This window comes from Brassica napus, chromosome C6 (genome assembly GCF_020379485.1).
Source record: "Brassica napus cultivar Da-Ae chromosome C6, Da-Ae, whole genome shotgun sequence".
Lineage (NCBI taxonomy): Eukaryota > Viridiplantae > Streptophyta > Magnoliopsida > Brassicales > Brassicaceae > Brassica > Brassica napus.
Genome location: NC_063449.1, coordinates 1,851,217 through 1,923,305, shown reverse-complemented (window position 1 = coordinate 1,923,305; position 72,089 = coordinate 1,851,217). Strand labels below are relative to the sequence as shown.

Sequence of the window (72,089 nt, the reverse complement as noted above, 5' to 3'; positions counted from 1 at the left end):
GATTGCAGATAGTACTAAAGATACTAAAGTGGATCAATCTGTCAACTATTCACACTTGTTGAGATTGTTTGAAGGAACCAAAGCTGACCTCGAACACTAAACCTGACACAACTGCTTGTCTTGGGGCTTGGTATACATGGGATCTAATTTTTCAAACAAGTCTGGAAGGTAAAGCCTTGTGTAAATTTATCACATTTTCTCTCTCTATTTCGACCCTAGATTTATAGGTAGAGATATTTATTTAAAAAAAAAAACAAAAAAAAACGAAAAAAAGAAAGAAAGAAAAAGAAAAAGAAAAAAAATATATTTATATAATAGTTGTTAGTTAGGTGGAGTCCGAACATGACTTGGTGGCTACAACCATTAAAGCTTGCTTCATAAGGATTCCAACAAAAAAAATTCGAACGGGACTTGGTGGCGGCAACCATCAAGGTTCGATTCACATGAATTCTTGGATATAGGTCAAAAATAAGTGAACAGGACTTGGTGGCAACCACTATTAAGGCTTGATTCATGGAAACATAACCAATCTTGATCAATGATCTTGCAATATAAGCAGACTTTAACTAAAGAGAGAAATTAGTAGAGAGGAAAGATAGAAACTAACTTTTACCTGCAGATCCAGATACTTGTTTGAAAATTCTTGCATTATGTGATCGATACTCCCAAAGTAAAGCTTGCACGTTTATTTATGAAATATATAGAAATTAATAACGAAGTTTTAAAATTAATTAATATTTATAAAATATATAAATTTATTTTACAGATATAAAACACAAATAAATTATATCACATTGTTAAATTATAGCTAATGTAAAAACAATGGTATGATTATTTATCTGTATGAAAATATTATTTATTAATTATTAATTAATTAAATGTTGTAGTTTCTACAAAAAAAATCAAAATTTGTTTTTTCTCATAAAAGTTCACAAAAGTTGGTTTTTGGTTTTTCTTCATAAATTAGTTAAACTTTTCAAAAACTAGTTTCCCTAAATTTAAGAGAATCTATTTATTAGAAATCTTGATTGGCAAATCAAATGGTTTCAACAAAAACTAAAAACTAAAACTTGATTGGATGAAAAATGGTATTTGCAAAAACAAAAACCAAAAACTAAATCAAAAACCACACACAATGTGTCTCCATCTCCAGAGTTTCTCTTATAAGAAGTTTCTCTTCTAAGAAAATTTGTTGCTACCCAATATCTTAACTTAACAGTGTACTTCCACATATATAATTATATGTTTTTAAGAATAAAACAATCTAAGAATAAGAATCTAATATTTATTAGTTTCGAAGGAATACAATTTTTATTTATGAAAATACAATCAAAATAACGAGTTAATTTAATTAAATTCATATTAAATGATTTTTGTAGTATTTAAACCCGTAAAAATAGTTATATTTATTTTCAAATTTTATAAATTATTTGAGTGGTTTTAAATCAAATAATTATTAAAAGTATGAGCTAATATCTCTATTATTAAAAGATAAGTACCCATTAAAAAATACCCCTAAGTTTTCTAACTTAGGGGATGATTGGTAAATGTTGTACCTTTATATTTTTTGCTGTAGAATTTAATCTGTAGATTTATTTGCTGTAGCTTTCCTTGCTGTAGATAACTAACTTTTTACCCTGGAAATAAAGCTCTCGAAAGCCATATTTTGATTTCGTAGAGATTTTTTTGCTGTGAGTTTTTTAAGGAAAGCAAAGCTCGATTGGTTGACATATATAGCTGTAGACTAAATTCTGGCTGTCCAGAGCATCTACAGCCCTAACCAGTCATCCCCTTATTTACACTTCCATGCCACTGAGAATTAAATTAAACTACCTATTTTAATGCTTGTCTTTTTCAGTTAAATTAATGAGTTTTCCTTAATCAAATTTAAACTTAATGTCATTCAATAAACTTACATATTTTATTGCTTGTCTTTTCCAGTTAAATTAATGAGTTTTCCTTAATCAAATTTAAACTTAATGTCACTAAATGAACCTAAAAGTACATCATATTTAACGTAACTTATTACGTACGAATACGGCCCAATAATGAACTTGAATTTTATTTTTACGAAAACGTGAATCACTTGGCTTTTGTAATATTTAAAATATATTGACTACAATATAACAAATGCATATAACCTACCTATACTTTAGTTTGAAATGATCATGTTCAAGTTTTATATAGTCAAGTTACATCATGCACCGATCGATGTACAATATTCAAACCACCTATAGTTTTCGTTTTCTTTATAGGATGTATCAACCAACCAATCATCCTATTGATTTTCTAAGCTTTATAAAAACACAAATCAATAAATACAAACTCAAAATCCAATATCTTCTATTAATCAAAACATAATATCTTCAATGTCGTATCTTTAATGTACCTATTAAATATAGAAACTGTAACCATAATTACACTAATTATAAGAATAGATTTGATTCCAACCAATTGATCTATTACTTCGGTAATTGATTTGCTTGCAGAAGAGGAAACAATAAATTTAAAATTTATAAGAATATAAAGATATAGAGATTCCAACCAATTGCCTATATTTGCGTATGATTTCCGCATAATAAGCTTCAAATTGAACATCTTATATATTAAAACAGAAGTCACAACCTTGATTCATGTGTAATTTTAAAAAAAAATGGACCTAATGGACCTATTCTTATAAACTCATATTACATTTAATATCTAATCTTATCATTTAAATTTTGGGCCTATCAAAATTTTATATTGGGCTATCAGTAATTCGATTTAAACAATAGATGATCCATTGGATTTATAGATAGTATAAATTAAATAGATATGATTTAATGTTGTAATACTATACCTCTATATGCTAAATATTTAAATATTTGTCGATGCTAACTTTTAAAATTATAAAGACTTTAAAAAAAAAAAATCATATTATCTAACAATTATTAATCTTTACTACCTTAAACCAATGAAAACAAATTTTAAACTATATAGTTTATTTTAAAAATTAAACAAAAACTAAATGTTTAATTATTTACTCGATAATATAAATCTATTAAGCGAAAAGCTTAATTTTTTAAAAACTTCATAAATTTGTGAAATGTTACAATGTCTTTGAAGATGACAATAAAACAATATTTTACTAATCTTTATATATATAGTTACGATTTTTATAATGAAATAATAATCCGAAAATATATATATAGAAGAAGATACAAATACATGTGAAAGTTTGAAACAATTTATTCAATGAAAAAAATATACAGTAAACTTATTATGTTTTAAAAATTGATAGATACATGTATAATATAATATATACTAATTTATAATTGAAAACAAAATATTTATATAAAAATAAATAAAAACAAAAATCTGCGCGGTTGGGCGGGTCGAGATCTAGTCTCTATTATTAAAAGAGAAGTACCCATTAAAAAATACCCCTAAGTTTTCTAACTTGCTTACGCTTTCATGCCACTGAGAATTAAATTAAACTACCTATTTTAATGCTTTTCTTTTCCAGATAAATTAATGAGTTTTCCTTAATCAAATTTAAACTTAATGTCATTAAATAAACCTACATATTTTAATGCTTGTCTTTTCGAGTTAAATTAATGAGTTTTCCTTAATCAAATTTAAACTTAATGTCATTAAATGAACCTAAAAATACATCATATTTAACGTAGCTTATTACGTACGAGTACGACCCAATAATGAACTTGAATTTTATTTTTACGAAAACTTGAATCACTTGACTTATGTAATATTTAAAATATATTAACTACAACATAACAAATGCATATAACCTACCTATACTTTAGTTTGAAATGATCATGTTCAAGTTTTATATAGTCAACTTACATCATGCATCGATCGATGTACAATATTCAAACCACCTATAGTTTTCGTTTTCTTTATAGGATGTATCAACCAACCAATCATCTCATTGATTTTCTAAGCTTTATAAAAAAACAAATCAATAAATACAAACTCAAAATCCAATATTTTCTATTAATCAAAACAGAATATCTTCAATGTCGTATCTGTAATGTACCTATTAAATATAGAAACTGTAACCATAATTACGCTAATTATAAGAATAGATTTAATTCCAACCAATTGATCTATTACTTCGGTAATTGATTTGCTTGCAGAAGAGGAAACAATAAATTTATAATTTACAAGAATATAAAGATATAGAGATTCCAACCAATTGCTTCTATTTTCGTATGATTTCCGCATTATAAACTTCAAATTGAACAATGAAAAAGATAGAGAGATTTTTTTTAATTTTTTCACCGGCACAAACTTAAACAAAACGAAGAGTTAAATGTAATTTATTTTTGTTACACTTCCCGGAAAAAAACGGTTACAACATGGGCTTTTATAATATGGCCTTTTAACATATTAATAATTATCTTGACGAAAAACAAAGACTATAAATAATTTATTATTAATAAAATTATGAAATTATTTACAATTTGATGACTAATTCATCACCTTTTTTTATATATTAAATTTTTCATAGAAGTTTAAAAATCATTTTATTTTCTTTAAACATGTATAACTAATTTATAATCTTTTATGCCATACTAAGTCATAATATAATATTTCTTCATATTTTTCATTAATAACCATTGTTTTTATATATCGTCTACAATTCTCTAATTACGTCTATTTGTTCAATTTTTTATATGATATCGAATATTCATCGTAAATAGATGGTTTATGATGCCAAAAAAATTATTTACTTGGTGAATATAATACATCAAATATTACAAATACATTATTTAGTTAAATAACCAACCAAAAACCAAAAATTCAAATCCGCGTTGGCGCGCGGGTCAGGGTCTAGTTTATATTGTTTGGACAGAAGATTAGTTTTTATGTTATTTTCCATAATTAGATGAGAGAATTTAACTATATAATAGATGATGTATTTAATTTAAAAACTTACCAAAAAAGTTGGGTCAATGAGAAATATTATGTTTTAATAAGAGGGATTAGAATTGCACGAATGTTTTGTTTCTTTTCTATAAATTGTTTGATGATATTTGTAAACACAATATGTATTAGGATATTTTAAGGTTCTTAGACATTATAACCAAAATCAAATGAATCCAGGAGGATCCAACTCGAATTCTGTCCATAAATTTATAATATCCAAATGGACCCTAATTTTAAAACCCAAAAATTCTGATATCTGAAAAAACTGATTCGTATCCGAACGAGTATTTGAATATCCATGCCTAACTGATTACTTAAACAATTATAAAATTATTTGTTAACCATTTTGAATTTTTTTCATGAATGAAACAATTGCATTCAAACATGTGAAATTATTATTGTTAACACGTAAAATAAATGATGTCAAATTATTAGGGTAAAAATAACCAATCGAGTAATTAGGAAGAGTGAAAAAGGTAAAAGATGTAATAAAATACTTTAAATAAGTAAATTAAATTTTATACTTCTGTAATAAATGATGTCAAATTATTTGAAAATGACAGTAAAAAAAAGAGAATGAATAAAATATAAAAATTACTTCAAATTAGTTAAGTTATGTTTTGTACTTGTGTTTTAATAGAATACTAGAGATTGATCTGTGCACCTGCGCGGATATTGGTTTATACATTTTTATACATTGATATTTGTTTTTCATAATTAGTGTCATGTATTTTAGATGTGTCATAATATAACTATATTCAACAGACCTGAACCGAATCGAGTAATATGGTTATATTTGGTACAAATATCGGAATCCGTTTGAGATACATTTTTTATTTAGATATTTTTAGGTTCTTATACATCATAACCGAACTCATTCCTCACAAAGACCCAATTCAAAACCCACACATAAAATTTTAATATTCAAGTGGGGCCTAATTTCACAAATAAAAAATAAACGATATCCGAAAGAAACAACTCGTAGATAAATGAGTAGCCAATGTTCATGACTAATTGATTTCTAAACTAATAAACGAAACTATTTCTATGTGTTTGGCTAAATTAAGTGAAATATAAAGAGTTTTTTTATTTAGTAAAATAATCAAATGGAGTTAAAAATTAAGTGACGATAAATGTATTACATTTTTATTATTTTGATTTAATTTATTATTTTATTCACAAAAACATGTCTGAATTATGTTTTCGGCTACGTAATTTTCCACCGATTGAAAATAAAATAAATAATAAAATTTAGTATAAAAAAAAAACTAAACCGAATGTTTAAACATTTGCAAAACTCAGTTATTTTACATTTTTGATTTTTATAATTGACACAAAATTAATGTTGAAAACTAATAAATAAAAATATGCACTATTATTATTATGGTAATATAATTAATGAAGTGATGTATTGTTAAAGGTAATATAATTAATGAAATTCTTAAATTGAATAAAATATGGAAAGACATTAAAGGAATTAAATTAATAAAATTATTAAAATACATTATACTTCTTCTTTCTTATAATGCTATCCATATTTCTAAACAATTATCATTTATATTATTATCTATGTTTTTTAATAGTATTAAAAAGTAATTCAGTTTTAATAATATAGATATATATATATATATATATATATATAAACATGTGGTGTGACGTTGGAAACATGTGAATGGAGGTGGGTGGGCTAATATGCATGAATGACACGATCCTTGCATTTGAGAAACTAAAAGCAATGCAATTATATCACGCTGTATAGGGTCCACACTTTGGGCTAACCACACAATCATTGTTACTCACTTCTTATATGTTTTGTATATAAACACGTAAAAGTGCATTAGAGTTTTGTAAGGTTGTGCTGTATTTTGAGTTTTGGAAGGTTGTGCTGTATTTGAGTTTTGGAATGCATAGTTTGATATATTTTCTTTTCCGTTAATGTTGACCAACGCCAAAGTATATATGATATTTTCTAAGCTGAAAAATTATTTAGGTTTACCAACGAGTTGTTTTGATTTTACAATCACTGAGACAAGTCGATTGAATATCATGCAATCAATATTAGATTTATTAAATTCACTACAGTATATATATATTAGGTGCTAACTAATTTAACTTTAGTACCCAACTTGGTCAAAAATGAAATATTAAGCTTTATAGATCGTTCATGAAAAAGATGATATTTATCTAGGGCAAGGATGAAATAGCATTTAATGAATTAGGGAAACTGATAGAAGTAAAAAATATCAGAAGTCATTTTTGTATGCTAAATTCGAAGCTCTTATTTGAACTATAGAGGTTATTATCACATTTCGAAAATTCAAAGAAGTATTGCAATAGATTGTTCGTGATACTATATGATTCTTTATCTTTTTTTCTTTAATTAATGTATTTCCAAAATCTATACTATTAAAAAAGAAGTACAAAAATAAAATACTCCTTAATTTTTCAACTTATTTACAATGGCATGCGACTGAAGTTATTATTAACTTACCTTTTATGATTCTTTGTCTTTTCTTCTTTAATTAATGTATTTCCAAAATCAAATTATAACTAAAAATTTATGGCAACAATAATTAATAAACCTAGGTTTTCGTATTCTTTATTTTTTCCTATTTATTTTATATATGTGTGTTTGGAAATAATTAATTCCATATATAAATTTCATAATTAAATACATACATTATACGGTAACTATTTTACTAATTCCATATATACAAAATATATAGTATATACAACAGTTTTGCTATACATTATCATAAAATTTTAATCCGTAAGTAGTATATACAAAAAATTATTATATATTATCATAAAATATTGATCCATAAAAAAAAAGAAAAATACATTTGTTCGGATATACATGTCATATTCTAAAAATATTGATCATACAATTGATGGTTTACATGATAAAATAAAATAACTCAATATAAACAATAAAATTATTGTGTTTAGAAATGTCATATTAAACAATTATTTAAACGGGTAAATTTTAAAATGTATATTATAACTAATACAAATAAAAATTTATTTATAAAAAATAAAAGTAAACATCCGCGCGGATCAAGTTCTAGTCAATAATTAAAACAAGATCTCTTTTTTAGATATGCTCTTACTCTTCTTTGGGATATTACTTGTTGTGTCATTATGATTTTATTGGGAAATGCAAAATAGAACACCTACACTGCGTACATATCTGTAATGACCCGAATTTCTTTATCCAAAGTCCACTTACCTTTCCCGGCATACATCTATTTAGAACTCCAGAGATAAACATGTTTGATCTCGAGTAGTAGAATGATGGGTGACCTATCAGAAAATAATTCTCGATATCGTGCAAGTGAGGTCAAAGCAAGAGGAAATGTCATGCGGTGATTGCTGGGTCAATAAACAATGATTTCAAACCTTCAAAAATTAACGCACAATCCGTCGCACGCAATGGGCCCACTAGCCGAGAGAGTGGGCTTGTGAGGCTCATTAGCTGTGGGCGGTGTTGGTATGGATTACATCCTCCCACAAGGCCCACAAAATAGCTGATCTGGCCCATAACCATGGAAGAGAGACTCGGCTCGTCGACTTACAGACCATTTCGTCGGCTCGACTCAAGACTGCTTTTAGCCGATCGAAAGAGTGACTAAAAGCCGTCGACCTGGCGGCTTAATATAGCGGCCCGACCGCTCGGCCCAACGAGTTAAAAGCCCATCGAAGAAAGGCAAACTAGGTCACCGAAGGACGACTGGTCAACTATATAAGAGCAGGTAGAGGCAGCGAAAAAGGGATCTGAAATCAACTATACATACTTTCGGCGGCTAGAACTAGGGTTTCATTTCTCTTTCTCGCCGACGTGTATTTCCCGGCGAAGTAGCTTTTGCCGATTTGCTTTCTAGCGCACATTTCCTTATTTGTAAACCGGCTGAATGCCTTTTGATCTAATAAAACGTCTTTGTCTCGACCCACCGACGAGTACTCGTCTTTCTTACTCGTTTCCGACAGATCTCGGTACAAACAGGCGGTCGGAGAGTTACAAGTGGTATCAGAGTGGGGTTCTATCCCGGCTCTGACCGGGGACAACGATTTATGGAACTCAGATTTTAGCGATTTTTAATGTTTTGGGATTGGAAGTTTTTGAAAGAGAAAAACAATGACACCTTTATGTCTGGTATCATTCGGTAAGACGTTAGCATTTCTGATTTTGTGTGAGTTTGCAGGTAAAGACCAAGTTTCTATGTGTTTCCTTTGTTCATCATCCCGTGTTTTTCTTTCCTTTTTAACCGTTGAAGTTACTTCCCGGTTCTTCATGGAATTCAAGACGGATTCCGGTTAAATGGGGGAGAATCGTAATGATCCAATTTTTTTAACCAAAGTAAACTTACATTTTTCGGCACACCGTTTAGAACTCCAGAGTTAAATGTGCTTGAGCTGGAGTAGTGGAAGGATAGGTGACCTATCCGGAAAGAATTATGATATTGTGCGAAAGTGATTCTGATATTGTGCGAGTGAGGCCAAAGTACAAAGAAAAGTCTTGTGGTGATTGCAAGCTCAGTGAACAATGATTTCAAACCTAGAAAAAATTAACGCACCGCCAGTCGCACGGAATGGGCCCATGGACCAAAAGACCGGGGTGGAAGGCCCATTAGCCGTGGACGGTCGGAGCATTACAATATTAGTCGAACCTATCTAAAATATAGCTTAGAAATAAATAATCTATATATCTGTAACAAATAATAATTAATACTCTTTCCTTTCATGCAGACAAAAAGAAACGAGACTAACGAGTGAACTATCATTATTCCAAACACACGACATACAGACTATGCAAAAAGAAAATCTATACTTAGCTTTTAACATTTTATGTTTCACATAATTTTGACTGGTAAAACCAAAATATACATATCAGGTTTGATTGAATAGTATAATTTATATAGTTTCCTACTGAAGACATAAGCTTAATAGTATTGATTTATATGTTTACATATATAGTGCATGGAGTCTGTATTAGAATGATTTTCAATTATATATTTGTCATTTTTAGTATTGTCCCCCTTTCCTTTCATGTAGACAAAAAGAAACGAGACTAACGAGTGAACTATCATTATTCCAAACACACGACATACAGACTATGCAAAAAGAAAATATATACTTAGCTTTTAACATTTTATGTTTCACATAATTTTGACTGGTAAAACCAAAATATACATATCAGGTTTGATTGAATAGTATAATTTATATAGTTTCCTACTGAAGACATAAGCTTAATAGTATTGATTTATATGTTTACATATATAGTGCATGGAGTCTGTATTAGAATGATTTTCAATTATATATTTGTCATTTTTAGTATTGTCCCTAAACGCATATGTATATGTTGAAGGACAACCCTAAACCCTAAATTACAAAACTATAAACCCTGAAAATCATATATGTATACATAGTGTATAAAATATATGGTTAGTAAATTTTTGTCTACCTTAATAATTTACAGAAGGTTCAAACGAATTCCCCCTAATAAAATGTAAACAGAAAATCATAATCTAACAATCTCACATAATATATACAAACATGTTAAGATCCGTGCTTTTCACGGGATAAGACTACTTTTATATTATGAATGTTAAATAACATTACATGAATTACAATTTGTTACATAATAATACATTATAACTTAAAAAAAATTCAATTAAAACGTGAATTTCATAATAATTAAAAAGACTCAGTTGGATTAATTAATTGGACTATAATTTTTTGGACACAACTTAAACTTGAGCGATTTGCATACAAATTACGCAAAGATTGATAAATTTGCATGGATGAAAAAAAACTGATCCAAATACGAGGCCCAACTTCAGATAAAGTAACTTGACTGTGATAATCCTACACCTTCTTTATTTTAGTCGATCGTAAGTATATGTGTAGTTGATAGACCATGGATTTGACTCATTTTTACCCATGGTTTATAAGTATTTAATTATTATATTATAGAGTCTATTTAGTATATTTATAGGATCAAGAGTGATTTGGAGGAAAGTGATGATTTTGAAGCATTTTGGAGATATTTGGAGTAAGCACCCGAGATGACCATCGAGCTCGACCATCGGACAACATTGAGGAAGAATAATCGATCGATGTTCACATCGTAACATCGATCGATAGCGAAGCGCGCAGAAAGCCTATTTGGTCTCAGCCGACTTAGAACCCAAGTCTTCACCAATTTACAAGATTACCCCTGACGAGTTTTAACCTAATTATATAAGCTTTGCCAACATGTTAGAGGCAAAGTGTGCTTTCTTGTTTTACTGATTTTACAGCAAAGGTTTTCTAGGATTTTTAGTAGATTGGAGAGAAGATCCAAAGAGATTTGTGATTGAAACTCCATTGATATCTATGTAGTTATATATGCAGTTTTTATACCTTATTGCTTGGCCATATCTGAGTAGCTCTTGTTAGATTTTAGGTTTAAATAGGTTATGACGGATTAGCCCCAACTATAGATTGCTAAGTTGTGATATTCATCATTAGGATTGTCATTAATGCATGTTTCTAGATTAGCTACCTAGAACTTGCACTAGGAGTTGTAGACATAAGCGATAGCTTGCATCTCACCCTGAATCCATCCTAACTAAGCTAAGATTTCTAGAATAAGTGAGAGCTGATTTAGGAAGCTTAGTGAGCATATTCAATCCGCGCATTAACGCTTGACCAAGAGCGTCGATCGATATTTTAATCGAATAATCGGTCGACGTTTCAACAAGTGTATCGATCGATATTCCTATAGAATAATCGATCGACACTGGTCAATAGACAAACCTAGAAAGCGAAAGCCTAATGGTTTGTTATTAAGTGTTGAGCTCTATAATATCATGCATACAACATATTAGGCATCTGTAGGATATAATCCTGAATACCTAAATAAAAACCATAAGTCTAGCTATTTCCATTTAAATACCAAAACCCCAATCAATCAATCGAGCAATTACTTGCTCACAAACCTGCAACTTTACATTTAAATCATTAAACAACCTAGCCTAACTAATCTCATTAGATTTATTAGGTTCCGTAGCTCTTTGTGGATTCGATCCCTGAGTACTACAACTGAACCTCTTATTTGAGAGAGTAATTCACTCCTTAGGATAATTTGAGTGATTTCAGTAGCTTGTGCTTACCAAAATATAGTCCAATAATGAAACTTAGTAACGCTTGACCAAGAGCGTCGATCGATATTATAATCGAATAATCGGTCGACGTTTCAACAAGTGTATCGATCGATATTCCTATAGAATAATCGATCGACACTGGTCAATAGACAAACCTAGAAAGCGAAAGCCTGATGGTTTATTATTAAGTGTTGAGCTCTATAATATCATGCATACAACATATTAGGCATATGTAGGATATAATCCTGAATACCTGAATAAAAACCCTAAGTCTAGCTATTTCCATTTAAATACCAAAACTCCAATCAATCAATCGAGCAATTACTTGCTCACAAACCTGCAACTTTACATTTAAATCATTAAACAACCTAGTCTAACTAATCTGATTAGATTTATTAGGTTTCGTAGCTCTCTGTGGATTCGATCCCTAAGTACTACAACTGAACTTCTTATTTGAGAGAGTAATTCACTTCTTAGTGTAATTTGAGTGATTTGAGTAGCTTGTGCTTACCAAAATATAGTCCAATAATGAAGAATTAAGAATCAAAAACTTTTCACCGGACATCACATGGGTCTATATGCATCCTCTCTCTCTCTCTCTCTCGTTTCCTCTTGCAAACTACATCCACATCTCTTTTCACACAAAGCTAAATTATCAAACACTGAATAATCGTTTTTTTTATATTGGGATCCTTTCTATTACGGAAATTTTATAATTTTTAGATTCTTTGTCACAAATTCACATACTCAATTTCAAATCTCTCTCAGTTCGAACCATCAAATTTTGGATGTGGTTACACGACGGCACATAAACTCGCGGAAGCTGGACACGAGCCTTGTTTAACAATAAGCTCATTCACTCTCCACGCTTCAACAAATGCTTTCTTTATAACCATCATCATCTACTTCCGTCACCGCCGCATTACCGTCGCATTGCCGTTGTCAAGTACCATCTCCGGTGGATCAACTTAGAATACGGGAGTCTGTTAAGGGTGAGGTACCAACTATTAGTTGTTACCTTGGTTCTTGGAAATATATTTTACTTTTCTGTATGATGTAATTTGTGAAATAACAGGTTAAGATTTCACTTGAATTTTTTTTTGTTATAGTTAGCTGGTAATATATACAAATTATCTAGATATCATTATTCTTGGTTAGCATTTTTAATAAATGGTCGGTTAACAATATAGTTATCCGACCACGCATGTTTTCTCGATTATAATTATCCGGCTAATAAATATATGTTTTTGTGTTCATCTTCCTTTATTCTATTTTGGGTAATATTAGATTAACTCATATAAGTAAAACTCATATAGTTGATATGTAAGTTAGCATGGTTATATTATAAATTTTCAGATCTTCGATAAATTAACATGGTTATATTTCTGATTATTCAGATACTTTACATGTTAGCTGATATTTAGATTTAAAATTACCGGCTATTTGATTTAATGATGGTTATGTTTATTGTTATACGTTTTGGAAAAATTCTTAATTGGCTAATTCTAACAAAACATTAATACTCTACATATGTGTTAAGCGGTACTGATGTCCAGAATCAACGAGACTCATGTTGAGATTCACCAATTATGAGACTGTGGCAGTTGAGAATCATGCAACTAGTAATCCAGGATGCCATCAGTAAACAAACAGACCACACTTCTGTCATCTTCTACGGCCAGTCTCCGTCGTAGTCTATGGAAGCCTATGTTCTTCTCTTCTTCCTCTTCATCCTCTCTCATCTTTTTATACCTTCTCTCTCCTCTTGTACTTCGTCCTCCTCTATAGCATCTTGGACTTTCATCCTCTCCATTGACTGAAATGAAGGCGAGCTGTAGCAAAGGTGAAGTGACGGCAAGCTGTAGCAAAGGTGAGGCGACAGCGTGACGGTGAGCTTGACCAGAGTCGAGGTAATTGTGTGACGGCAAGCTTGAGCAGAGGTAATGGTGTGATGGCGTGATGATGTGACGGTGAGATGGCGTGACGGCTATATCAGAGAAGAGAAGATGATAAATCTAAAGACAAGAAGAGATGAGAGATCAAGAGACATAGAAAGTTACAAAATTCTGAAGAAAGAGATAAGATAAGAGAGGTGAAATATACGACATAGTAGAAAGAGTTAAGATTGAACACAATCGATTGATCGAAGAAGAAAGAGAAAAGAGGAAAGAAGAAAAAGAACAATACAAGACCATCCGTATTTAAAAACAATATATCTATAGATAATTCATTCTCTCTCTCTCCTGACAAGTTTTATCACGCGTGCTTTGTGTAATGAGAAGAAGCATTAGGTTGATTTAGCTAGTATAGGGATAAATTTGCTATTTTGAAAAAACAGCTCAGCCAAAAAGTTGGTTTTACTTTCATGCAAATATTGATGTTATGTTTGTATATGCGTTGCAATTTCTCTTTAAACTTTACTTAACAGACTTTGACCATGTTAAATATTAGGTAGTTAAAAAGCCTACCTAAGTTATTTATTTTTGAACAACCTACTACCAAAGTTATAAAACACATAATGAATGGATTACTTGCTTTCTTTTGAAGTAGAAAATTACTTTTGGAAATAATTGTATTCAATTTTCAAATTAAAGTCAACGATTTGCATCACACATCACGAAATCAGGCAATAAATCATATGGTTTTTTAGAAAGTCAAGATATCCCATATATATTAATCTTGAAACATTATAACGGCTTCAATTGGTGACCATGAAAATGAATGAAATGAATATAAAAAGAGTTGACAAAATTTCATTTAAGGAGCTGGACTGAAAAGAAAAAAAATATTGAAGAACAAACGTTCTTTATCAAATTTAGAGGAGGAAAATACTCTTCATTAATTCATCAATATATGAGGAACATGGAAGAATATGGTGGGGTCCATATGTTCTTAATTTGACAAATAAATCAACTTAATTGATATCAATTTAGAGGAACAGCAAATTCAACATCCTTTTGTTTCCTAAAGTGTGGTCACCAATGGAAGTTAACATATTTTCGTAGCCACATGTTATCAGTAGGATGATTTTTAAAATCCTTAAAATAAAAAAGTTATTCCATATAAATCTATATTATAATTATTATTAAACTAACTATCAAATTGATTAGCAATGTACAAAATAATATTATTTATTTCCTTAAATAAAAGATACGAAATTATCTAATAAGATTAACATATATATGACAATTAATGATTATGAATAATACATATCTGATAACAATTTGTGTATCCTCTTTCTTTTTGTTTAATTTTATATTATTAAAAGAAATTAAACAGTCACATTAAGCATATAATAAAAATAATTTACATTTTCTTATATGTTATATTTTGAATTATTTAAAACGACTATAAATGACTAAAAATAGTAAAAGTCTTACATTAAAAGTTTGTGATCAATGGTTTAACTTTTTTTAGTCAAGTAAGATACAAATGATCATAAATCGTATGAATATTAAGTCTTATTAATAGATATCCATGTTATATATATATATATATATATATATATATATATATATATATAAATTAATATCCATAGTAGCGCAGTTTTGGTGGAGTCCGGGGGGAAATACAAAAGGCATGCACTGGAAATCATGGGACAAAGTATGCATACACAAAGATGAAGGAGGTCTGGGCTTTAAAGACCTTACTGATTTTAATACGGCAATGCTTGGAAAGCAATTATGGCGTCTGATAGAAAAGCCAAATACTTTATTTGCTCGAGTTTTTAAAGGATGGTACTATAGGAATACCTCACCCCTAGAACCGATCCATTCATATTCTCTGTCATATGGCTGGAGGAGTATTGTATCACCTAGATCTCTGGTTAGCAAATGACTAATCAAAAGGGTGGGAACATGTCATCTATATCTGTATGGAACGATCCATGGCTCCCAACCACTCGCCCGAGACCAGCAAACAAAATTCAACATAATTTCTTACTGAAACTTACAGTAGACTCTCTTATTAATCCAGATTTGAGATCTTGGAAGTCGCAGGTAATTCGGGTTCTAGTGGATTCCCATGACGTGAAAATTATCGAAAGTATACCACTGAGTAGGACTCAGATGGTGGACCGGGATGGATGGTATTTTACTAATAATAGAAAATACACAGTTAGATCAAGGTATCAGGTAGAAAGGGTCTACCAAGACAAGGACAAACCACAAGAGTTTTTTGGACCCACAGTGGATAACCTGAAAGCGTTTTGCTTGAAGGTACGGTGTCCCCCGAAGATAAAACATTTTCCATGGCAGCTGGTATCAGAGTGCATAGCTGTAAAGAAAAATCTTCAAACGAGAGAGATACAAAGGGACATATGTTGTGCCAGATGTGGAGACTCAGAAGAATCAATCAATCATGTATTTTTTGAATTTCTTCCAGCGCGTCAAGTGTGGATGCTCTCAAAGATACCATCAAATCTTGATTTTTTTTTTCAACCGGTTCACTTTACACAAACATGGATCATCTTTTTTGAAGAGTTACCCCGAAAATGGATGATCATCAATTTGCATGGATTTTATGGTACATCTGGAAAGGGAGAAAAGACAATTTTTTTAATAATTTGGATGTGGATCCCAGGGATACGCTCAAACTAGCAGAGACAGAATCAACACTTTGGGCTGAGGCACAAGACCTGAACGTACAGCGGGCATCACAACAAGTAGAGGTCTGGAACCTTCCAACAATTCCAGGAAGATGGGTGTTTCACAGATGGTTCGTGGAAAGACAAGGACCCTTGTTCAGGACAAGGTTGGTATAACACTTTAGAGGGTTTTAATGGATTAATGGGGGCAAGGAACACTAGAGCAAGTCTATCACCTCTCCATGCAGAGGTGGAAGCTTTAATATGGGCAATGGAGTGTATGAGGAATTTACGCCAGTTTCAGGTTACATTTGCAACATATTGTTCTCAGTTGATGAAGATGGTTTTGGAACCAGAAGAATTGCCAGCGTTTGCAAGTTATTTAGAAGATATCAAGATCTTAAAAAGAAGCTTTTTGAATTCAAAAATCATTCACGTACCTCGGACAGAAAATTCAAGGACGTATAGTCTAGCACGCAGTGTCAGGCAACAACCATCTTTCGTCGTTCACATGGATGCAGAGTTGCCATTTTGGTTTACAGAGTCTATATGAGTCTGTATATGTTGCTGACAAAAAAAATTAAATTACGTACTATATAAAAATATAAAAATATGTTAATTTCAAAATTTTCAGTGTACAATTATTGAGATCTTAATATTTTAATTTTGAAATTTGTATTAAAAAATATCACATTAAAAATTTTGTGATTAACAGTTTAAACTTTTGTTACAACAAATATACAATGTTAATAAAATCATATGAACAGGAAGTGTCAATAATAAATATTTATATTAAAATATACTATATATATATCTATGTCAATATCACTAAATTTTAATTATATACCATACAAAAGTAAATAAATTGATTGTTTTGAATTATTTACCAAAAACATGATTATAAATTAACAAAAAGAATTGGTTTTGATTTATGTGCTTACTCTAATGTATATACTTTTATGTATACAAATTATTTTTAAAATAAGTGGTTTCTTATATGTTATTTGATCTTGACAATCCCAGAAATATACTTCTTTAAATCAAAGTGATTTTTAATATTGGAAGCACTATATGTATATACATATATAGATAGATATATATTATTTTATTCAGATTAAATAATTTAGTTTTGATTTTTATTTCTCAAAAATTTTTAATGAATTAAGATTGCAGTTACCTTCTTTTGAGTTTGTTAGAAGAATGAGAGATTTGATCATTCGTCTAATATTTGTTTCTCCCTAATACCCTTTCTAGCTATTATAATTATAAGAATGAGAGATTTTAACTATTTATTATAAGTTTTTTGGTTTATCATTTAATAAATCAAATTGTTCTTAGTTATACATAGTTTACATATAATAGAATGGTAAAGTATTATATATATTTTTTATCGGTATATTCTTAAGTAACTAAACCTCAAAAGTGTAGGTTAATAAAATAAATAATTTGTTTTGTTATTCTAGAATTAGATAAATTTTAGACCGAACTGGAGATTATATACCAGACATACATTTATATTTGAGTCTCCACTTATATTTTATAACAGCTTGATATATTAGATTTGAATACTAACCTGTGAACAGAGTTTTCAGGTGATTTTTTTCAAAAGTTTGATCTTAGATATGTATCTGGAGTGGAACTAGTTTTTACATATAACCATCTTTTTAAATTGACACTTATGTAATTCATTGAATTCATAGAAGAAGTAAAAAAAAAGAAACAAAGCTCATATCAATGAAACATAAACGAGAACAACACACAATTTTATAGAGGTAGAAAATAAAAGCACTTATGGAGAGTCAATAGTAAACAAATTGAGAACATAAAACCTAATCATATTTTGTCATTTCACAATCAATGTTGTCTATCTGGTTTTGGTAATTTGTGTCAGCCGCAAAATTTAATTTCCTTTTGTGCATATGAAGTCTTACAAATAATTAAAATGAGCTGTAATACGTTAACTACTCAACAATGATGATACATTTAAGAGACAAACATTTGTATTTGTCATTTTATAATCGATAAAGATTGTACTGTTGCAAAATGTTAAAATCATTTAATGGACAAACATTAGTATAAAAACTTATTCCGCGCATGCGCGCGGATTATCATCTAGTATTTGGTATTATGAAAGCTTAAGTTTTCAGTGCAAAAACTTTGTTATTGTTTTATTGTACACCGCAAAATTTAAATTTGCAAATGACCATCCATATCATTTTCATTGCAGTATAGTTTTTAACATTTAGCATAACACTATCATGGTAAACTATAAAATATGTATAGAGAAGTATATAAATGTATAATGAAAAGTTTGTATGGATAACAATGAGAATTACTATTAAGTTTGTAGGGGAACTAATATAATCAGAAATGTCATGCATACTTGAAAAGTTTGCTTCTACACATATACATATAACAGACATATTATTGTAGGTTTGTAGCAAACATATTAGAGAAGCTAACAGTTACACTAACTATAGGTATATAGCATAGCAACTTGTGAAAATGAAAATGTTGATTATTGTGATTGATTGGTTCTCATTGACTTTTTAGGTTGTTAAGACCAATTGTCTCATAAGTCTTCTAGGTGACTACGTTTAGATTTTTCAAAAGAGAGAGAGAGACAATTTGTTACATAAAGTTATTTAAAGCAAGAGGAAACTGATGAGGGGTCCACATTTAAGTTATTTCTTTGTAAGAAAACGATAGTATTGTATAAAACTATAGCATGTGTTAATAATTAGTGATATCAATGGCATTTTCTAGAATATGTCTAGTAATTAAATGGTGGTTCTAAGGATGGGCTGAGGAGGATTGTGGTGATGCCACATCAGTCAAATGGTAAACTTGTGAATAAACTACCAAATCAAAATTATTATTTAAAAATGCTCCCATATTAATAAATAACGGATAATAATTCAAACAAATTCAAATTCGAATATTTCCTGTAGGCTACAAAATCTTCAACCAACTATCTTTATTACTTTTTCTCAAAATATTACTAATGTTACTCATCCTAATCAATTATGTAATTATTAAAGAACTCCATATATATATTTCATTCCAAAATGTAAAACAAGTAAGGTTTTTTGAAATTGTAAAATATATTAAATTTAAGAATGTATTTTTTTTTTGTCAGTAACAAATAAATTCATATAGACTATGTAAATCAAACTGGTAGCTTCGCGTCCATATAGACAAAGAATGTATGAAAATAAAAATTAGTACGTAAAATTGATATTATAAATATGTCAGAAATACCAAAATATATTAACAAATATCTTAACAAAAAAAATCATTAATATGTATAAGATCCTTTAACTTAACATATCAATAATATTTTTTGGAATTTTTCAGAACAAAATTATATTCTCAGAAATATATTGTCAAATATACTTTTTTATCATTAAAAATTATATCCAACTTTATAACATCAAAAATTATTTAAAAATAATAGAGGACGGACCTAAATAGAAAATTGTATTTTTTTTATTCTCATATATGCATATTTATATAGAACTTTAAATAAATCTAGGAAATGAATAATGTTAACAAATTATATATGTTAACATATGCTATATACAGGTTATATACGGATGATCGGCTTTATACGTTCTACTACATATCTGGATCGGATATGGAAACACTACTTGAAACTCAAACATTATAATAGAACAAATTTAAATTTATTGTTTTCTAGTAATAAGTTATACAATCATGCATCTATATTATTAAAAGAGAAGTACCCATTTGAAAATGCTCTTACTTCATTAATTAAACTTCCTATTTTTTTGTTTGTCTTTTTCAGTTACATTAATGAAATATCTTTAAATGAATTTAAATTACCTATTTTATTTCTTGTCTTTTTAGTTACATTAATGAAATATCCTTAAATAAATTTAAACTACCTATTTTATTGATTGTCTTTTTCAGTTACATTAATGAAATATCTTTAAATGAATTTGGATGTAATGTCGTTTAATCAACAAAAAAAACTCATAAGTTATCTTTACGTGCATAATTTTAATAATGGAGACTTTTCAAAACGTGCATCATTAAATGTTATCTAAAACTTGCAGCACTAATATATAACATACATCAATAAAACTAGATTTTAATCCACATAATCGTACGGGTATTATTTTTCAATTGATTAAATTTAAAAATTATTATTTATTCAAAAAATATTTAAGAATGGATATGTTTTTTAAAAAATTATATGGTATTTGCTCCTATTTGTAGTATAAATTTAAACAAATTTTTAGCATAATATAATTCATTTGTCGTTTGCTAAATTTATGGCTTTTATTTATAATTTTTATTATTTAATTATAATATTTTCATTTTATATTTGAAAGATGAATGAATATTTCTTTCTAACAATATTTTTTGTATATATATATTTTTTTTAATTCAATTTAAATTTTTATTATCATTGAATATAATTATTTTTGACATAATTTTAGTTTCCGTTTACATCAAAACTAATCATATTTTAGGATAATTATAATTTAAAATGTTAATTTTCAGATTTTTCAAAAAACGTCTAAAAATATTTTCAAAGGTTTTGTTATAATTGTTTTTAAAAAATATTGAGTTGCATTTCAAATAAAAAGGTAAAGATATTTAAAAATATTCTAATTAAAATATGTACAATTTAATATATTTTTTACGAAATGATTCAAATAAAAAAAATCACGCATGAAAGAAATCATGATTTCTGTTAACTGGACGGGTCATTGTTTATATGATATCGCACACGAAAGAAAAAATTATGTTTTTACAATTAACTCTATATACTTAATTTTTTATATGATATCGCACATTCGTCAAAAAATAGATAGTTTAAGATGCAAAAAAATATTTATTAGTGAACATAATATGATCAAATATTACAAATAGATCATTTAATAAATTAAATAATCAAAAAAAAAGAAAATTAATAACTGTGCTGACGCGCGGATCAGGTACTAGTATAACATTATAATAGAACAATTTTAAATTTATTGTTTTCTAGTAATAAGTTATACATTCATGCATATTTTATCAAAATGATTAACATAATTAAGTAGAAGAAAGTTCTCTTCACGGCACTCCATGTCACTTTCTCCCATCTTCAACGCACCATGTCAATATATATTTTGTAAGTGTTTCGATCTTTTAAGCATTTTTGTTTTGGAAATTTACCAAAATAGAACAAAAAAATACAACCTTTGTTTTTTTAGTATAAAATAATTTTTTGTCTCACTTTTGTCTTAATTTCTTTTTTCATTTATCAAACTTAATGAAATAAATATTTTTATCAATAAAAAATTATAAAAATAAAATCATTGATGAAATACTCATATACACACGTACTGGTAATATTTTGGGTTGTGAAACTTGTAAAATTAAATTTATAATTATGTTATACGGAAATAATATGTCATCTTCTAAAAAAATAGCATGGTGGAAATTGAATTCCAGGTTACACAAGTTATTTAACTTTAGCTAAAATCAATAATCTACTTTTAAATTGAAAATCTAAATACGAAAAATGTGAAGTCTACGCATATTAAAGATATCTACATTTTTTTCAGAATGCATCTTCTACTTTTATATTTAATTCTAAAGTTCAATGAATATGTAAAAACAACTCAAAATAGAATCTGATTACGGATTAGTCGTCCTACCCAATGTAGAAACTACTTTCTACGGATAAGTTTTTTTTTTGTCAACATATATTTCATTTCATAATGCCCAATGGGCTACGTACAGAGGAATTAAAGTCTACAACGCCCATCTATATATATAAAGTAGACTTTTTTTCTCTTCTTTTGACATGTGGAAGGGAGGTTTGATGACATGTGTCAACATTTTTTTTTTACACTTTAGGTCCTTCTTCTTTTAGATTACTGCAATTTAACCCAACATTTTCTTGAAGGAAGGGGAGACGAAACAAAATCAACAAACCATGGAACCGTATTCGAGCTATGAAAGAGAGCATAAATGTTAGATCACCAAAAATCAGATCTTGAAAACCAAGACGAGCATGGATTATTGACGGCAAACCAACGACGGGAAGACAACATCAAAGACGACTAAAATTTGTCCCAACCCAAAGGGATGCAGCTCCTAACATATGCCAAAATCTAAGGAAGAAGAGGAGCGCCAATATTGACTGGAACAACCTACAACGCGTCAGAAACAACCGCACAAATGAGAATTCATAAACCCGATTTACAAAAAATATCAGATAATCTCACAGGAGAAGAAGGCGAGGAAGAATAAGAGCACGAATGTTAGTCTTTTTGGAAATGGTGAGAAGTACCGCACACCAGAAAGATAAACGAAATACATAAATGGTGACGGCTCGCGGTCAAAATATGGAAAAAGGGCACAAAACATCTTAAAAGAATAATGTTCCAAAATATATATAAAAAATATAATTTCGAAGTCGAAAACGTTATCTTAGAATCAACAAATTCATAAAAGCAAGTTATTGAAATTCAATGTCATCAGAGACTCACTTCACCACTAACAATTAATATTATACACACAACAACACATTATTGAAAAAACAAACACATAATATATTAACCTATCACCTACTACTACATAAAACAACAAAAACACCAAATAATTCTCTTAACAAATAAAGAAAATCACATAATTAGTTTATCCTAAATATCATACTTAGCAACAATGAAATAATTTCGCACATACCCCCTAGTTTAAAATAATGTTCGGTAAGTAAATGACAAATCAATTGAAACTTGCATGTATCCATCTGTCTTCCACCGAAGAATGTCAGGGCCACGTGGCAGCAAACTTGAAGGGCTTCTAGCATCTTCCACCGACCTCTTGATTCTCCACCGCCGTCGGTGTATTCTCAACCGCTAATCCACTATCTTCACCACTTCAATCGCCACCATCCACAGACTTCAAACAGCCTCTGTAATTACCCTCTATTGCAAATCGCCTCGACAAATGATCTTGTTCTTCAGTTCACCATCTTCATTTAACCATAGAGATCTTGTAGAAACAGAGATGTAGACCATTTGTTGAGACATCTATTGAAGACCCCAACTCTTCTTAATCTTATCTCTCCTCCACCAAGAACAATCTCTCATCTTCACGATATACAATCAACGAAACACTACATGTGAAGCCTAATTTATTGGCCATAAATCAAGTAGATTTATAATCGTTTGATGTAATCGAGCTAAGATGACAAATCGAAGAACTAAGAAACATAGCCTATGGAATCTGGAAGAGGGACAGTTTGAATCAAACCAAATCGAAGCTAGAAGATAAACATGAAAAACATCTTCGATATTGCTTTGATCAGGCACAACAAAAAACGATAAAACAGAAATAAAAGAAATTGCCACTGCAAAGAGTAGATCCGCTAACCGGAATAAAAGATTCGCCAAGCGAAAGATATTTACAGACAGAAAAAACAAAGGAGGGGGGGTGATCAGCGGCACTGCCACCGATCACCAGAATAGCTTTCTTCTGATGAGAGTTCTAGTGAGAAACGAGAAGAAAAGAAAGAAGAGAGTTCTAGACCCAAGATTTTTCAGATAAGAATAACCATATTTTGAAAATATGGAAAGTTCAGTTAGAAAGTATTCAAAAATATATGGATATCTTTTTACTTTCCTAAAATATATGGAATTAAATTATATGAAAATATTTTTATTTTGTTTTTGATATTGAATTAAATTATATACAATTGGAATTATATAGTAACAAATTATAACTAAGGGCTTCGTGATATATATTATATATTACGATGTGATAAACTATTTTAGAAATTCTATTATTTTAAAAGCTGACCTATTATCCGCATAAATTTTTTTGTGTACAACTTCAAAAAGAACTAGTTATATGTTATATTAATTAATTTTAAACTTAAATATAGGATATGTAGCAAAAAAATCCAATACAGTGTATTACATTATTAATTTCATCATATATAAATTGTTTTTAAAATAAAAAAGTACAACAAAAATTAAAAACAAACCTGTTTTTTAATAATATTAATAAATTATTGAAATAAAAAACGCTATATTACTTACTAATAATTTCAAACAATATACATTAACTAAATTTTTTTTTCTATAACAAACAAATATGGGTGAATACTTTATACAACATCTATATATATAAGGAAGAGGTTTCTTCGCTCCTAAACTATCCACATAGGATGCCACGTCAGAAAGTCGAAGGTTGTCGTTGCGCCACGTGTCCCTGCATTCAAAACACATCACTTTGTTAAATGAATATATCTCTTCGCATTTTAATGTAACTGACACTTTAATGCACTATTTTGTCAGTTTCTTGTAACTAGAGTCTAATAATCAAAATATGCCAACAATTATTAGATTAATTTTTTTTTTTGGATTAGAACACATCTCGATGATTGTTGTGTCTCGTGCTTTCTTTCCTGCTGCTTTGTAAAGCGCCATGGCATTCATTGAGTCGTTTAAACCCAGTTGTTCTATGGTAAATAGGAGTTTTATGTACCTGAGTTTTCTTCCTCTGCTGGAGTGAATTTTCTTGATCATAGCTATGTGTTAATAATCTAAGGCTGATTTGTTAAATACGGTTTGTTGATAGTAGCTCGTCATACTGGAATATTGGTATTTTGTGCTGATGAACAACATTTTTTTTCTGAATTGTATGGTCAGATGATGGGTAAAGTAAACCAAGGCTAGCTGAATACCTCGGGGAATTGAAACAGAAGCAAGATACCAACGACAGATACATGGCTGCTCTAAAAGGAGAGACTCTTACCAGGAAGCCTTACCAAAGAATTCAACCTGCGCCAAAGCCAAATGACACGGTCACAACCAAACCTCAGTAATAATGATGACTTCTTAGAAGGAGCTATTGTAACGGATGCCTCTCACTCTCGAATCTTTCTTCGATGCAAAGATAGCCTGTTTCTTCTTCTTGAATCTGGCATGCTTTGTTGTTTTTGAACTGGTGCAAGATTCAGTCACTTCAAACATTTTTTTTGTGACAGTGAATAAAAATGTAAAACCCATGTTTTGTAAATTTCTGCATCATCATTGTTTGCAAGCTAACATCTATAGTACATAGGATATTTAAATGGTACAAGCTGATTCATGAACAATGCAGAGACACTTGGTAAACCAAGCTGGAGACTCTAAGATGGAGAAAGACAGTATGTGCAAGTGTTTTGTTATTTGCAAAGGCACTGATCACGTGTAAAGCCTTAGCCAGCTTGTGATCAGTACTCTGCAGATGGGACAGTTTGATATCCTGGATCCGCAATCTCTACAAGTCTGCAGAAAAAGAAAAAAAATGCAAAGGTAAGTAAACTGTTCTTGTCATGAATGGGTTTGAGTAATAGGAAAACAATTAAGACTTCTTAGGTGACACTTACCATGTGACCACAGCCAAAGGCCACGTCTTACCGGTTAGTCAGACAAATTGGGCAATTCTGTTTCAACGAAAAACAATATCAGATGAGATTTGATTGCGACAAGGCAGTAAAAGAGTGAAAGAGTAAGCAAGTTTTAGGACCTGAGTATGTTCGTCTGGTGCAGGTGATGGTAGTTCAGTACGTATAGTAGGTGTGTAAGGAGTAGGTGGTGGCCTCAGGTTTATTTTCTTAGCTACGCCCGTTGTTTTCCTTTACAGATAAGATAAGAACAGCATAAGTAGTTTAAGACAGAAAAAACGGAAAGACAGTATTTATGTTCTGTCTCTTGGAGGATAATATCAAAAAGACAGTTAAGGGAGTACCCGAGAAAGCTGAGTTCAGTTGCTGCTTGATACTGAAAGGGAATCTCCATTAGAGCAGCAAGAGCAAATGCAACTTCTTTGGCTGACTCTGATGATCTCTCTTCATGATCTCTGTGAAATTCAAAAACTTTGCAGAGAGCAGGTCAAGATCAAAGAAAAGGGGATGGGTACAGATGGAACTGAAAACAGGGAATGAGATGATACCTGAAAGTTGTCAAATTCACGCTTAGGGATCTTGTCGTCGAACTTCCTCATGTCTTCCCATCGCCCGTCTGCAACACCGATTAAAACAATCGACAAAGCATATGAGCTGCAAGGTGAAATGAACTCAATGAACTCTGGGATAATCAGCTTCTGAAAACAGAGTACAACAGAGATGAAGAAGAAGCTATTGCATGTTGTTTCACTTGGCGTTAACATAGATCTCTTGTTGACTGAGTTCTCCCTCGGCCTTATCAACACCTCTCGTTACCTTCACATACAGAACGTAGCCTCTTGTTTGCTGTCATCTCTTCATAAGGCACATAATCTATACTCCTGGGCCAAGAGAGAGGCGTAACATATATGCTTTAGGTGCTGGTATAAGGCAATGTAGCTTCTCACTCTCACTAGGTTCCTGATTTTACAATCAGAAGAACTCGACTGGAATTGGTCTAAATAAACAAAAGAGACTCAGATCAGCTCAAAAGTACTCAGAACAGCAGATCAAGAGGACAAAGTGTGACGCTTTGGATTTCAATTAGCAATCGAGACATAAGAACAGATCCACACAAGACAATAAGATCAGATACGTACATGTGCTCACTAAGAAGAAAAAGATCAATCGTTTATGACATAATTTAACAAAGGATCCGTAAAACATATGGAGACCGGAAGTAGAAGTAGATTTATCGGAATGAACAAATAATAACGTACAGAGATAAAAGGAATTTGGGAGATCCACTTCTGAATGCTAAGGGTGGCGAAGATTACTGATGATCGATGATTGATGGAGATTGAATTAATAAGGCTTTAACACCACACGAAAAACACATAACTCCGACCGTTTCAGATTCAGTGATGAAGTTCAGAGGTCGCGGCTGGACGGAGAAGAGAGACGAACACTGGAACTTTGATGTTTTCGCGGCACAAATGAATAACCATTAATGAAACGGTGAGTTTTCAACAGTGGACACGTGTCGATACCAAAAACTTCGATTTATCTAGCTGGAATTCTATGTGGCTCTCTAAAGAGAGAGCAAACTCTATTTTATATAAATAGATAGATAGATAGATAGATTACTAAATTTCTTTCTTTATTTTTAATAATTATAATATATGATTTCACATTTTTATTCATCAAGAACTAAATTTAATTTTAAAATAATGATTTTTTGAAAAACACATGTTAAAGTAGACTGAAAAATACGTCTATAGTGAAATAGACTTTATTGTACGTCTACTATACCCTAAACAACATATCTAAAACCCTAAATGTTTGCTCGATAATAAAAAAGTCTGAATTATTGTATCAAATATCGAAATACACAAAATATAAACTACTCAACATTAATATGCAAATTTAAGTCAATAAAACAAAAAATCTCAATTTAAAATCTAACCCTTAAAGACATAACATATTAGAACTTTTTGTTGCTAAACCATAAATATTTTCTAACACATGGTTACCAAATCTTTTTTCTTTTTTTTTTTGTCATCAACAATACAAACTCATACTGACTCTGTAAACCAAACCGGGTGATCTGCATCCATGTGAACAACAAAAGACGGTTGCTTTCTAGCACTACGTGCTAGACTATCCGCCTTTGAATTTTACGTCCGTGGTACATAGATAATCTCTGATTGGGTGAAGCTCTCTTTCAGGATCTTGATATCTTCTAAATAATTTGCAAAAGCTGGTCATTCTTCTGGTTTCGAGACTATCTTCACCAATTGAGAACAATCCGTTGCAAACGTAACCTGAAATTGACGTAAATTCCTCATACATTCCTTTGCCCAGAGCAGCGCTTCCCTCTCCACATGAAGAGGCGAGAGACTAGCCCTAACATTTCTCTCCCCCAACAATCCATCAAAACCTTCCAAAGTACTGAGCCAACCTTCTCCTGAAAAACTAACCCCCTCTTTCCACGAGCCATCTGTAAAACACCATCTCCCTAGGATCGACGGCAATATCGTATCTATTATTTATGGTGTCGTCCTCTGTCCATTCACTACTTGTGCCTCAGCCCACAGTGTTGATTCTGTTTCAGTCAATTTAAGTGTATCCATAGGGTCTATATCCAAAATACTGAAAACTTTATTATTCCTACCTTTCCAAATGTACCATTGTATCCATGCAAACTGATGATCTTCCATCTGCGGGAAAACTCTCCAGAATAGATGATCCATGTTTGTGAAGAGAGAGCTTGTTGGAAAAATAGATGAATTTGATGGTATCTTCGAAAGAGCCCAAACCTGAAGAGCTGGAGAACATTAAAAAACACATGATTTATTGATTCCTCAGGAGCTCCACATCTTGCACAACAAATATTCCCTTGAATCCTTCTCGCTTGTAAATTCTTCAGCACTGCTATACATCCTGTCACTAATTGCCTTATGATGTGTTTTAACTTTGGTGGGCACCGTATTTTCCAGCAGTAAGCCTTCCAAACATCAACTATGGGACCAATCAGTAATGGTGGTCTTTCTCTGTCTGGATAAATCTGCTCGACCTGATATCCTGATTTGACCGTATTTTTCCCATTTTTTATAAAGTGCCATCCATCTCTATCTACCTTCTGAGTCCTGCTCAGTGGTATACTTACTATAAGTTTCACGTCCTGAGGATCCACCAAAGTCTGAATTGCCTCTAAATTCCAAGTACGCGAGGTAGAGTCAATAAGGGACTCTACTGTAAGGCCCGAGTATAAATTGTGTTGATTTATTAGCTGGTCTCGGGCGAGTGGTTGGGAGCCAAGGATCATTCCATACAGATATAGAAGACCCTGATCCCACCCTTTTGATTAGTCCTTTGCTAACCAGAGATCTAGCAGAAACAATACTCCGCCAGCCGTATGACAGAGAATATGAATGAATCAGTTCCAAGGGTGAAGCATTCCTATAATACCGACCTTTGAAAACTCGAGAAAATAAAGTGTTTGGCTTTTCTATCAGGCGCCATAGCTGTTTACCCAACATCGCCATATTGAAATCAGTGATGTCTTTAAACCCCAAACCTCCTTCATCCTTATCTGCACATACCTTGTCCCATGACTTCCAATGCATACCCCTTGTGCTTTCCCCTGGACTCCACCAGAATTGTGATACCGCACTCGTCAGTTTCTTTACAGTTGCTTTCGGTAAACGATAGCAGGACATCACATGATTTGGTAATGTTGTAATCACTGATTTAATGATCACTTCCTTTCCTCATTTTGTCAAAAAACTTAAAAGTCCACCCATTGACTCGATTATTTAAACGATCTTGTACAAAGCTAAACAGTTGGATCTTTGAGCCCTCCATATTTTCCGGTAACCGCAGGTAGGATCCCATTCCTCCAAGATTCTGAATGCCCAAAATATCCCTTAATTCTTGTCGCACAGATTCTTCAATCCTATATCCAAATTGAATTGAAGACTTGTCAAAATTTATTAACTGTCCTAAAACTGCCTCATATTCTTTTAAAATCCTGAGAATGGTTTGACACTCTTCTTTTTGAGCTTTAGAAAAGAATAAGCTATCATCCGCAAAAAGCATTTGAGATATCGACGGGCAAGCTCTCGCTACCTTCATCCCCGTTAATTGTTGCCCTCTCTCTGCCTTTTTTATATTTGCAATTAAAGCCTCATTACATAGAATAAATAAATAAAGCGATAAATGATCTCCTTGACGTAAACCCCTATGGGGAACAATGCAGCCACGTGGTGGTCCATTTATGAGAACCCTATATTGAACCGATGATATACATTCCATCATTAATTTAATCCAATGAAGGTCAAATCCCAATTTCTGTAATAAGGCCTTTATAAAGTCTCATTCCACTCTATCATACGCTTTGCTCATATCCGTTTTGATTGCCATATACTTTCCTTTACATGATTTATTAGTCCGCAATCCATGAATATTTCATGGGCGATAAGAATATTATCAGAGATCAACCTTCCTGCCACAAATGCCGACTGAGTTTCGGAAATGAGCAATGGAAGATAGATTTTCAATCGCTGACATAAAAACTTTGAAATAATTTTATACCCTACATTACATAGGCCTCAATTCCGTCATTCTTGTAGGTCTCTCCGTTTTTGGGATCATACATATATTAGTAATATTTAATCTTGTATCTATTTCTTCCGAGACCAAAAAATTATTCACCATCTCTACTAAATCATTCTTAATAATATGCCATGAGTGTTGGAAGAACAGAGCTGTCATGCCGTCCGACCCTGGTGCCTTTTCTGGGTGCATCATAAACAAAGCCTCTTTAACTTCCTCCTCCGTCGCTAGCCTCAACAAATGTTGATTCATCTGAGGAGTAATTCCCGGTGAAACGTCTGTAAGAAAACTATCGAATTCCGATGGGGAGGTGGTACTAAATAGATCCTCAAAATAATCAATTGCCACCTTTTCCACGCCAGTATCCTCTGTAATCCAACTCCCATCCACATTATGTAATCCAACAATTCTGTTATGAACCCTTCATTGTCTAGTTAAAGCATGATAAAATTTTGTATTAAAATCCTGAGATGAATACCACATGTTCCGACTTTTCTGGTGCCAGTATTCTTCCTCGTCCTTATATGCATCTTGTAATTTCCTAGATACCTCCAGAATATCCTCTTGAGACCTAGTATTATCTGTTTGGACCGCTTCAAGAGCTTGTTGTAATTCACTTATTTTTTCCTTTCCATAAGGGGGATTATCTTTCCGCCACTTAGCAATTTCGTGACGACAATTACTAATTTTTTTCCACTATATTCTGTGTTCTCCCTTCAGCTCGTCTTTCGTTATAGTCTATCCAACCCATTGTAATTGATTCCATGAGACCCTCCTGTCCAATCCACCTCTTATCAAACCGAAATTGTCCTTTCCTCCTAGTGACTTTATCCTCGAGATAAGCCACCACTAGCCGATGATAAGAAGCCACCATTCCTAGATACTCTGTAAAAGAACATGGAAATAAAGTGTGTCACTCTTCATTCGCTAAAGCGCGATCTAGACGACATCTAACTGTCACTGCCCCTTTTCCTTTTCCTTTTCCTCTTCTCCCTTGCCATGACATTTTGTTCCCCCGGGCCGGGAATTCGAGTAAACCACTATTTCGTATCATATTATTAAAAGGAATAAAAGAATCTGGACTCCTCATAGATCCTCCATCTTTTTCATGATTTCATGTAATCTCATTGAGATCACCAATAATAAACCAGGGTTCAGAACCTAGTTAAACGTTCCCACACTTGCTCACGCATCTTTTGAACTGGATCCCCATATACAAAAGTAAGATAAACCTTTTTACCAAGAGCCTCCGCTTCCACATCAATCATTCGATTGCTAGAATATAATACCCTCACCTGATACTCATTATTATAAAAAAGTGCTAGTCCCCCACTTCTCCCCAATGGATCTATTGTGACCATATTATCATATCCAAAGTGAGCTTGAAATTTTTGGACAAATTCTGGTTCTTGCTATGTTTCTGCTAAAAACAAAAAATCCGGCTTATGTTTATGCCTTATCTCGCTCAAATAGCTTATAATCCACTTACTGTCCATTCCTCGACAATTCCAACTTAAAATCCTCATTTAAAAAATTAATATTTTATTTGCTCCGAAGAGCCAAAACCACTCGATACCCTCTTTCTCCAATCCAAATATATTCCATCCGTTGTGACCATTCCATAAAACTTCATAAAGACCAGTGTTTTTAAAACCGGACCGACCCGATGGTTGGACCGGGTTCGACCGTGAACCGGTTATATAGCCGGGTTGGTCTAGTAATTGGTTCGATCATGAACCGGCCATATAGTCGGATTATATTTCAAAGTTATTAAACCAATAAAAACTACTAAAACTATCGAAAATCTATAAACCATCCATATAAACAAGAAACTAATTTATATTTATAATATTTTATGTTCAAAATTGATTTATATTTTAACTATGCATCATATTTACTAATATTACTTTTATATTTACATACTAAAAAATATTAAACCATATTATTGAACTAGGTTTGACCCGGTCGAACCATATTGAACCGTGACCCAAAATATTTCCGGTTCAGCTTCCGGTCCGGTTTTAAAAACACTGATAAAGACTAGCCGCTTGTAATCTCCATATTTGCCACTTTCCCAATTCACATACAAAGCATAAGACAATAGTACGTGTGCCAATAGATGATACTGCACCCTTAACACCCTTAAGACGATCATCATGGATAGGAAAAAACCAGTCTTGACATTCAGCTCACGCAAGCTCCAATCCAGAAAAAAAAACTACCTCTATATCGCAACATGCATCTGGATCGTAAATTATAATAATCCACAAGCCATATAGATACATATTGTTCCAATAGATAATCATAGAGATAATCATAGAGTAAATTAATAATTCATACAATTGACAATCCAGATTTAACCACCATACTTGGAAAAGTATATTCGCTCCCCCACACCCCGAGCCTAAGAAAGAGAGACCGAAAGATGAGGTTTAATGCATGTACAACAGGGATCCCTCTATACATTATCATTATGTACCATTGTTTTAACAAACCCCACCGTGGCCACCTATAAGAGTAAAAGCCTGCATCCCATATTTCCATGACAAAAGTCCCCGTATTCCTCAGCTGCATCCTCCTGTTACTCTCTCTGGATACTTCACCAAAAGGTCGTCGCTGCAGTACAGTACAAGCTTTTCTTCGAAGAAATCGAATGTGTTTAATGAGACATCATTCAATCCTTGTTCTTCCCTATTGTCACCTGCAATTATAGCTAGCCATATATCCAAGGCAATAAAAAATACTCCCAAACAGCCTAATCGAATCCAATACATTTGTCTGATTCCAAGGCCTAACATTCTCTCCTTGCTCCCATAATAATAAAATAAACCTTTAATACACATTTGGGAGTTCCAATCCCACCGAAAACCACTGAGAAACCAAATCACATTTCCTCCAATAACAAATAAAACTCCAAAGACTATAGAAAGAATATCCTGAATACAGACAAGTAATCTATGATTCCTCCCACGAGGCCATCTCAGTGGAAAACTATTACCTTTGAAACCACCCCAGCCAGTGACCACACAAAAGAGTAAATATAACTAACAGACCAGTACCAAGAAACCACATATCTCCAGATCATTTCCCCACTTCCCATGTTTCACAAAATAACCAAGCCCACGATAAATCGCATATAGAAATAGAAAACCCCAATAACAATAACACAAGACTCCATTCTTCTTCCATTTCATAACCTCGACATAAAGCTTTCTTGATAACAATACTTGATAGGGTTGCGATTTCATCTTAATGATGATGAAAATTGAAATCAGATCCACTACGATTCCATGTTTCCTTAAACTCCCGAGAAACCTCTGTCCAATCCCCACCTCCAAACAGCGGAGATTTGAAAGAAATCTCTTTTCCATCTCTCCACGATCCTCATCTTGATGACTCTCTGCTCCTGTCTCATCACCGTCGCCAATTCCGGGATCCCACCATCGCGAAACCATTGAAAACCCTAGATCTCCTTTTGCATCATCTTTGTCGCCGTCAGTTTACCAAATCAGTATATATACTTTTAAATTGTTAAATTATATAAGCTTTTGATTTATATAAGTCATATTAATTTTTATATTGATGATGATTAATTTTATTTTTATAATTTTTTAAAATTAAATTATTAGATCAAATTACGATGTAGAGTATAGAATAAATTTACACAGAAGAATTCTTAGAAGATCTACATATATGTAGATTTTTTTCTGTTTCATATAGACTTTCGAAGGACAGAATCGTACAATATGTAGTACACATATATGTAGATTTTATTCTGTTACATAAATTTACATAGAAGAATTCTTAGTAGTAATTTTACCACCATTTTAGGCTTATTTTGCAATTGAATGAATATGTGGTACACGTTTATGTTAAAATGAATATATGAGTTGTTTTTGACAAATTCTCCATAAATCAAAAAGAGAGAAGGCAAATTTATGTGTAAAGTGTAAATTCTAAAGAAAAGAAAATGAAGGGTGATGAACAAAGAATAGCATAAAGATGGAAAATCTGTCGAAAAGATTATTTGTGACCCTTAAATTTAGAGTTATCGATGGTCAAAACTAAAAAAGTGGTATCCCCAACCCCCACCCCCATAGCATCAGCTACTGAGAACTCATGGCTTGGTTTAAGCTTTTTGTTTCGTTTTTATTTTTTGCACCACTAGCACCAACGCCGAAGAGTCACTCGTGACTGATTTCTACTGGTGACTGAGAGGGGAAATAGAGAGAAGGGTGTTGAGATGAGATCAATATATGGGAGGAGAAAGACATGAGGAGTTGAGTATGATGAAGAGGTCGTACATGGCGTAGTAATACTGGTTACCCGAGTAACTTCCAAAGGTTAAACCAAAGTTACCCTAGTTATCCTAGTATACTAGTTATACTAGTTACCCGGATAACTTTGGATGAAGAAGAGAAGCCATATTCCCTTTGCTAAGGCATCAGACCGTTGCAAGGGAAGAGGAGGCGCGTGTGACAGGCTGGAGAAGAGCTGGATAAAGCAAAAAGAACTTTATGCACAAGGAAAAAACTCATTGGATCTTTTGTAATAGTCATCTTTATGAAACCCTCATCCTAGTGTTGCCTCCTCATATATATATTGAACTCTGATCAGATTAATAATTAAGAAGTTTGAGATTATCTCTCTAGACTCTCTCTCTTGTTCATGATGATTCTTAAATACTCTTAAACATGATTACTACCTAATCTCTCTACAAATCTCCCATTAATCTTCTCTAATCTACCTTTAATCTCTCAATACCTATTCTATTCTCTAAAATCATATCGTATCAGAGCCAGGTTGGCTTTGGTATTGAGAAACCTCGTTCCATTTCTTTCTTTCTCTAGCTCTTGAGTTCTCGTGTTCTTGCTCTTGTGTTCTTGCTCTTGTGTTCTTGAGTGTTCCGCGAAGCTGTGTGATAAAATTGAGTCATGTGGTGCTGTGCGTTGAGTTCGTGTGTTCTTGAAGTCTAGTACTGTGTGTTCTTCAGCTGAGTTGCAAGTTTGAAGCTTTCTGGTCATTTCTGGTTCAAGCAAGAGAAGATGGAGGGAAACAACTTCAGCAAGCTAGTTACTGTCCCGGTTGCGTTGAAAGGTGGTTCAAACTACCTCTTGTGGTCTCGATTGGTGAAGACTGTTGTTGGAAGGCTAGGGCTGTGGAGCCACATCACTGATGATGGTCCGAAGCCAGTGGCCAAAGAATCTGAAGAAGGGGAAGAGGAAAAGACTCTCACCAAAGCTTAAGCAAAGAAGTGGGTGCAAGAAGACTTGATGGTGCTCTCCGTGCTGCAAGGATCTCTTGATGTCCCTCTTCTTGAAGCTTATAGCTACTGTGAGACTCCCAAACACTTGTGGGAGACCCTCTTAAAGACGTTTAGAAACGTCTCCAACATCAGCTGTGTGTTTGAGCTGAAGAGAGCCATTAACTCCATGAAGCAAGATGGAGGAGAGCTCACCAAACACATGGGAAAGTTTGGATCATTATGGTCTGAACTTGAAAGTCTAAGACTTAACACCACTGATCAAGCAGCTCTTATGGAAAGAAGAGAACAAGATCAAGTGTTTGGGTTGTTGATGACATTGGATCCTTGCTACAAGGATGTCATCAAACACATCTTGAGATTGCCTAACCTACCATCCATGGGGGCAGTATGCGCGCAACTTCAGAAGGAAGAGGGATCTCTTGGCCTGTTTGGAGGCAAGTGTGAGCTCACTATGGCTCATCAAGCTGAAGGAATGCAAGCAAACAAGGCTGCATACAGAGGCTCAGAAGGAAGTATGAAAAGTATGAGGGAAGCTGTGAGCATTGCAAGAGGACCGATCACAAGAAGAGTGAGTGTTGGATTCTACATCCTCACCTCAGGCCACGCGGGTTCAACAGGGATAGGGAAGCAAAGGCTCATCTTTCTGCTGAAGCAAATGGTGCTGGTTCATCCGGAGCTAACTCAGGCGCTAAGGTGGGTGAAAGTGAAGGTAGAGCCTTGGCATCTCATCAACTAATTGGAAAGGGTATGGATCAGGAGGTATTCAAGAGAGCTGACCTTGAAGCCTTCTTCAAAGCTCTTAAGGAGTCTGGTAACACTCTCGGAAACACCCTTGGATACTCATATGCTGCTCATACATTGCCTATTACTACTGATAAGTTACTAGACATTTTTAAAAGCTCTTACACTGCTGCTAGTAATCCTAGTAATACTGATAAGTTACTAGACATGTTTAAAAGCGCTTACACTGCTACTAGTGAGCCGAGTATAACTAGTAAGATGTTAGGATTACTAGGAAACCTGATAAAACAAAATGAACCATCAAGGACTGAGATTACTAGAAACATGCATAACCTTTGATCATTGATTCTGGTGCATCTCATCATATGATTAGTGATAATAACCTGATTAAAGACATAGAACCGGCTCATGGACATGTTATGATTGCTAATGGAGATAGAATTCATATTAGAGGAATTGGTAAACTGAAACTGTTTAATAAGGACTCTAAAACATTTTTCATGCCTGAGTTTACTTCTAATCTTTTATCTGTCAAAAGATGCACCACTGATCTTCAATGCAATGTTATCTTTAGTCCTGATGATGTTAAGTTTCAGGATATTAAGAGCAGTAAGTTGATTGGGCAAGGAACAACCAAATGAGACCTTTATATGCTTGAAGATCTTAGTCCCATCTCTAGTTCTTGCTTCTCATTTAGTTATGTTTCTTCCTTAAGTAAAGATGCATTGTGGCATGCTATACTTGGACATCCACATGTTAGGGTTTTAAGCATTATGTTACCAGGTGTCATGTTTAAAAATAATGATTGTGAGGCATGTATTTTGGGCAAACATTGTAGGACTGTGTTTCAAAGATCATCCACTATTTATGAGAATTGCTTTGATTTGATTCACTCTGATGTTTGGACTGCACTTTGTTTATCTAGGGATGATTATAAGTATTATGTCACATTCATTGATGAAAAATCCAAATACACCTGGTTAACACTTATTAAAACAAAAGATAGGGTTCTTAATGCATTTAAAAATTTTCAAAGCTATGTTACTAACCATTATCATGCCAAGATTAAGATTTTCAGGTAAGATAATGGTGGGGGAATACATAGGCCACACATTCAAAGATCACCTAGCGCAACATGGGATTCTACATCAGACTAGCTATCCTTACACTCCACAACAGAATGGAGTTGCTGAAAGGAAGAACATGCACCTCATGGAAGTGGCCCGTTCAATGATGTTCCACAAGAGTGTCCCTAAGAGATTTTGGAGTGATGCTGTGATGACTGCTTGCTATCTGATCAACATGATACAACCGGAATCCTAGAGGATCAGTCTCCATTTGAGGTACTCAACAAGAGTCGACCAGTTCTGAATCACTTGAGGACATTTGGGTGTGTGTGCTCTGTACTGGTGCCAGGAGAGATGCAAAGAGCACCAAGGCTATGCTTATTGGATATTCCGCATCTCAAAAGGGATACAAGTGCTTTGATCCTACTGCTAGAAGAGTCTTGGTGTCTAGGGATGTGAAGTTCATGGAAGATAAATGATATTATGAAGAGAAGAATTGGGACACTACAAGAAAAATGCGTTTTTATAGCGGACGAATAACGCTATGTAACGATACGATAGCGGTTTTTGAAGCGTTGTATCATCGCCCGTCATAATAGGTAAATGACATTACATAGCGGTTATTAGCGTTGTTATTTTTTCTTCCGCTACAATAGCGCTTTTCAATATGCAATTAAATTTTTTTTAATAGCATATCTTTAATGCTATTATTTATTTTATTAACAGCGTTTTTGATTTGTTATCGTTAAAACTACTATAGCAATTTGTTTCTGCTATATATTGTAAATTATATTTTGTTAATTATTTATTTTAGAATTATTTTTCAGTTAATAATTTCAAAATAAAAACATAATTAAAATTTAAAATTAATTCAGATATTTAAAATTTCTTTATTAATATTGATCTGTAACAAAATTGGATTACAAAAATATAAAAAAAAATCTAATTAAATAATAAACCAAAAACTTTAACCTAATTACTAACTAAACCAAACTTTAACCTAATTAGTACTAACTAAGCGCCACCCCAACACCACCACCTTCGTCGTTTCTTCATCTTCCAACCCTCACCCGTCGCACCACCACCTTCGTTGTCGTGTTCTTCCATGATCTTCATCGTCTTATCAAGCCATGAACTTTGTTGCCTTCTTCATCTTCCAGTCCTCACCCGCCGCACCACCATCTCTGCTCGCGACCATCTCTGTCTACCCCAACGCCGCCCCTGCTCTGTCTTCCCCGACGCCGCTGCTCGGTCTTCTCCGACGCCGTTGCTCTGTCTTCTCCCACCTTGCTCTGATTCTCCAAGCTTACGCTATTGCTCTAGTCTTTCTCTGAAACCTTCTTACAAACCAAAAAAAATTAATCAAGTAAACAACAAAGAGGGTAAAAGAGAAGAATGAATACCAGAACAGAGAGGAGGCGTCACTTCGTCACAGGACAGAGAGGAGGCATCACGGTTCAGAGAGAGAGAGAATAGAGTAGATGGGATGCTCCTCCTCTGTTGTTGTCTCACGACCTCCATTATCTGTAAGGAGAAGGATACTGAGCGACAGAGAGGATGGTGACAATGAGTCTGTGACTTAGAGAAACCGAAGATGCAGAGAGAAAGAAGATGAGTTTTGTGAGTCTAGACAGTTACAAAATTTTTGGATCTGAAAACAAAAGCGGCAGAGAGAGAGAGAGAGAGGAGAAGAAGTAGGAGTAATCTGGACCCTTCAAAAAGTTTAATCAATGGTTGTGATTACATAAAGCATGATCTCCGTCTTTGTATGTGATTGGCCAGTTTGTGTTGACCAATCAAATTTTTGTATTTGATTCCTATTTTTCTTAATAACATTGTTTTCTATTTTATTTTGTGTGCTTAGTATAAAAATATTTATGATATATTTTTGAAAATAAAAATTATTTTAAGAAAAGGTTTAAAGTTTATGATTTTGTGATTTATATTTGGATATATGAAAATATAGTTTAAAGTTTATGAACTAGAGGATTTAAGTTTGAAATTTAAAATTAAGGTTTAGAATTTGGATATATGAAATATAGTTTAAAGTTTATGAACTAGAGGATTTAAGTTTGGCATTTGAATTTTGTGGTTATATGATTAAAAACTGATTTGATAAAAAAAATTATATGATTTGATAATTTTAAAAATATTCAATTTTTTAGTTTTATATCTAAGATCTGAAGTTTAAGTTTTCATGTATTATAAAGTTTATAGTATTATAGTTTAAAGTTTGTGTTTAAAGTTTAGGGTTTAGAGATTCAAAAGTCAAATAATGATTGTTGCCACTAGATCAAATTCAATCAATGGTCCTAAAAAAATAAAATTGTTCTTCTCATTTCACTTCAAAAATTGCATAAATTTAAAGAATTAAACATGATAATTAAAATTTAAAATATAATAGAATTTGAGGATCAAAAGTTTAGGGTATTGAGATTTGAGATTAATTTTTAAACTGTAATCTTAAATTAGTTTAAAGATTTTAAATAAAAGAATTATACTAAATGAAATTAGTTTAAGGGTTTAAAGGTTTGAGTATAGGGTTTGAGCCCAGGGTTTGAGAGTTAAAAGTTTGGGGTATTGAGATTGAGATTAAATTTATGAAACAGAAATAGTTTTTGACTATATACTTAATATCTGAGTTTAAAGTATATGTTTAAAGTTTAGGATTTAAAAATTCGTTTACGGTTTAGGAATTTAAAAAGACAAATATAGCATTTTTAGTTATGTGCTATTAAATATATGTCTATTAAACATATGCTATTATAGACATTTCACCTTAAGTGTTATGTAAAATATAGTAAGAGAAAAAGTGAAACAAGTACGAGAGGGAAAATCAATTATTTTTCCGCTTTAGATATGCATAGCGTTTCAAAACTAAAAGTGCTATGTATACTATGTCCGAAAAGTGTTTTGGAGAAATTAAAATCGGACCAACCTAACATAGCGTTTGTATTTTCGCAAACGCTATCTAAAAGTAAGAGATATGTCAATAATAGCACAATCGAAAAAAACGCTATCCCGATCTGCTATTAAAACCCATTTTTCTTGTAGTGGGAGGAGCTTGAAGAACTTTCTCAACCATCAGATAGAGCTGCTAGTTTGAGAAACATACTAGAAGAACTCGGTATTGGCGTGTCCCAGGATCAGAGCAGGCGTGAAGAGCCTACTCAAGTGGCCGCTGAAGAACCATCCCACTTTAAACATAGGGGGGGGGGGAAGTGAATCTGAAGCTGAAGGGTTAAAAGATCAAGGCTCAGAAGAAGCTGGAGGTCTAGAAGATAAAGGCTCAGATTCTCCTGTCCAAAGTGGAGATGAATCAGTAAGAGAAGTTCTGAATGAAGGTCAGGAAGCTAGAGAAGAAATCCAGATACAAGAAGAAGCTGTTGAGGAACAAGTAGAAGTTCCTTTGAGAAGAAGCACACGGGTAAGGAGGGATGCTTTCGAGTGGGCAAACACAAGAAACTAGGTAAACACGAGAGTGTACTACAATGCCCAGGCTGTGGAGCATCCTTCCCAAGCTGTGTGCTCATTTGCTGAGTTTCCGGAAGAGCACTACTCCTTTATGGTAAGCTTAGATGAAAGCTATGTGCCAAGAAGCTATGAAGAAGCAATACCGATTCAAGAGTGGAGGGATTCAGTCAATGATGAGGCTGATGCCATGATTAGAAATGATGCATGGTATGAGAGTGAGTTGTCTAAGGGGAAGAGAGCTGTGTCATGCAAGTGGATCTTCACCATCAAGTATTTACCTAATGGGAAGATTGATAGGCGCAAGACAAGGCTGGTAGCAAGAGGTTTCACACAAACCTATGGAGAGAATTATATTGATACTTTTGCACCTGTTGCAAAGCTCCATACCGTTAGGATTGTACTATCAGTTGCAACCAACCTTGGGTGGGATCTTTGGCAAATGGATGTGAAGAATGCTTTCCTCCAGGGAGAGCTAGAAGATGAAGTTTATATGCCACCACCTCCGGGTCTTGAAGGAATGGTGAAGCCAGGAAATGTTCCTAGACTGAAGAAAGCCATCTATGGATTGAAATAATCACCTAGAGTATGGTACAATAAGCTAAGCACAACACTGAATGGTAGAGGCTTCAGGAAGTCCGAGCTTGATCACACCCTCTTTACCCTCAATACTCCCTCAGGCATCATTGTTTTGCTTGTGTATGTGGATGACATCATCATAACATGCAGTGATAAGGAAGGAATCCGAGCCACCAAGGAGTTTCTGAAATCAGTATTTGATATAAAGGATTTGGAAGAGATGAAGTACTTTCTTGGGATTGAGCTGTGCAGATCCAAGGAAGGGTTATTCATCTCTCAAAGAAAGTATGCATTGGATCTCTTGAAGGATGCTGGTGCATATGGAGGAAGAACAGCCAACATGCCCATGGAAGATGGGTACAAGGTTCCACGTGAGGGGGAGATTGAAGACATCAAGCTGTTCTATGACCCAAAGCTGTATAGGAAAGTTGTGGGGAAGCTGATATACTTGACTATCACCAGGCCAGACATATGTTTTGCTGTTAACCAAGTAAGCCAACATATGCAAGCTCCACGAGAGCATCACTGGCGCATGGTGGAGAGAGTTCTCATGTACCTGAATGGAACTCAAGGGCTTGGTATATGGATGGGAGTCAATAAGAGCACTGAAGTTGTGGGGTATTGTGATGCTGATTGGGCTGGAGATAGAGCAGAAGAAGGTCTACAACAGGCGATTGCACTTTCATTGGTGGAAACATGGTTACTTGGAAGAGTAAGAAGCAGAAGGTTGTATCATGCTCTAGTGCTGAAGCTGAGTATAGAGCTATGCTAAAGCTTACCAACGAGTTGGTATGGATCAAAGGGATTCTTAGGCACTTGGAGATTGAGCAAGCAACACCAATGACTATGCATTGTGACAATCAGGCGGCTATTCACATTGCTACAAACTCAGTGTTTCATGAGAGGACAAAGCACATTGAAGTAGACTGCCACAAGGTGAGGCAGGTGATAGTCTTGGGAGTGATCTTGCCATGTTATACAAGAAGTGAAGATCAGTTGGCAGATGTGTTCACCAAGGCAGCAAGACAAAAGACTATGGAGTCCATTCACATCAGATTGGGACTCATAGATCTTGGGAAGAGAAGGAGCTGATCCCCTAAGTCATGAGGTCTTTACTCTTTTTCCCTCATCAAGGTTTTCTCCCAATGGGTTTTCCTTGGTGAGGTTTTTAATGAGGAAGATCTCATGGCTATCCAAGCTTAGACTTTCACAAAGCTAAGCTTGAGGGGGAGTGTTGAGATGAGATCAATATATGGGAAGAGAAAGACATGAGGAGTTGAGTATGATGAAGAGGCTGTACATGGCGTAGTAATACTAGTTACCCGAGTAACTTCCAAAGGTTAAACCAAAGTTACCCTAGTTATCCTAGTATACTAGTTATACTAGTTACCCGGGTAACTTTGGATGAAGAAGAGAAGCCATATTCCCTTTGCTAAGGCATCAGACCGTTGCAAGGGAAGAGGAGGCGCGTGTGACAGGCTGGAGAAGAGCTGGGTAAAGCAAAATGAGCTTTATGCACAAGGAAGAAGCTCATTGGATGGTGTGAATTAAAGCAAACCTTATCTCTTGTAATAGTGCCTCTTTATGAAACCCTCATCCTAGTGTTGCCTCCTCATATATATTGTAAACTCTGATCAGATTAATAATTAAGAAGTTTGAGATTATCTCTCTAGACTCTCTCTTGTTCATGATGATTTTTAAATACTCTTAAACATGATTACTACCTAATCTCTCTACAAATCTCTCATTAATCTTCTCTAATCTATCTTTAATCTCTCAATACCTACTCTATTCTCTAAAATCGTAAATGGAATAAATTAATTTTAGGCCATCAGATCAGAAATAATCAAGAGCCTGGAATTGCAATCCAAGTATTGAAAAACTGACCAACGAGAAGAGAGAAGAAAAAAAACTAAAAATTGATTTATGTAAAGTACATATGTAAATACTTGTAAATTATATTTTGATTAAATTATATATTGTTATTAAATTTCGAAAATATTATATTTAGATTTATAGTTTAGATTTAAAGTTTAGTGTTATGATATAATGTTTGGAGTATGGAATTTTGGGTTTAGAGTATGGAATTTTGGGTTTAGAGTAAAATTCGAATATTTTTAAAGATTGTATTTGCTATGTTGAACATTTAGTGTTTAAGTTTTAAAATATAAAATTTTATATTTAAATTTATGATTTGGGGGTATAGGGTTTATGTTTAGAGTTTAAAGTTTAAATTGTAGCATTATAATAAAAAAATTGATATTAGGTGTAGAGATAAAGTTTGAAAAAAATTAGTGTTTTTTTCTAGTTAATGTTTAAGATTTAAAGTAAAAATAAGAAAAGATCAGAGTTTTAGGGGTTGTGTAAAGAATTTAGGGTTTAGAAGCATGTTTAGTGTTTAGGAATTCAAATAGCCATGAAATAGCGCTAATTAAGTGCTATTAATAGAAACCAAAATCAGAAATTTATCTTTCATAGCAGTTTTGAAAACAATTTTAACATGTTTAGTGCCTAAGGATTCAAATAGCCACGAAATAGGGTTAAATTAAGTGTTATTAGTAGAAACCAAAATCAGAAATTTATATTTCATAGCAATTTTGAAAACAATGCTATCATATTATGCTATCAATACCCTATTTTGTAGTCGGACTTCAATGAGTTTGTGGAAAGAGATGTTATACAAGAGGTTTGACTAGATAAAGACGGTGGCAAAAGAAAAAAGGGGTTACATGGTGGATCACTGTTTGGAAGGGTATCAGTGTTCAGAGGTGTGTCAGCGTCTAGAGGTACGTCAGTGATCAGAAGCGTATCAGCGTTCAGTGATGTGTCAGTGTTAATTAAGGGATGTGGCAGTGTGTTAGTGATGCTATCATCAGGGCTTAGCAAGAAACTTGAGAATGTTAGGTTTTACTGGATGTGAAGAGATCTTAGAGACATACTGGAGGCCAAGCGCCATACACTTGAATTGTGTCAGGGCATGTGTTCAGATTCCTCGATAGGAGGGGAAGATAATCATTAATGGAATAAAGATTAGGATATATATATATTTCTACTATCTAGATGTTACAATCAGAAGAGTCAAGTGGGAAAGAGAAACAATGCATACTTGCAAGTGGAAGCTTCGGGACTGGATACCATTCTCGTAGTAGCTGAGTACGTGGACGTATCCAAGACAGTACAAGGACCCTCACCGAACTGAGATGGTGCATATGCCATAGAGTGGAACCTGTGACCACACCAAGTTAAGGCACCCTATCAAATTATCACCACATAGATTGTTTAAGTGAAGAAACAGCTAGAGAACTTGGTGGATAAAGGACTCATCCGACCAAGCAGTACATCTTGGGGGAGCACATGTCCTGTTGCAAAGAAGACGCATATGATTTTTTGACCTTGCATGGTTTAGGGAGGATTGAGTAGTTGAGTTAGAAAACCAGCAAAAAGCTTTAGGGTCCTCTGAGATAGTTTGAGCACTAAACTATCATCAAATTCTGATAGCAAAGAGATATATATTCGGAAGACAATATTATGGACTTGTATTGGACATTACTAGTTTGTTAAAATTCCTCTTTAAATTGATTGATGCATAACATGCCTCTATGAAGTGGATGAATGATGGTTCTAAGATCAAAGGGATAAGTGTGTGTTAGGGATCACTAAAGACGCATTGGTATATTCCACAGGATGAGCATCGTGGGAACTTGGGTGTAGATTGAAGAAGTTATGTGAGGAGAATTTTCTCACTAAGTTAAGTAGGTGTAGTTTTGGCTGGTTGCTACAAGAATTATATGAAAAAACTTGTAAGTACGGCTAGGCCTGTGACTATAATGACATGACGGGATGCAATGTGTATATGGTCAAGAACATGTGCTAAGAGCTCTGCAAGCCTGAGGAAACATCTAACCCATGCACCAGTACTGGTGTTAGCAAGGCCAGGTGTATCCTCTATGGTATACTCGGACGCTTTTGGGACAGGGCTAGGATGTGTGCTTATACAGAAGAGACAAATGGTTACTTATGCATCAAGGAAATTGAGGACACATGAGGTCAATTATTAAACACATGATGTTGGATTTAAGATTTGGAGGTCACATATATATTGAGAGAAAGTGCAAATGTTCTCGGACCACAAAGGATTAAAGTATAACTTTACCCACGGGAGACCTAACTTTGAAACAATGCAGATGGGTAATTGTTAGCGGACTATAATTAAAAACATGTCTACCTCCCAGGAAAGGTAAACCAAGTTGCCGACGCCTTCAATAGACATAACGACGGCGTCTGAGAGACAAATAAGGTGATCAATGGTTGGAAGTCACTAATAGTGCTTAAGGTTTGTGGTTTTCTAAGTATTGACATGATACTACCAGAGGTTGTGTCAGGATTGCCACTAGAGCGACATGATTGATTGGAAAGGATGAGTTACACTTGTGTGCCACATCCATTAGATAAGACAGCCATGGATGGGAAGCTTTGCAACAAGTAAACTGGTTACACATTTCTATTCCCGATTAAAGTGAGTGTTCCAGACGATAAAGATCTGAAGGACGAGATCTTGTGACAAATTCATAAGCCACAGTGTTCCATTTGATTTTGAACAGAAGAATTAAGCTGGAAAACGACAATCTTTTGGCAGATGAAATACATAAGCCAACAAGATATGTCAGATTTGATCCATTTTCCAAATCTGATCAACCAAATTCAGAGAAACACACATTTTGTATTCAATCCAGGAACAATAGATCGATTTTTTTCTACCACAGTTTGATCGGATACACCAGTAATAAATAAAAAAAAAACGGCTTTACAATGTGAAATTTTTAATGAAAATCAGTGGTGGGCCAATAGATAGAATAAGCCATGTAAATAGTAGAAAAATCAACACCAAATTCTTTACACAACCCCTAAAATGACAGTCACGCGTCAAGCCTAGAAAAATCTAACTACCGAGTCTGAGATGGCATAAACCCCTGTTCAAAAACGCGGCGCTAAGACGGGTTAGTCGTTGGAAAATCGCTCGTCGGCCTCCAACCGCCGCGATTTGGTACCAATAGGACAAAAACTCCGCGATCTTAAAAAAACTCAAGATTTCATTCATCTACTCTATTAAAATGAGTCTTATTTGAATCCTACCATGACATGTTTTTAATTTGGACCTATTGAATAAGTCATTACTTTTTTTACATATGATTTTTTATTTGGACTATCATTTTATAAATGTTAAATATACTTTTGTATTTACCTAATAACTTTAAACCCTTTTAACATTAGATAATGGCCAAAACTTCTCTGAAAAAGTATAATTGATCTGGATCTATGATACTAATATGCGTTCTTCAAACAAAGTTTGCAAGATTCTTCATTGTTTTTTTAGGAATCGGATCTCTTACTTGATGCTCTGAGATTTCGATGTTTTTGTTAAAAAATTTAACGATTATGATTATGGATCTATGAGAATCATTTCGATTTTCATATCTTCTCATCGTAATTGCTATATATACATTCTGATTTCTAAACGATATGAACGATGTTACGAGCATTAGGTTTTATATTCAGCAGATGGTGTGAAATTGGATGGGGAAAGAACTTGATGAGATCGGTGAATTTGAGTCTAGGTTAGTCTTATACCTGCTTTTGCGTTAGCTTCTTTGGTCCCTTGATATGAAGAGTGAATATTTAATCAATCGAAGTGAAGTTTTCAGTATGTTCTGCTTGAGAATGAGTTGATTAGTATTTGTCTGATTCCTCAATTTACTTGCAGTGAAGAAGATGATATGAAATATGGCTTTTTATTAGTTACATTAACCTAAACTTTTCTTATTTGATAGATTTTTAAAATATCTTAGGTTACAAGGGGAGAGAAGCGAGAAATTACGATGGGACCGATGAAAGTGGCAAAGGTGTTAAATATCATAGAGCTGAAATCGTTTCCAATTCCAACCAATCTGATTAACACGTAGGTACGTATGATAATGACAAAAGCAAGAGTGGAGAAGATGAGGATAATTATGAGAATGAGGAAGGTGTTTGTGAGCTCAAGAAGGTAGAACTGGTCTTGAAAGTCCAAGAATAGTGTTGTTGACAATAGAGTCCATGGTCGCAAACTATCAGAAACTTGATGGACTCCATTAATCTCCATCGATCCCTTTCTTCGACCAAGGTACTCTTTTCTCTCTTCAGTGATGCACTTCTGTTTTCGTATATGAGCAACACTCATAATCATAGGCGTTGAAGTTGCAGATACTGAATGTACGCTTATCGTATGAAAATAGACAAAGGGGTAAATTCTTTCTGATACACTTGCTTGGTGCAGTTACCTCGTGAATATTATCTCTTGGCGGTAATTTAAGAAGCAAGCTTTACAAGTTCTGTGTCTACTACATTTTTGTGTTTTATCTTTTGGTTTTCAATAGATTAGGTCTCATGTCTCTGGTATTTGAACTCTAAAAATGGGATTTTGTAATCATGTCTTTAGACTTTGATGATGTTTGGGGTGTAGAGAAAGACATAGCCAAGTCTCAGACTGAGTGGAAGAAAGTGTTATGTTGATGGAGTTAGATATCAAGACCAAATTTCAGTCTTCAAGCGTGAAACTGAGTTTATGCAACTGTAGGAATATTTCATCTAAGCATTGATGATTGCTAACATCTTTCTCTTCGAAATTTTTATATGGTCATAAAATATCTTTTTCCATGCAGAAAATATCTTTATATCTCAATGATCTCTTAGCGTGTTGTGGATTCCTTTGCGGTCAAGGATATAATAGTGGCGACCCAATTTCCGTGTGGTGGTACGTTAAGCATCACATATTTGTTCCACGTGACTTTACGCATTACAAATCTTGGGTGTACAAGCACATATCAGGTACTAACATTGGAGGTCACTCTGTTAAGCTTATTGGCTGGAAAACTTCTGATGATGGCGAAGATTATTGGGTATGGTTTCACTTTTAACACTTTGGATTTTGAATTTATAGATTTCCCTCTTTGCAATAGCTTTTTGTTGGCAAACACGTTGGTATCTGAATCTTTTTCTTTGAAAGTGTGCACTAGACTACAAGCTTGCTATTATAGAGTATAGACTTCACTTTGTTTAAAAAGACTGAAGGAATGTGATATTTTTGTGTATTTCTTACTCACTTGGATGAATCAAAAAATCAAATTGTTGAGCAATTGTCTTTAAAATTATTTCCAAAATATGAAGTAGATTGCTTCCGGTAATGTTTGTCTGACCCAGTTGCATCAAGAATTGACTCAAGCTCAAGCGAAGTCGTTGTGAACCATGTTGATCGGTCATTGGAAACTCTAAACTGATTCTCAGCCTCAAATTCTACCAAAATGAGCCAAGAAATTTTTTTTTTTTTAAATTCAATATGTTAACTAAATATAATTCATGTAAATCTATTGTTTATAAAATACAATTGCAAAAATTAATAATTTAGAGTATAACTAATGAAATTTAGAAAATAACATATACAAACTCTGTGAAAATAATAAATATGTTAAATATATTAAAAACCCACTTTATTTTTTTGTAAATTGACAACAAAACATATTCTTGGCGTAGTTAATATATTTCTTATGTAGACGACATTTAACCGTATGTTAACAAAATATTTTAATTAAGAAATAAGGTATCCAATCATAAAATATGTTAATAATTTATTAGACATAAAATTGACACTGTATTTCCCATAAGGTAGCACTAATTTCTTATCAGTTTTGTTTTGAATCAAGCAAACATATACCCTTTATGTTTGACACTCAATATTTAAAACGAACCCATGATTTATTCTGATATATACCTTTTTTCTAACATCAAATTGATATATACCTTGCATATAAATTTCATAAGTGTTTATCTTACATTATTTTACTAACTTTACCCGCGCGATTTGAATCAAGCGATTATGAAATATATTCTTATCATGAAATATATTTAATAATTAATTTCAAAAACCACCAATATATAGCGACCTATTACGAAAGTATAGCTATCTAATTCCTATTTGGACTTAAAATACATACTGTTTCAAATTGATATTGGTATATTATGATCATAACAATTGAATATACATCTTATCTTTATCACATAGAGATACAAAATTTATCTTTATCACATAGAGATACAAAATTAACAAATATTTTCTTATTTGGTACTGTCGAATCCCCGATCCTGAATAGGATCATTGGGACGGCCATGGATCGAGGAAACGTACTAGCCGGTCTTAAGACCTTAAGACAAGCGTTACATGGCCAAGATAGAAGGTTAAGGACGTCAGGATGCTGAGACTTAACCTTATAAGAGAAAGAAGTCAGCTAGGACAAGCTGTACAGAAGCTGGGCGATGCTTACGGGAAGTTCGATCAGCTAGACGTAGCTCGGTCAAGCTCAGCCTAGCTCGTTCCAAGTTAAGTCAGCTCAACCAGCTGGGCTACTATCTCACTCAGCTGGGTCAGCTGAGAGCCAGCTCAACTCAGCTCGACAGAGTGTTCGGGTCTCGGACAGTTGGACCGGGTCCGGGCCGGTGCAGGACTGGTTGGCCGGCCATGTGGGCTTGGGACTGATGGGTCTTTGGGAAAGTCCGTGGGCTATGTCCAGAAGGCCTGGGTATCTCTTTGGGCTCAGGACCAACCCAAGAAAGGGCAGTTATGGGCGCTGGGGTGCAAGTGGCCAAGGTTGCAACCTTTCGGTCAAGTCATGCCCATTCGCCTAGCAAGTTGTACCTGTTCGTGTGTCAAGTCCTGGCCGCCCATTCTATATAAATATCGGCCCTCTGTGTCCATTCTGAACAATCAGTTTCGTGAGAAACAAAAGGCAGAGGCCAAACAGAAAGAGAGAGAGAGAGAGATCGGCCGAAAAAGGCTCGGTTGTGGTGGTTTAGTATCTCCGGCAAGGAGAACGGTTTAGGAGAGAGGAGAACGTGTGGTTATGGATACCCAAGGCATAGAGAAAGGTCTGGAGAAGGACTCCAACCCCGTGGTTCAGTCAGAAAGGGTCAGTGGTGTCACCACCGACTCATCGGCTAAGACAATCGGACAGTCCGAACCGGTCTAGCCATGGGCGTTTGGATTATGTCATATTCTTCTTATTCTTGTCATATATTTCTTCTTCTACTCCTCCTGTACATTGGCGTGGCCTTGTTGATATGTTGGGATATGTTATAACCATGGTTCTGGTTGAATAATGCGGTCGCAGTCTATAACCGATGAGTTAGGCGCGCACATGGTCTAAACCGGCCTCAGGTGATCCTATTGGATAGGGGCGGTTCTTTTCTGTTCTGAACGGTTTCAACCCTTCCCTGAATAGTCACAATGGTTCATGGCTTGTGTAGGTTAAGGCATGGTCCTTTGGCCATAGGCTGGACACACGCACGGACCAGACAGTCCATACGGACGGTTAGGTCAAACGGTTGGAACATCTGAATGGGTGCGAGTTGCCAAGGGTCATGAGTTGCCAAGAGGCACGTGTGTCCAAAGGGTACTAGTTCCCAAAGGATGTGAGTTCCAAACGGTGCCAGTGGTTCAAGGCTTAGGCCAAACCAAGTGGACAGTCCGCGGCTGCATAGTCGAACAGACGGACGATTCGTTTAACCGGAGTGCTGTGTCGCAAGGTCGGATCGGTTGCAAGGAAATCCGGTTTGGGCTTGGGCCTTACTAGGTGGTATGGATCCAGGCCTTGGGTCAGATCAGGTAAGAAGGTCCGTGAGCCTTTGGGCCGGACTTATAACTGGCCGATCGCACCTAGATCTTAACCGGACAGGTTAGACGGGACTATGGACGATCCGACTATGGTTGGATGGTTCTAGCCGCAAAGGCTAAGTAGGATGTCTTACAATCAACTTCGGGTTGGGGAGTAGGATAGGCGCCATATGCCTTATGTAGGGCATAGACCCACATGATGGCAATGGAAGGCCGGTTATGTCAATACCTGCTAAGTAGACGATGGCTTATCAAGTCTAGTGGCCGGATCTTGTTTCATGACGATGTTTCGATGGCCGAGCACTAGTAGGGATAGCCACGTTGCTGGAGTAAGAGTATTGATGTGATGCTTCTGGATATCAACCTTGGTGTTGATAACTTCGAGATTGGCTAAGAGTCATGACGAAGTGTATGGCTAGTACTATGTGTCGTAGTCCATAAGTATTGAGCTTAGGTGTGATTGTTCAAGGAAAGCTGTGTAAGATCTGATCATGGTTGAGTATGGACGACCTGACCTCTGGATGATGGTTCAAGGTGTCGGAACTAATCTGATTAATGAATGCATCGGTTGGTATGAACAAATCATATTTGTTGTCTGGGTTAAGTCCCAAGGCCGGTCAGGCCAGATGATGACTCATCAGTTCCAAGTCATGTGAGGATAGTTTGTTGATTGACTTAGGATCTAATGAGCTTTGTCAGTTCAGAAGATGGACTGGGTACTATTGCCTATAAGGCAAAAGGATTTTGGATTGTGCATAAGCTAGGAAAGGCCAGATGTATATGCTTATCCTTTCAAAGACTTCTCAAAGGTTACTTATGTCTGTGGGGATGGTTGGTTGAATGGCTAAGTACCTAGGGGAGTTGTTTAATGCAGGAACAAAGATAAAGACCAATAAGACACTCAATGAGTTGAATGGTTAGTTCGAGTCAATGGAGGACCGATGAGCTAATGAGCTCCGTAGATGTGGCAAAGGTAAGATCTTGCAATACCTGCATAGATCTAGATAGAATGGTTTAGGGGAATGGAACCTCAGAATCGTATGACTTGGTTTGGGTTTAGGATTGATCTTTAAGCTAATCGGTAGTTGTGTAAACTGACCAAGGCTAAGGTGATTCGACCAGACAAGTGTTAGTTTGGTTTTAGACCAATGGTTAATTAGAGAATAATCCGATGCGTATCTGTTGAAAGGACCTAGGCTATAAAGGACTAAGAAAGTCTTTAGCTAAGGTCTAAGGTAGCCCTCGCCTTTAGGCGATATTATAATTAAAGGGCGAAAGTTAAGAGGTTCGGCCAGGAAGTGGACCGAGCGACGTAAGGCTTCGACGGCGGCCTAGTCGGCCGGATCGGGGTGTTACAGGTACAATCTTTGAGATATACCATTTCCCTAAATATATTTTAAAATAGTAAGACATTCAATTAAAAAAAATCAGAAAATGTATCAAAAATATAGCTACCTAAATCAGAATCAAGATCAGAAATTTCGTTTCCATATTCAGATACACGATCTCGAATTGAACTCAAAATTTTATCGGATTCCTAACATTGTTATTTGAAACAAACCAAAAACCAAAATAACAAAAGCCAAACCAAACACAAATTCATAAATAACTGAACTGTTACTATATTTTTGAACCAAAAATCAAAACCTACAGCCGAACCGGAACCAAACCGAAAACCAAAAAAATAAAATCTGGATGCCGAACCAAAGTTTAAAGTATTATGAAATCATAAAATTTTGATTTAAAACCATAAATTATAAATATAAGTTATCCCGGGCAGCCGCGCGGATCATAATCTAGTTTATACTTAAAACAAAATTTTTCTAGTAGATCTATCAATTTAGCTATAAATACAGAGGAAAATGGAAGAAAACAATGAAAAAACGAAAAAGAAAAAGAGAGGCGGCAGCCATGGTAGGAATTGGAGCAGACACACATGAGGAAAAAGATGATTACACAATGTCTATTCTTCTGGGCTTGAACTCGGATTTATTGTAAGAATATAAAGACAACTAATCACTGTTCTGTCATGAACATTACGTTTGCTTTTAAAATATTTAATATTTACATATAAAAACAAGAGAAATTACTTCAAACGACACTAATTAATGAAATGACTAAAATAACTCATATAATTTTGAAATAACCAGAATAACTCTTGAAACATTCAAATTTACTATTTTGCTATCACTAAGAACTAAACTATAATTTTTTTAAAAAAGAAATACACTTTAATTTTAAGAAATGAAAAAAAGAGAAACATTTACTTTTGTAGGGTTTCTCCACCGAACGAAACGCCCTCCTCGTCGTGTCCTACACCTCCATCTTCGACGGTCATTTCTCCGTCACAACCGGCTTCGTCTCCATCACCCCTACCGTAACTGGACTCTGTCTCCTACATCCTCCACTTGAACTCACCTTTTTTGTCTATGTGTTTCTCAACAAACCCGAATTGATTTCACCTCACTCACTTACGGCTTCAGTTGCAACGTACTCTAATCTGAGAGTCTTTAATCTATGTTGTTGTTATTGTAGATTAGTTGATTGCTGTTTGATCGGAAAACGGTAATAAAGAAGATGTGGGTTTAACAAAGACGTCTTATTTATGGTCGAAGAAAACATTCAGTCGGTTACAAGAGAAAAGAGGAGAATGCGACATAGAGGAAGCCGGTGGCTCGATGAGCTACCGGAAAAGTACAACTAACGGCGAGATGAAGCAAAGGTGAAAACCCTAATCTAGCCGCCAAGTGTTAGTCAATGATTTCGGATCCTTCTCTCGTTGTTTCCCCTTTCCCTTATATAGTCGCCCTGATGTTTCGTCCTTGACCTAATTTACGCCATCTTGGTGGGCCTCCTCTGCTGGGCCGAAAAGTCCGTAGGCGTCCGAGCAGCCGCTGAGCCGAATATACTTCAGTCGACGATGATCGACTAAAAGTACTCAAGAGTCAAGCCGAGAGACCTGACTCTTGAGCCGACCGATCGAACCGTCGCTCTACCTAGTCCGGGCCAGGCCTTTCTATTCTTCGGGCCTTGTGGGGTGGTCAAATCCATCCTCTACAGTAAGTCCCCCCAGTCCATTAGTGAGCGAAGTGCTTTCTGGCTCGTGATGGATTCTAAGGTTTGATGGTTTGAGGGAATAGAAGGCCTGTCGGAAGGTTGGAGCGGTTAGTCAATGAGTCGCACAACGTCGTTCTCTTGGAGGCGAGCAGTAGAGGCTTTATCGCTCCTTTTGGTCGTTGTGTCGCAGGGAAGGTTCTGGAATATTTCCGCTTGAGGCCGATTAGTCGCGGATATTCAGGTCCCGACTGACATGTCTAGATTAACCGTTGGTTTATTCTGATTTTAAGATGACCGACGTCTGATTTAGACGAGAAGCTGAACCGTCGCGAGGGTCCGCTGGACATTTGGGAGAGTTCCGAGGCTCAAATGGGCCCGTTTGAATTTAATGATGACGCCTCGAGTTCCCCCCCTTCTCTTCCTTTCATGACATGTCGAGAAGCGGAATCGTCGCGAGGGTCCGCTGGGTTTTTAGGGTGGATTTCGAGGCCCGTTTAGGCCCGAATAGACCTAATGATAGCGCCTCGAGTTTCCCCCCATCTCTTTTCCTTATAAATACGCAGATCCCCTCTCATTTCTTCAAGCTTTCCCCCGCGATCAAAGGTACTTTCTCTCTCCTTTCCTTATCTCTCTAAGTGTTATAGCCTTCTTTCGACGCGTTCTTCGCCGTCTTGCTCCACCATGTCGTCAGTTCAGAGACTATCGAGGCAGCAGAAGGGGAAATCAGTGGCGGCGACGTCGGCTCCTGCTAGGAATCCTGACGGCGGTTGTATGGGGGACCTCGAATCGGCTCATCATACGGCGATGATGGATACAGTCAATTTGTCTCGCTCCCAGAAGCTTTTAGTCGCAGATGCGACGAGGCTTGCGAGAGAAGGAAGTGAGGATGTCGCTGTGAGGGACGCGACGGAGTGTACGAGAGATGGACAGAGCGGGGCGGTGCCCGTTGACTCGATTACCTTGAGAGCTCGCGCAGTGGAAGACGATCCTCCTGAAGATGACGATTCTGAAGCCGAATTGTTCCCGACGACCTTCTATCCCGATGGAATTTTCGAGGAGCTTCCACAACTCCATCCTGACTCACTACGCCCTGCTTTCGTGGCTGGTCAAGATTGGGATGGTGTGGACGAGACTAAGTCGACCCTGGGGAGCGTGAAGAAGGTTCTTCGGGCCAAGAACGCTACAGGCGTAACCTTCCTTATCCCTACGAAGGAGCAGAGGCCTTGGTCTCCTCCAATCGGATATCAGACGGTGTACGAGTCCTACTTCCAGGACGACACTCGCTGTTGGTTCCCTATCCCGCGACTGATCACCGCGTACGTTAGGCGGCGAGATCTCGCGATTAGTCAGTTACTGAACGGCTCGCTGCGACTAGCCGTCACCCTATCAGTTCTAGCGGGGCAAATTGACATGCCGATGAGCGTCAGGTCGTTCGAGGAGATGACCTCGATAACCGACATGAAGGACGGAACCTACTCGGTGAAGATGCGACCAAACTGAAATGTGTGCGCCGGTCATCCAAACAAAACGCAGAATTGGCAGCGTTCTTATTTCTTCCTCAAGTCCGACGACTCGGCTTTCGAGGAGCCTCCTCGAGAGGACTATCGGGTTCTATGGAACCGTTCTTGTGGTAAAATATCTTGTCGCGAGCTACGTTTGACTTTGTCGATCTTAACGAAACTTTCTTTTTGTTGTACTCGCAGTTGGCCATCCTACGTCTCCAGTCTATCCCGAGGATTTCCTGAAGAGCGTTCGAGCCGTCGCTTTGCTTCGAATCTATCGTTGGTCCGAGATTACCGTCGAGAGGATTTGCGAGCTTAAGGACCGGATCGCTCGAAGTGTGTTCTCTCGCCGTTTCTGGTTATTCTTTCGATCGCAAAGTTTATTTGTCGCGTCCTGACCTTTCTGCCTTATGTTTTCAGGAGAGTGGAGATCTGATCTTCCGACCGTTCTTCCTATTCGCACCAAGCGACTAGACATCTTCCCGAAGGATATCCAGAAGCAAGTTTCGGAACCAGGAAATGCCTTGAGGCCTTAAAGAGGGCTGGGAGCGACATCTCGCAAGCCACTATCGAGATATTCGCCGAGCAAGAAAAGAAATACAAGCAGGAAGCCGAGAAGCTCAAGGTGGGCGAGATACCCGAGGGAGATCTCACACTTTCTCCTCTCGTATTGGACTCTCAGTTTGTGGATGCTCGAATCTTGGCGAGTCTCGATCCGTATGGGTCCAACGCCGGCTTGATCGATCCAGAGACTGCAGCGAGTCTTCACGTTCCACCTACTCATCCGACTGAAGAGCGACGTGAAGACCCGACGCCTCTTCTTGAAGGTCCTTTGGCTGATCCATAGATCGTCTCGAGATCAGACGATGTGCATGTTTCTCCGGCTGCTCGTGAGTCGAGCGTCAGGGCTTCGGAGCTCTCCGCCTTCAACGATCGTGAAAGCGACCGGGAGGACTAGCTTCTCTTGTATGTTGTTTCTTTTCAGTCACGGAGGACTTGTGTTGTTGCTTTTTTAGACTTTTGCCTTTTGAGGTTTCTACTTTGTTGCTTTTCTTCTGTTATTTCCAACTCTTCGAATCGTATTAACTGTTTATCTTTTATTGTACTTGTCTATCAAATGCATGATTTCTCAAGATTCGAAGTGACTTTGTTTGTTTAGTATAAACGTTATTCGAGATACCGAATCGTTGAAGTGTTAAGCTCGTCAAGACTTTGTCTCGGTCGATCTCTTTGACTCGCGATCGTTCGTCATTTGAGTTTCGTTGTTAATTATGAGTTCTCGACGTTGACGGTTCCAAATCGATCCTAACATAATTTTCAAGCGTTCGGTGGGCCAGACCTTACTTAGTAAATTACAGGGTGGGTTGGAGTCATTGTCTCGGCCGTGTTGGTTTAAATTGCAACACGGTCGACTCCCGTGAATACGTGTCTGATCAGGAAATATCAAACGTGGGATGTGAGTACCGATACGCTTGTTCGAGAAGTCGGAGCATGCTCGTGTAGGCATCGCTTAAGTGATCGTCTGCTTCGGAGATCGATTCCTCGGGGAGGAGGTTTTTTTTTTTATTTCGGCTGGACCCCTTTTTCTTTTGGGCTGCCTACGTATCCCTTTGTGGGAATCAAGCCATTCGTAGTTCTTAGATTGTGAGTAAAATTGGCCTTTGAGGCGCATTTACTCGGTTTTTGTTTTAGCGAGAGAACGTGACCGTTGACCGTTCTTTCGCCGTTTTTTTTTTTTTTTTTTAAAGCGAGTAAAAGTGGCCTTAGTGGCGCGTTTACTCGGTAAGGCGTTCGTCTTGACTAAGGATGGAAGAGGCGGAGATGTTTGGAGTTCCAAGCTCTCGGTATTGCTTCGCCTGTTGAAGTCTCGAGGCGGTATACTCCTGGTTTGATGACTTCAATTATCTTGTATGGTCCTTCCCAGTTGGCTCCAAGCTTGCCGGCTTTCCACTCCTTAGTATTTTCGAAGACCTTTCTTAAGACAAGATTGCCCATTTCGAGGGGACGCGATTTGACCTTTTTGTTGTAGTAGCTCTCGATTTGATGCTGGTAATTCTGGATACGGAGTAGTGCTTGGTCGCGCTTTTCCTCGATGTCGTCGAGTGCGTCGAGCAGCATGTCGCGGTTGAGTTCGACGTTTTGTGGCATTCGCCATCGGCGCAAACTCGTCACATTCACTTCTGCGGGAGCCATTGCCTCGACACCGTAGGCCATCGAGAAGGGTGTAGCCTTCGTCGCTCCGCGAGGAGTTGTTCTGTGGGACCACAAGACACCGTCTAGTTCATCTGCCCAGCAACCTTTCTTTAAGTTGAGTCGTTTCTTCAGACCATCGATGATGGTCTTGTTCGTCGACTCGACATGGCCGTTACTTTGCGGGTTTCTCGGGGTCGACATGTTGAGTCGAATTCGCCATCTGTCGCAAAATCCCTTGAAGTGATGCGAGATGAATTGTGAACCGTTGTCTGTAATGATCTCGTATGGGAGCCCATGTCGGCAGATTATGTTCTTCCAGACGAAGTTTTGCACCTCCTTGTCGGTGATGCTGGCATAGGCTTCGGCTTCAACCCGCTTGGTGAAGTAATCTGTGAGGACCAGGATGAACTTCTTTTTGCGAGATGCCGGCATCGGACCGATTATGTCCATTCCCCATCGCATGAATGGGTATGGAGCAGTTATGGTATGAAGGAACTCCGTTGGGCTGTGTATGGTGGAAGCGTGACGATGGCATTTGTCGCATTTGCGCACGTATGTCTCGCAGTCGGCGTTCATGGTTGGCCAGTAGAGTCCGCCCGAGTGATTGCCTGCTGCTCCTTCATGTGTTTCGGCCATGACTAGTCTCGTTTCTTCGCCGGAGATACATTTGAGTAGCACCTTCGTCGCGGTCCATCGGTGTAGTTCCCCGTCCATTTGTCGCACTTGCGCACGTTTATAGTCGCCCTGATGTTTCGTCCTTGACCTAATTTACGCCATCTTGGTGGGCCTCCTCTGCTGGGCCGAAAAGCCCGTAGGCGTCCGAGCAGCCGCTGAGCCGAATATACTTCAGTCGACGATGATCGACTAAAAGTACTCAAGAGTCAAGTCGAGAGACCTGACTCTTGAGCCGACCGATCGTCGCTCTACCTAGTCCGGGCCAGGCCTTTCTATTCTTCGGGTCTTGTGGGGTGGTCAAATCCATCCTCTACAATTGCATGTAGAAATTTTAATTTCATCTAACCTTCGACTTCAAATCTGTTGAACATAGGTTTGGTTCTGAATGAGAATTAAATTTGTTTTTTTTTGTGTAGGAGAATTTCCTGAATTGAAGGAGAATGAGAGGCGTTAGAAGATATTTCTTGAAGCTGGGTGGACCAAAGGTTTCCGCTTGAGAAGACAATGAAGATTCTTCCTGGTGGTGGAGCTGATGAAAGCAAAATAGGCGTTGAACAAGTCAGGTGAACTCTGACTCAATACGTATTCCTTTATCAAAGCTTCGATGTCTGACCCTGATGTGAGTTGATATTTTCCGTAAAGTTTTGTTTTTTTCTTATGTTGGAACTTTGGGCGAGAGACCGATAGCGAACAAGTACCGCGAGGTAAAAATGAAAAGGACTTTGAAAAGAGAGTCAAAGAGTGCTTGAAATTGTCGGGAGGGAGTTTAAGTTGTTGTTGTGCTCTAGATGGAGAATATGGTTCACTTTCTTGCTGATATTGGGGATGGTGTACTTATATGTTTTATTCTGTGTTTGTGTTGATAGGGAATGCTCAAAGCTTCTAGCTTTACATCACTCTGAGGTGCGGAGAGAGAGCAGGTTACGTGTTGTGTACATAAATACTCTTAAGATCGAGAACGGCGGAGGTGTTTCATCAGCCAAGTCTCTCTTGAGTGCTGCTCCTCTTTCTTTATGCTTAAGTGATTTGACGGGAAAAGAGTCGTTCCTCATATTTGAAAACTTTTGTTATAAGTTCAAATGTAGTAATGAATACTTTTTTGTATTGGTTCAACTTTTCTATGATTAATAAATAAGCTTTCTGATTGCCTGATTATGTTTGCTTGCTTCGTGCTGTGTAATATGTTGTCAAAACAATCTTAATGATCTCATTTAGTATGAGCTTAAACAAATATTAATGATCTCATTGTGGGGGACCAGAACAACATATTTGATCTGAGTTCTCTAGTTTGAGTCTTGTTCTTGTGATGCCAAATTGTGTATTTGTGTGTGAACCAGGTGATGTGTCCAACATGACTCTTGAAATAATGTGTAATTTATTGATTTCTAGATTTTATAACGTCCAAGCCTTTTTCTATATCATATGTGATATAACTTCCGAGCGTCTTTCCCAAAGGGATATTCGACAAAGAGGCACTACGACTCATGGCATTGAACTTGTTTTGATTACGAGGATTGCAACAAGACCATGAAATGAAACAACTTGATAAGGAATAAAAGATGGATGAAAAAGATGACGGAAATTACCAAAACCTTATCTAATTCTAATCTTAATTAATCTAAAAATAAACCAGTTTTGAAATTAATGTAAATCGGGTCGAAACTGAACATTAAATTAAGTTTGGTTTATATAAACCTAGATTTTTCTCAATAAATCTGCCACAACATAAATTTAAAAAGTATGCCACCACTTAAACAAAAAGTCTACCAACAATTTTAAGTCGGATATATAACTCTGCCGTAAGAAAATAAGTCGAACATAAAAAAATAAATTTGTACATAAGAAAATAAGTTGACCACAAAAATCTACCATTTATAACAAATCTGCTACCTCATTCGACATACATATTTTTAAAAATCTGTTTTCTATTAAAATCGGACAATTAACCCTGCCGTGGAAACAAATCTGACGTTTATAAGAAAGTCTGACACCACTTTAACGGTAGATTTTTTTTTCTATACAGATTTTATACACAGACTTATTATTCGTCAGATATATTTTTTTTGAAAATAAATATGCCGTCGATCAAATGTTAAGGGTATTTTGGTAATATTTTTTTTTGTTATAACTATGGACAAGGACAATTTTGACCAGAAAAATATTCTAATAATTTTTTAAAAATATGAATCATTCTAGTAATAACACAATTAATTTGTGTCATTTAGTAAACTTCCCAAAAAACAATATAAAGTCTTAAAACTAGGTCCCTGTTATAAACCAAGTGGTGATCGACCCATATCAGGCCCAAACCGTCCGGCTCATCAGCTATCCATCCGGCCCATTCGCTAATAACTTAGGCGAATGAGAGTTTACATTTATCTATACTTGATGCTTATCCTTTTCCATATGTATTTAGGATAAGTACTATTTCTTATTCCTATTAGGAATAAGATTTCCTTTTCTCTTATGACGGTCTAAATAAGACGGTCTAATACTTGTATATATATAGACCTTTGGTCATGAGTAATAATAAGCTTACACATCATCTCTTTTACAACACATTATCAGCACGAGTTTCTAAACTCCCTGAGCAAATCGAAAAACTCCTAAACCTAAAACCTAGTCGACGACCTTGAACCCTAACCCGACGAACCCTAATCTGTTCTTGCAAGCGTTCCAGCTCGTGGTCATCCGATCAGCCTCAACCCTAAGGTCTTTCTGATACTAGACAAACATAGCCTCAGCTCCATCCATTTTCAGCTTGCATCCCGGAAAGCTACAGCTCACGGTCCCCGATCAGCCAGCTCGCGACCCGGCAGCGATCAGCTCGCGCAACTTCAACTCCAACTCGTTCCAGCTCGCGTCCGTTCGAGGTTCTCTTGGTGGTCCGGTTTCTACAATCTGCAAACAAAAGGTAACCCTAATTCTAAGAACATGAGAATTGAATTTGGATTGTTTGTAAAGATTGAAATCCTAAAAACTAATCTCTAAGATAAAACCCTAGGATAATAGATCAAACCCTAAAAGAGTAAATCGGAGCTCGAATAAGTCTGATCCCTTAAACCCTAAATCGAGATTGATCCATTGATCAATTAAAATCATAACCTTAAAGGTTTTGAATCTCAAATCAAATCCCTTTGATCAAAGATGAAAGTTTCGAAATCCCTAAAACTCCAAATTGGAAAATCGGTTTTAATTTTGATTTGAAACTTAATTGTTTGTTTGATCACCTGGAACTATTGATTAGGATTGTTTAAACCTGAATCTAAATTTCTTGACTTGATTAAAACCCTAATGACCTTGTTTTATCACTTTGAAATCGAATTCGATTGTCGCCGTGTGGCCTTAATACATTCTAGGTTAAATTGTTCTAGATCATCATCCGTGGCCGTGTGGCCTTGTTGCATCCATATCTGAACCTGATCACTACTGATTGATTGCAATTGAACTTAGATCTAATTCTAGGGATGATGTTGAATTGAACTAAATAGCTGTGTGGCTTGTTCTATTACTTGGCCGATTGGTTTGTTTGTTTGTTTTGATTGAATCATGAACTGATAGAAACCAACCACCTTAGGATTGCAATTACATGTAAGACTATATGCATTAACCCTAAATTGAATCTTGGCCGTGTGGCTTCTTTTTCTTGGCCGTGTGGCCTAACCATTCCGATGCATTGTTCATACTCGCGGCCTTGTGCCCTTGATAGATCACATTGTTTGCATCATATGATTGAAAGCCGTGTGGCTTGATGCATCATCGCTTGGCCGTGTGGCCTAGAGAGACACCATATCTGAATGGTCGTGTGACCTTGCTTGCATATCTCATGAACCGATCTCTAGGATCGTTGTATCACATTATATGGCCGTGTGGCCTAAGCATCACATATAGACCTAGCATTCTCGACTTGTTTCGCACCATGATCGAGTAGTAAAGTGTTTTGGTCGAGAGACTTATGAAATCATATGCACTGATTATTTTGAATTGGTTGCATCCTAAATCATGAATTGATTGATAATATGGTTTCAGATGCCGAGATTTGAGCCTTTGGATTATGCCATTCTAAATCCCTCTGGAGAAAATTATCTAGAATGGGCAATGAACACTTCAGTTGTCCTGAAATCAAGAGGACTCGGAAGGAGTATCATTCAGGGTGATTATGCAACTGAAAGTGAAAAGTATAGGGCCATGAAAATTATGCGCCATCATCTCACTGGAGATCTAAGAAATCAGTACCTAAATATTGAGAATCCTCGTGACCTTTGGACATAATTGAAATCCAGATACACAATGGTGTTATTACCAAAAGTCAGGCATGAATGGATGAGTCTCAGATTCCAGGACTTGGAGTCTGTGGATGAATATCATTTTGCTTTGTCCAAAATCATTTACAAACTGAGACTATGTGCTGAAGTGGTAACAGAGGAGGATTTACTGGAAAAGGTCTTCCTCACAGCCGATCCAAGAGATCTATTGTTACAACATATCTATAGAGAAAAAGTTTTCACCACCTATAATGATCTGCTCTCGTGCCTATTACTAACTGAGCAGAGTAATCAGTTGCTAAAAAGAAATAGTGAGAAGAGATATCCTGAAGCAAATAAGACTGATATGAATCAGGATGAATCCAAGGCAGCCGTGTCCAATGTAACTGATGGTGTGGCCGGCATGTCTATTGACTAAAGAAAGATCTCGACATTCTAATTGTGTTTTAAGTCTTTGATTTGTGTTTTGCTTTAAACCTAATTGTCATTCACGATTTTATATATAATAATAGAATTGATTTGAGTTCATTACTATTATATCTTGCCTGATCTTACTTAATAATGTGAATGATTGATAAAGAAATCACCTAAAAGGCATTATGGTACGGTATAGTAGCCTAGTAAGAAATTTATGGCTAAGGCATTGCCTAAAGGGAATTATATACACCCAAGAATGTATGACCCATTGAGTTAATATGGTTTCCAAATAGAAACAATGGGCAAAAGGAAACAAGTTCCTTCAGATTTAAGAAAGAAAGAAAACACCTAAGACCCTTTAAGAAAGTGGTCAAGACTATACCTATGTAATCTACTGATCAAAACTATGCTACAGATCAGTATGATAAGAGGCAAGAGCCGTGGTGATCATACTGATATATCCCACGAAAATTATACACTTTATGGCAAGACCGGATTAGCCATCCTAGTCTAAACTTGATGCAAAGATTGATATTGAGAAGACACAAAGAGTTATCCCATAAGATCTCACGTTGTGAAACATGTACACAAAGGAAAACTCATTAGGCTTTATTGTCCTAAGCATCACGAAATTATAGTATGTTCATGAGGGGGAGAGAGGATAAAACCGTGATACATGATCAATACTACAAATTCATGAACCATGGTCTATGACCATGATATAAACGGCTTGGCCGTGCAGTCCATTACCTATAAGGATCGGACATCCATCCTAAAGCTTAGGGACATCATGGATTTACATGTATATAAAGTGAAAATATATCAGGCCATATAAGTGAGCATAGATATTCCCATCTCAGATTGAATACGGGTCATAAACCCGACATACACCATCTTAAGAGACTTTGAATAAACCACCACAGACATATGTGCCGTCTAAGATGGAACCTCAGAAGAGGATTGGGAATATATGTTGGATAAGAGTATGACTTTCTCCCACGACTTCTAAGAGACCTTGAGCCAAATATGGGTGATCAGAAAGTGGCCAGGTACACGGATTGCATGATCAATGAATCCGACTATCCAACATTAAAAGGAGAAAGCTATAAGCTGGTAAAGAGTAAAGAATGATAAGAAACAGAATGGTATCAACCATCATTGTCTTGGCAAAGATCCTCGGATTAGAATTATAGACGTCCAAAGAAAGAAAAGATTATACATAGCTAGCTAATCGAGATGCCAGACACTGACCCGAAAAGAAAAGAAAAGAATGACTAAGTCATAACCAGCTTAGCACCAAACGAAATCTGATGTCCTAGAAAGAGACACAGTCAAGTTGCTACAGAGTCTATACAAGATAGACCAAAGTGTTCCATAAGATAAGGAACCTCGGAAAGAAAAAGAGAAAGGTGCATAGAATACAAATCCGAGGTCATAAGGAAACCATACCAGACATTGAAAAAAGGTTGTGCAGCTAAACATCTAAGGTACCAAACCATGTAGCTTGGGACGCCTAGCTGCTAGGTAACAAAGGTCCTGGATAATGAAATCCCAAATCGATCAGATCATGTCTGGAACACAATGGAACCATAGATAAGTGTCGACAAATAAAGATATATTTGTACATAAGAGAGTAGCACTTGAACATAAAGATATAAACGAGGATCAAAGCCCACGAAAGAGTACTCATAAAGATTAGATTGAAAAGATAAACGTGGGGTTTAAAGTATCTATAAAGAAGAGATAGGCATATTGGCCATACATACATATACAAAAACGCCATCTGATATAAACCAGTGAAACAGATGGGTCTTGTGAGGGAAAAGAAACCGTGAGATATGGTACATGATCACGAGGTTTAAAGGTGTTCATGTTTCCTACTAACAACATACGATCATAGCTGGTTACACAAGGATACTCACAAAGACCATGGAACAGATTATAAGGAGATAAACTCCTATGTGGTGGATGTTGCTACACAATTTCGAAATTGACAAAGGTCTGGTCATAAGAAAGAAATTAGATTGACATATAAAGATGTAGTTGATATTACGTGTATACGCACACCAAATAACCTAATGTGCACGCTACCACAATCGAATGGTATGTCAATGTATCACTTTAGGATCGAATCCATAGAGACCAACGATTACACTTTATCTTTATGGGATCAATGCTTAGCTAAAACAATGATGGGGTTTTGAGGTTGATTTCGTAACAATAAAGTAAGAGATTGATTTAAGATTTCAGATGATTAAAATGCTAGCCTAGGGTGGTTTGGTCGGGTGTTAAACAGGTGTGAGCCAAACAATTATTCAAGTTCAATTAAGAGCAAGTCTAGAACTCGGATCACTCAAAAAGAACAATCCACTGTCGTGGTACTGCCCCCTATGCTGATCGATCTTGATACCTAAACTCTCGTTTGGATCAAGATGCGACGGCAAGCAATAGAGATCAAGTCCGATATGTTCACAAAACACCCTAATATCTACTTTCGCTGATTAGGGATGCAATGCTCATTCAAGTTATGTCTAGCAACCTATAACACTTTTGATGAATAGATTAAACCTAGAATCAGGCACTAAGTGGTTAACTTGATGCAAGCCTTAAGAACAACAGTGAATGAAGACAATCGATTTATAACTTATTTATGTCAAGCTCACGGATCTAACACCCTAACACCCTAGACTAAGCAAGGTGACTACTCAGCCATAGCTACAGAGAACACAAAGATAACAGATGAAGAAAACATGTTGAATCAATAAAATAAAAGAGATAGGGCTCAGGATTCTTCTGAAGAGTGTAGAGATCCTTCTCCCTTTACAATAAGCAAATCCAACAATGGAGTTTTCGGGTCTGGTTCCTCTCTGTAAACTAGCGTAAAATGATAAAGAGAAACAGAAAATATGATATATCAAAGCCACAGGCGGCTAGGAGAGAAAATAGGGATAATTAGGGCAAATCCCGTAATGATTGTAGTTTCCTTAAAAATCTCTGCCGCTGGAACACTCACTCGGAACAGTCACTCGGGTTGCTCCGCTATCTGACTGTTCTGCGTGAAAACCACCAAATTGCATTGCTTTCTGCCTCTTTTGTTCCAGCTGGTCCATCTCCCATCCAATGCAACTCCAGACCTGTAATGACTCCAAAAGGACTAGAAAGACTCGATAAAGACTTGAAGACCAATTTAAAATCATATATACAAGATGTATAAAACACCATATATCAATTCCCCCAGACTTAGATCCTTGTTTGTCCTCAAACAATGTCAAGTATCAAGAACATGGAGAAAGGTTTGAAAGTGTGGGAACTCTCCTATTCTCAGCAACCATACTTTAACCACGAATCTCTGAACCATACAAGCAGTAAAACAAGGACAACACACCCTTACCGGAACCCCACTGACTGCTGTTCAAAAATCGGCTCCATACTCTTCATCTCAAACCTGAAAAAGCAACACTATCGAGACAGAACTCCCTACATTCATTTAAGAGTAGCGTGAGCTTCTCATCACAGGCATCATTCAGGGTAGACGGTCTAGGTGTGGAACAAGCTATTTAATGGTGGAGTTAAAAGTGTTTAGGGGCTACCATTTCATTGAAGAGGATGCAGGATATCACACAAAATGACAAGAGAGGATAGATCCATTGATGTCCACAGCCTCTACTCGTTTTTGCTCTATCTGGTGCGACTGTTCTGATGACGGAACAGACAACTGATTGTTCTGCATTCCACTTTCCTTTTGGTACCCACTCCTTTGCTCGATCTTTCCAGTGGCTCATATTTCTTTGATCTCATCCCCTTCTCCATCACCTTATTTTGGTTTTTTTTTTTTTTTTTTTTTTTGAAGACTGATATGGTGATGTGACAATGAAGGAGGTCATACATGATGGTTCTGAGTGCCACTGGTGGTTCTGATTTCGCAACCATTCTAGTTCTCCACCCCTGCTCTTGCGCAGTTCATTGGTTATGGAGCGGTTGCTCCCTTAATCTGCTTGTTCTCCTTTCTGCCATAATTTCTGGAGCAGTAACGGGTAGGAGGCTGCGTTGATCCTTTCCTCTCCGACCTTTTTGCACATATCTGCACATATGACACTGAAAAACAAATGCATGAAGGTGGAATAAAGGCTAAGGTGCAGGGTGGGAACTAGCTAAAGATGAGCTAGCCACTCAGGATCAGCAAGATGGATAAAAAGGATAAGAAGTCCTGAGTGTGTTCTCGTTTCCCTGATCTAATGCCCATAACAAGAAGAATTTCAGTTAAGATTAGGTTCAAGTAAGGTGGAGTTAAGTCTACCCAAGGTAACCTGATCGGCTGAGAACTTCTGGAGAATCAAGTGAGATATGTCAGGGTGTTCCAGGTCCACATGTGTGTCTTTCGCCACTGCTACGGTCACTGAATAAGATAACTAAAGCACAAGGTGGTCAGTGATCAACACAGAATAAGGTCCTAATTCCCACAAAGTTTTGACTGACTCAATAAAAACTGATTCAAATTGACCCAAAAGAAAAAAAAAGAAAGAAACGAGTTAGTAAACGACGAAAACCCTCCCCCAGACCTACTTCACAACGTCCCTGGTGTGAAAATAAATCAGAGAGAAGGTGAAAACAAGAATAAACAATTTTTTTTTTTTGGTTGAGATACTTACCTGAGTGGGGCGGGCACTCCATGAAAATTCTGGGTGTTCTATCGTCAGATGGTCGCCTGGAACAGCCGCTCTTTTCAGAGGGCAGGTTGTTCCATTGCTGCAATCCAGAATTTTTGAAGTATCTCGGGTTTTTCTGCTTTTTGACCTGAAACTCAATAAACTAAAACAAAAAATAAGTAAACAAAAACAAAACGGACTTATATGTACACTTACCAGTGGGTTGCCTCCCACCAAGCGCTTGGTTTAAGTCACTAGCTGACTTGGTGATAGGGATCAATCTGGTTGAGCAGGAGGGCCTGTTCCAAAACAAGCTCCACAATCAGACATGTTCAGCTTCAAAACCCTGCTCAACAACCCTTTCACAGCAGCTTCCCCTTTCTCCTTCAGCTCATGTGTGAGAATGGCTCTGACTTTAGAGAACGGTTTGGAGGTACCCTTGCACTTTACCTCATACTCGATGGAGTTCTCATCACACTTGAGAGGTATCAAAGTCATTGTAGGATCTCCCTTGACCCTTTTCTTCTGGACTTTCTGTTTCACCCTTGAATTCCCTCTGAATTTAGTAGGATCAATGCTAGGATCTTCATCAGAGAACAGCCTGCTCTCACCCTTATCACCATGCTCCTTCTCTGGAACAACCTTCAGCTTTTCTACATCAAACACTGAGATGCAAGAGGCGTGTGATGAGGAAGATCTGGTGGGTACAGCCTTGTAGAAAACTTTCTTGTTGATGTTGGAGAAGCAGACTCTCTTGTTGGGCATATCGATGGTTGCTCCAACAGTAGCCATGAATGTCCTTCCAAATATCAAAGGCATCTCATGATCCTTGTTCATCTCAACAACTTGAAACTCAGCAGGAACAACGCATTCCCCTACTTGAACATGAAGGCTGCGGATGGTTCCATATGGGACTGCTCTGGAAGAGTTTGCAAAGGTCAGGGTCAGCTGAGAATGCTCAACATCAGCAATACCCAAATCGTCTACAATAGCCTTTGAGACGAGATTCACACAAGAACCAGAGTCACAAAGAGCGTCCTTGAAGGTTGTTCCTACGATGGAACATGGGAAAACAAACTTTCCAGGATCATCAACCTTACGCAATACCTTCAGTACTGGTGTAGACAGTGCTTTGGTATAGAGGACCTTGATCTCCTCTTGAGTCTCTCTACAGTTTCTAAAAAACTTGAGCAATGGACGAATCTGCAGAGCATCTTCAAATGTAAGTTCTTTAGGAAGCCTTCTCACCATCTTGTTAAAACCTATCAGCTGCTCTTCACTAATGGGATCCATCAGATGTCTAGGTGGAATTGGATAGGGAACCTTGGGAACATAGACTCGAGATGGTGGAGTCTCAGTAGGTTCGCTAGGAGCAGTCACTCCAGAGCTAGCAGACTGCTCTGCTCTCTCTTCTGCGCCTGGAGCAGTCTCAGCGAACGACTACTCTATTGCATTACAGTGCTCAGTCCTAGGATTTTTATCAGTTCTTTCAGGGAGCGTCTCTTGTTGCCTCTTGACACTCTCAACTGTTTGAGCAAGCTGAACATCGATCTTTCTTATATGGATCGCAAGATTGTCATACTTGTTATTCAGCTCAGTGAACATGTTGCCCATCTGGTGTCTATTTCCGTGGTTACCTGATTCAAAGCCTTGGCCTGAACCTGCTGACCCTGCAACAGCTGTTGCATCATCATACCCAGACCCTTCAGCTCATCTGGTTGACTGTTCCCGTTAGCTGGAACAGCTTGCTGATTCTCTGCGATTGTCGCTTGTTCTGGTTCTGAATATGCCCGGCCGTAGCTTGCTCCATGTTGAAGACGTGCCCTTGGTTATTTTTCAGTAGCTGATCAACCTTGGCAGTCAGCTCATCTATTTTCTGGGTGTCAGAACTGTTCCCTTTCTTGGAGCAATCACTCTCCTCTTTCTTATTAGCTGAGCTAGCAGCCATGTTCTCAATCAGCTTAAACGCTCCATCAGTGGTTTGAGTCATGAAGTCTCCATTGCTCGCAGAGTTTAGAGCACCTTGGTATTTCCAGTCCACTCCATCATAGAAAATGTCCAGGAGGTAATCATCATCAAATCCATGGTGAGGACATTCTCTGCGATAGTCATTGAAGCGCTCCCATGTGTCGCAGAAAGGCTCATCAGTGAGCTGTCTGAAGGAGGTGATCTTGTTCCTCAATGCAGTTGTTCTCGCCTTAGAGTAGAAATGGCTGAGGAACGCTGATCGGACCTGTTCCCATGAAGTGAGAGAGCCGGTAGGGAGAGAGTTCAACCACCGTGCAGCTTTTCCATCAAGAGAGAATGGGAATAACATGCACGTGATGTAGTCTGGTGGAACACCATTCACGCGAGTGAAACTGCAGACTTTTTCGAAGCTCTCAATATGCTCCATTGGAATCTCTGTAGAGAGACCAGAGAACACCTTTCTCTATACTAGACCGATCAAAGCAGGCTTGATCTCGAAGTCCTGCCTGGTGCAGAGTGGAGGAACAATGGCAGAGCGCGTAGTAGGGATGTTGCAAGGAATGTTTCTCTGCCCGATTGGAACAGTCTGCGCTTGTTGTTCCTGCCGCACGAGAGCAGCCTGTTCAGCAGCATCCTGCTGAGCTTGGATGGTCTGCTGCATTTGTTGCATCTGCTGCTTCATGAGTGCCATAGCCGCAGTGAGATCATCCTGATTGGCGTGATCACCCATAGTGGTGTCGGTTTGCCTTGGCTGTTGACGATTTGTTCTTTCTAACCTTGCTAGCTCGTGGTTGGTAAATGTAACTAACTCTCCTTGTGCGTTTCTCCGAGTATGTCTAGTGGTAATGCACCTGAAGAATTAACTGCAACAAAAAGGATAGAGCAAGTTAGAGGTCTTAGACTAAATAAATAACCAAAAAATAAAGGTAAAAAGATGGTCCCCGGCAACGGCGCCAATTTGATATTACGTGTATACGCACACCAAATAACCTAATGTGCACACTACCACAATCGAATGGTATGTCGATGTAGCACTTTAGGATCGAATCCACAGAGACCAACGATTACACTTTATCTTTATGAGATCAATGCTTAGCTAAAACAATGATGGGGTTTTGAGGTTGATTTCGTAACAATAAAGTAAGAGATTGATTTAAGATTTCAGATGATTAAAATGCTAGCCTAGGGTGGTTTGGTCGGGTGTTAAACAGGTGTGAGCCAAACAATTATTCAAGTTCAATTAAGAGCAAGTCTAGAACTCGGATCACTCAAATAGAACAATCCACTGTCGTGGTACTGCCCCCTATGCTGATCGATCTTGATACCTAAACTCTCGTTTGGATCAAGATGCGACAGCAAGCAATAGAGATCAAGTCCGATATGTTCACAAAACACCCTAATATCTACTTTCGCTGATTAGGGATGCAATGCTCATTCAAGTTATGTCTAGCAACCTATAACACTTTTGATGAATAGATTAAACCTAGAATCAGGCACTAAGTGGTTAACTTGATGCAAGCCTTAAGAACAACAGTGAATGAAGACAATCGATTTATAACTTATTTATGTCAAGCTCACGGATCTAACACCCTAACACCCTAGACTAAGCAAGGTGACTACTCAGCCATAGCTACAGAGAACACAGATATAACATATGAAGAAAACATGCTGAATCAATAAAATAAAAGAGATAGGGTTCAGGATTCTTCTCAAGAGTGTAGAGATCCTTCTCCCTTTACAATAAGCAAATCGAACAATGGAGTTTTCGGGTCTGGTTCCTCTCTGTAAACTAGCGTAGAATGATAAAGAGAAACAGAAAATATGATATATCAAAGCCACAGGCGGCTGGGAGAGAAAATAGGGATAATTAGG

The 72,089-nt window shown here is 36.0% G+C and overlaps 1 long non-coding RNA gene and 1 other non-coding gene across 4 annotated transcripts; one reads left to right on the top strand and one right to left on the bottom strand.

The window, feature by feature from the left end:
* Window positions 1-25,645: 25,645 nt before the first annotated feature.
* On the bottom strand, window positions 25,646-27,568 carry LOC106350829. Of its 3 annotated transcripts, XR_001271163.3 has the most exons (7): window positions 27,334-27,568; window positions 26,791-27,071; window positions 26,623-26,690; window positions 26,419-26,545; window positions 26,197-26,305; window positions 26,057-26,113; window positions 25,677-25,955 (listed from the first exon to the last, which is right to left on the bottom strand). It is a non-coding gene; the product is annotated as an uncharacterized LOC106350829 (long non-coding RNA). The 3 variants fall into 3 exon arrangements; XR_007325253.1 differs by having other exon boundaries at window positions 25,646-25,955; window positions 26,623-27,071; window positions 27,391-27,567; XR_007325252.1 differs by having other exon boundaries at window positions 26,623-27,071.
* A 42,759-nt stretch (window positions 27,569-70,327) lies between these two features.
* Window positions 70,328-70,434, top strand: LOC125589434. The gene has a single exon (XR_007325624.1). It is a non-coding gene; the product is annotated as a small nucleolar RNA R71 (small nucleolar RNA).
* The last annotated feature ends 1,655 nt before the right edge of the window (window positions 70,435-72,089 follow it).